Below are 72,089 nucleotides of genomic sequence, written 5' to 3'. Positions count from 1 at the left end.
GGCTGAAATTATGCACCTTGTATTTAACCCTCATCCGCATTAGATTTCATTACCCTAATCAGCACTAGGAGTGTCAATTCGACACTACAAGCTAAAATCGTCATAACTCTTTTTATATCTAACCGATTACAATGAAACTTATATCGCTAGAAACCTTGTAATGTCAGTAAAATATGTTTTGAACATTATATTAGCAAAAGCTTCTAGTTTTCTCGTTATTCAGCATGAAAGAAAAAAAACCCGAAAAAACATGCCTCAAGAAAACTGCTGTAGTTAATATATTATACGTCCAAACAAATATTTGCCTTATACATATGAAAGCTGAAGTTAATGTCTACATCATGGAACAAAGAAATATTTTTTTAATTTTTTTTAATGAAATGGTCACAAAAAGTCCAAAAAAGTGTTCTGAAATACCTACTTTTCATTCGATTGCTAGTAAATACTGTTTGAGCGATGGTAGAGTTTTAAAAAAAATATGACTACAAACTTTATTGAAATTCTAACATTTTGCTGTCTTTAGATTTTCGATGCAATAAAAATTGAATTTACTGGAATTATTCAAAGTTGACTACTTTGCGCGATTTTTTCACTAATTGAAATTTTATCTGTTTTTGTGGTCCACCGTCAGGTTGTACCCGGATTTTCAGTGCTTTCTCGCCGTTTGAAGCAATTAAAACTATATCCATTGAAAAGGGAATTTAATCTACATTCTAGTGAGGTGCAACAATTTAGGCTGTGAGATTTCACAAAAATATGAAAATAATAAACGTAAAATCATTCCTGATTTTCTAGAACCACAAGCAGCGCGTCCAGCAAAACGTGTTTGTTTGCTCTCCGAGTAGGTACGGTGGGTGGTGATTCGGGAAGAGAGTGAAGCCGACAGACGAAATAATGATGCGTGTCGTACGTTTCTTGGTTGGAAATTTTCTATTGATAGTAGTTCACATTTGCTTGTCACGACATGTATTCATATTTTTTTAAAAACTCTACCATCGCTCAAACAGTTTTTACTAGCAATCGAATGAAAAGTAGGTTTTTCAGACCACTTTTTTGAACTTTTTGTGACCATTTCATTAAAAACAATTTCAAAAAATACCTATTTCTTTGTTCCATGATGTAGACCAGGGATGAGCAACCCGCGGCCCGCGGGCCGCATGTGGCCCGCAAGACCCTTTTGTGCGGCCCGCGAAAGTTTTTTTCAAATTTTTATGCCTTAACTTTTTCTACAATGGATCGTTAGGAAAATGTATACGACTTGATCAAAAATGCACTTGTCTGCATTAACTCCACAATCATTCGGATTGTTAAGTTTTTTTTCTGGAATTTTAAGCACTTATTATGTTCTGTTCAAGGCATGCATGCAAAATTGTTTATAGGCATAACGAAATATTAGAGTTCGTTTGGACAGACCATTTCGCATGATGAAAAGAGACTTACCGTGTCGACGTTCAAAGAAGAAAGAGACATTTCATTTTATTCATGCTAAACATTACAGTTTTTGATGCCATGATTCTCCATATTGATTTACAAATTATGATAAAATGGTAACGCTATACAATCAAATTATAGTAAAATATCGAGAAGTTTTTAAGAACTTTCAAAGTTAGTTGAATTTAAGGTGACCAATATGTACGAGATTGGTCAGAGTTTTGTATTCAGGATTGATTTTTTCTTAGTTTTTTAACTCCTATCACTTTGGAAAGCAAAATATATTAAAAAGTGTCGAAAGAGCATCCAAAAACCATGATCAAAGGAATTTCAATGTTTGTTAGTGGAATCATTATTTTAGTTTCAAGCAAAACTAAATTTGTATGATAAAAAATATGCTCAACAGATTTTTTAAATTATTCCATCCAATTCGGCAAAAAGGCTTGTTCTGTTAGCATTCAAATACTGGCAAAAAAAAAATAAAATAAAACCATGTGAAAATTTGTTTATTTCTGAACAATCGAGAAAATTACGAAAGTTTGATAATATTAAAAGCATGAGTGAGCGATTTTAGACTTTTTATAAACATGAATCAGCTGGCATCAAAATAACCGACAAAAATTTGATTTTGATTAGTTTTTGATAGAAATAATAAATATCTGATATTCTGTGACTCGACCCAAGAGATTATCTGTGATGATTTTTTAAGAAATTTTACAGAACATTTATAACAAAAATCGGTTGATTGATTTATTTCACTAATCATTTGCATTTCATATTACCAAAGTCATAATATAGCTTTAGAAATCCTATCCTAATGATATATGAACAATATTAAAAATCATAAAAATCTGTATAAAAATTCTAGAATCAAGAATGTATTTTTGAAGATAATTGCCTAATCAACCTTGCTCAACATCTCAATGCAATGATCCAATACTGAACTTTAATTAAAAAATCGGGGTTTTAATCTAAGCTTTGAGGACAAATTGTAATTGTGGAAAAAAAAAATCAGAAAGTCAATTAGCTATTCAACGTCCAACGCTAAGAAGACGGTGATTTTCACACATTGTTTTTCACACTCTTTAAGTTATCACTATGGTAAGCTCCAGAAGATTTTTAAATAAAAGTGATGACGAATAGAACCTTCGGTTTTAACAAAAAGGTTGTTGTAATGTTTGCTAAGAAGTACTATTATTAAATTGAGAGAATTTAAACATGACAAATATAAAAAAAAAAAAAATAAAATAAACATGACAAAGATTTAGTGATGTACCTTGTCGATGTCGGGTATTTAAAAAGTTATAGTGAATTTCTGTTTTTAATCACGTAAATTCGTGTTATCTTTCCTTTTTCAAATTTGAAGTTATAAAAAAATGTTATTTCAAGTGCGGCCCGCCGATAAGATTTCAAATTTAAATTGGCCCGTTGGTTCAAAAGGTTGCTCACCCCTGATGTAGACATTAACTTCAGCTTTCATATGTATAAGGCAAATATTTTTTTGGACGTATAATATATGAACTACAGTAGTTTTCCTGAGGCATGTTTTTTCGGATTTTTTTTCTTTCATGCTGAATAACGAGAAAACTAGAAGCTTTAGCTATATATAATATTCTAAACATATTTTACTGACATTACAAGGTTTCAATTGGTATAAGTTTCATATGAAGTTCATAATAACTCAAACAACTTTAATGGAATTTACTTTTGGAGTGTCAAAATGACACTCTAAGTCGGAAAAGGGAGTTTTTTTGTCCAGGCTTCCAGGGTTCGTCCATAAATCAAGTAAAGATGCAAAATTAAAGAACTTTTGAATTCATTCAGGGTCCCCGAAGAAATTTTTGTTTTTTGAAGTTTCTGATAAAAGTTGCAAGCATTTAAACTTGAAATAGTGTCAAAATGACACTCTAATGCGGATTAGGGTTAAAAGAAAGGATGATAATTTCCTTTTCCTTTGAATTCATGAATTCGTTTTGGTGACTGTTGATTTGCATGATATTTTTGCTCAAACAGTGCATGAACTGAAAAACAAAAAAAAATATCTGTACAATTTTGATTATTAATTATAAAGTGTTTTTTTTCTATAAATGGTTTTAAAATAATAAATAGTAACCTACGAATAAACGTCCAAAAGTTTTTAAAGGAGCCAAGTTAAAACTTACCCTTGAGTTTTGAGCCTTCAGTAGCAAAATAGTGAACTTACTAGTTTAGAATCTTTGAATTTGCGGAAAAACCTGGCAGATTAAGGGCATTTGATTTGGGAGAAAAAAAAGTTATATTTAAAAGAGAGCCTTGAATTGCTGAAATAAAATAAGATAAACCTACCTAACTCTTCGACAAATTTAATGTTTTTTTCCATCGATGAAAATTGTAAATCAAATTTTCAAAAGCTAAAGTCATAAAATATATACGGTTCAAATTTGATTCCAGCTAACTCGAATAAAATTTAAGATTTAAGTTAAAAATTTGGCTCCTGACAAAATGGCAATATCAAAAAATTACCCAATCCACTCAGAAAAATAAGCATTAGGCAAATCATTTCCTGCATTTTCTGCAAGTTTTTTAACGTGAATTTTTATATTTCAACAGCGATTAATGTTCATTAAAAAGCGATTCCATAAATAAAAGGTTTCGGTTTGTTTAAAAAAAAATAACAATCAGTTTTTTCAATAAACAAAACTTGCAAATAAATTCAAATATATTTGTGATTTCCAGTTGAACTGTGTAAAAAAACTGAATGTTATTCAAAATTTTAAATTTTAAGTTTGATTTACCCGACAATCAATATAATAGGTACATGATTTCCTGCTGTTTGAATTCCCTAACGAAATATTCTTCTTGATATGTTTAAAACTAAACTCATTTTTGAGCTTTATCTGAGTGTGAATTTTGAATAATAATTCTGAATCTGAGTTTCTAAACTGAATTCTAAACTTGAATTCTACTCCTGTTTGCAAATAACAATACGATTTCTGAAAACTACAAATGAAAAATTTTAATGCAACTACAGGGTGACAAAAACGTCCAGTCACACAGGAAAACCTCAATATCTCAAAGAATAAGCAGAAAATCTTAATCTGGCTTTCATAGCTTGATTCAGTAACTCATAAAGATACTTCACAGACGATATTTCGGAATTACACCAGCTTTATCTGATCGAACCAGCTTCAGACGTCTTGGATAGTCGTCGCAAGCGGCGCGCACCTGCTCCATCGGCATCTCGTTCTAGATTATCGTGATAACTCGCTTGAATTGCTCCAAATTTGCTATTTTATAGTCGTTCAGCTTAGACATCATTTATCCCCACACGAAATAATCCATTGGATTCAGATCCGGAGACGACGGAGGCCATTCATTCTTCGAAATGAAATCGGTCAAGTTTTCCTCACACCAAGCCTGAACAACCTTTGCGGTGTGGGATGCTGCGCCATCTGTGAGTAAGCAAGACTGTCGTCTTATTTTGGAACCGGGAAACGTTCAGCTTGTCCGCAGGAGCTTGCTGGAGGCTCACACTCCAAACTCGATCATTTTGGCGATTGACTGTTTGCTCCAAACCGAACAGCTTCTCGTCCGAAAAAATAAGCTCGTCATCTGCGCGCCAAACCGAGCAGCGATAACAGCTGCCCTTAACTCTGCCATGGCTCACAACTCAATGTAAACAAACTGCACAAGAACGAAACTCTGCCACTTTGGGCAGCAGAGTTAGCCCTTTTATTTGACATATAGAAGGCACCAGAGAGATGCAACGTGTAGGCTACAGGTGTCCCCATAAAAGTGTGACCGGACTTTTTTGTCACCCTGTAAATTGCAGGAAAGAGTTATTATGAGTCAAGAAGTGAAATTTGTTTCAGGGCCCTCAATCATGAATCATTTATTTATAATCTTATGTTTTGGGTTAGAATCTGAATTCATTGTTTAAAGTTTTTATATTTTATCTAAATTGTAAATCCAAATAAAAAAAGATTAGTTCAAATAATCAATCTGACTCTGAGTTTTCAATATTGGATCACCAGTAAGGAGCTTTGATAAGTTGATATTTTTCATGAGAAGTGAATTTGAAAATGTCGGATCAGAATGGTGAATACAGAGTCAGGATGGTTTCTTATTATCTTTTTTTCAAGTTTGGAAAAATTATTGAAAATGCATTAGAGTGTGCATCAGTGCTAAAATGAATTCCATAGTGGTGGAATTATCGTCATAAAATTCTTTGCCGGATCGACACTAACAAGCTTTCTAATAACTGGCATGTGAAACATATCAAAACCAAATGAAACATATCCCATACCCTATCACAAGACAAAGCTAGATGAAAATAATCAGCCATCAAGAATATTGTCGAATGATGTACCGAGAGCTGTGTGTGTTTGTAAGCCTCCCTTCCTACCTACCTACCCACCTAAGGGTCCGGCGCCGATTGACCGACGCATAGGGCTGAGAAAAAAGATCTCCACTGCTGGCGATCCGGAGCCAGCGTCTTCACTTGCTGCCAGCCAAAGTTCTCGTCAACTGTACGGATTTTACCAGCTAGACTATGCCGCTAGACTACGCCGACTACGCGGTGGAGGACACTGGGCTGGCAACCCTAGGTGCCTCGCCTTTCAAAAGGCGCGGCTGCACCTTCACGGGTATAGAAGCGATCCAGCTCAACCTCAACCACTGCCACACCAGCTGTTGCGGCAGATGGCATTTGAGGAAAAGCTCTACGTGGCGTTAGTTTCAGACCCGTATCGCAGGACCACGGATGGCAGTAATTGGGTAACCGATAAAGCCAAACTGGCCAGTTACAGGAGGATATCCCATACAAGAGGTGGTGTCTGCTGGAGAAGAAGGCTTCCTGATAGCCATGGTCAACGGGATCTTCGTCTGTAGCTGCTACGCCCCCCCGAGGTGGTCTCTGGAGAGGTTCGGCGTCATGATGGACAAAATCGTCGAAGGTCTCACGGGTCGGAGCCCATTTGTCATAGGCGGGGACTTCATCGCGTGGGCCGTAGAATGGGGTAGCCGCCTTATAAACCCCACGGGCCAGATTCTACTGAAAGCCCTAGCAAGGCTGAACGTAGACCTGGGGAATGTAGGCGATACAAGGACCTACCACAGGAATGGGAGCGAGTCCATCATCGACGTCACTTTCAGCAGTCCAGGCTGGACGAGCGACTGGAGGGTAAACGACGTGTTCCCCGATAGCGATCACTTTGCGATTCGTTATCGTGTGGGCACAAGTACACGAGCAGTTAGAAGAGGTACGATAACAGGAGCACGTCTCTGGAAGAGAATACAATTCGACCGGAACTTCTTTTTCGAAGTGTTGAACTGGGAGCGTACCTTGGAAAACCTGTCCGCGGAAAACCTGGCGAGGGTACTCGCACGCGCATGCGACGCTGCGATGACAAGGAGGGCCAAGCGAAAGGACACTCGGCAACCCGGCGGAAATCGTGGACCTGCGTACTAGCTGCCTACGAGCTAGGCGACATATGCAGAGAGCGAGGTCCCCGTCAGCGAAGCCTACCCGACAAACAGTTCGGTTTTCGGAAAGGTCGCAGTACGGTGGCTGCCATTCGACAGGTTATCGAAAGGGCAGATGAAACCAGGTTGAAGAAACGGAGAGGAGACCGGTTTTCCGCAGTGGTCACTCTGGACGTAAAGAACGCTTTAAACAGCGTCAGTTGGGCAGTGACTGCGTCGTCGCTCATCAACATGATGATTCCGGCATTAATCTGTAAGATGGTGGAGTGTTACTTCCGTGACCGCCAACTACAGTATATGACCAGCGAGGGACTGGAAACAGTGAGAGTTCCACAAGGATCGATACTTGGCCCAGTATTGTGGAACATTGTCTACGACAAACTGCTGAGACTGCGTTTCCCCACGGGAGTGAGACTTGTTGGATTCGCCGATGACGTGGTTCTCCTGGCATCGGGCCCATCAACCGAAGAGGTTCAGCTACTCGCCACAGCAGCTATCGAGAAGGTGGAAAATTGGATGCGCTCCATAAGCTTACGTCTGGCTTACCACAAGACCGAGATGGTGCTGATCACCAACCTAATCTCCGATTGCAGTTGGACCGTGCGCAATCCAGTCCATGCGTGTGATTGAGCTTTACGGCCCACGTCGATTACGCCTGTAAAAGAGCGGCAATGGCGACAACAGCCCTCTCACGGGCCATGTCGAACAACTCGGCGATCCGCTGCAGCAGAAGGAAGGTCCTGGCGAGTGTGACCTCGTCCATTTTGCGGTACGGATTGGCATCCTGGAAGGCAGCCTTGAACAGGCAGTGTAACCTGCAAAAGCTCTGCAGTGTAAAGCGGCTGATGGACCTGCGAGTAATCAACGCATGCCAAACAGTGTCCTCGGTAGCTGCTGATGTTGTGGCGGGGGTCATGCCCATCTCGGTCCTGCTAGAGGAAGATACCTTCTGCTACGAGCACAGGCACATGCCCTACGTGCGGAAACATGCCAGAGAGGCCTCGCTGTACAACAGGCAGCACCAGTAGTGGGGTAGCTCGGAACGTGGCTGGACCCATCGCTTGATCCCTAACATGGGATCCTGGATTGACCGGAGACATGGAGAGGTGGATTACTGCAAGACACAGTTCTTGACTGATCAGTCGAACGCGCCCTCTGCGACGTAGGTTTTGGGGATAAGATTATACCATGAGCCTCTCGAGTCGGGTAGGATGACATCATCGTCGGGATTCATCTGAGTCGCAAGCGTTTAAGACCCGTACGTGTTTTGTAACAGGCGCGAATCTAGGATAAGCTGCTCTCGATTCGACACACGGCGGGCAAAAATCCTAGGGTTGCCAGCCAAAAAGGGAGGAGAAAGACCGGACCACGGTCGGAGTAGAATGCCCTTTCGGTGGGGGGCATTTGAGTAGTGTGCGTCCGATCCTAGCTAAGACTTTACCTTCTGCGTATGCCGAGCTGTTAGGTACGTCGCGAACGTTGTGTAGGATACCTCCACCGCCGCGGAGTATCTGAGTAAAACGCGCTCCCTACGAGGGAAGCTGCGGGAATAAGACTATACCTTCTTCGTAGCCGAACTCGTAGGGGAAAGAGTATTTTTGCCGCGAAATACTCTCGGGTAGGGTGACTTCAAGTAGTCGGCGGGTGAGTCACCTGAGTCGGTGTAGGATGAATTCTTCGCCAGGAATCATCCGAGTAGTCTTTCGTAAAGCCCCGGACTTGTATTGTGACAGGCGCGTGCCCAGGTTAAGCTGCTCTCGATCGGCAAACGGACGGGCAAAGAAGAGAGGGCCTCGAGCCAAGCCAAGCGGAGTCATGATCTCGAGTTGTTAGAGGAGAGGTTATTAGTCTCTTGCAGTGATCTTGAACAGAGGTGGAGCGCACGATAGTCGTGGGAACCAAGCTAGTCTCGAGTTGCGAGTATAGACCGGACCTCGAGTCGTTAGAGGAGAGGTCCTTAGTCTTGAAACGTAACAAGAGGCAGGGTATATAAGCAGGAGTTTGACTCGAACTTGAGTTGCCGATGAGCGCTTAAGCGCGGACTTGGTCTCCCATCTCGGGTATAGCTCATGTATCATGAATAATGTTCCGAAAATCAATCAAAATAAACACTCAGGATACGATTCTTATTTGAAACATTCTGACTGTGTAATAGGAAAGCGCCTGTCGCAACTGCTTCGCCCGACTGGTATGCAATCTCGATCAGCACTTCACTCAGCAATGCCAACCGAGTCGCATCTTTCAGAGTCATATGGTTTTGCAACTATCGCATATCGGAGATGAGTGAGATACAAACTGATCCATTCTGAATGTCACTCACTCAGTATCCACCTGGTTTCCTTGAAATTGAAAACACGGCGGAAGTGAACATCTTTCCCTCACAAACACAACTACAATTTGATTTTCTTCTTACTGGTGTAAAAAAACGCTGTAAAATCAAATAAATTTATTAATTGCCTAGGTTTAAAATCAAACAACATTTGCTAATGATCGGTTGCATGTATCACTCACTCACTGCCTGAACCATTCACTCCTGATCCTAAACCAACATGATTCGCCGTATGCATCGCTCATTGGTGAGACTTCAATTTGATGATGGTGCTGCACTGTTTTGACAGCAAGCATCGTTCGACGTGATCTGTATTTTAGCGATGAATATAACGAACTATGATCGGATAGGTCCAGTAGCAATCAATAACGAAACCCGATCGCTGTACGTTCAGTTGCGAAGTGCAATCAGGAACATTCACTGAAAATGAGTGATTTTCGGAACACTGAATTCATGAGTCGTCCAATTGCACCCATGGACTCAGAGTAGCATACTGGGGGGCTCGGTCGCTCGCCGTGCCTTGGAATGCAATCCGTAAAAAGGATTTACCACCTGGGTGATCAACTTATAAAAAAGAAACACTACGCCACCACGAGCTTCTGGGCCTGCCTCTTCTTCGATGCCCATCTGGATTCCAGTCAAGCACCTCTCTGCAAATCTCGTTTTCATCTCTTCGCAGCGTGTGCACAATTCATCTTCACTTACGTTCCAGAATCTCGATGTCCAGTGCCTTTTGATGACGCTGGCGATGAAGTTCCACGTTTGAGATCCAATTGCCAGGCCACCAAGCGCGGATGATGTTCCGCAGGCAGCGATTCACAAAAACTTGCAGTTTTCGCGTTGTCACCGCATATGAGCACCAAGTAACATATAACACTCGTACAGCAATACAGATTTGACGTTTGAATTGAAGATTCGGATCTTAGTTTGTAGAGAGGTTTGGCGTGAGCGCCAGATGTTTCTGAAACTCGCAAACGCAAATCAGGCTTTTCTGATCCGAGTTTCGATGTCCTTCTTGGTACCACCATCAGGCGTAATCTGGCTACCAAGATACTGGAAGCACTCTACTATCTCAACCTGTTGTCCAGCTACCACGAAATTGGAGCGATTTTCTGTGTTGATTTCCATCGACTTGGTCTTTCCGATATTGATTTTGAGACCTGCTGCCATGGAGCTTTCAGTGAGGTCATCGAGTTTGCTCTGCATGTTTTGTTGTGTTCGGGCAATAAAAACAATATCGTCTGCCAGGTCAAGGTCGTTCAGTTGCTCCATTGTTGAAGGATTCCACGGCAATCCTCGGTTTGGTCTACAGTTAATCGATCCAGTCAAGATCTCATCCATTACGATGAGAAAAATCAACGGTGACAAAATACATCCTCGTCTCACTCCAGCAGTTACCGAGATTAGTTCGGACAAGACACCGTCCTGCAAGACTTTGCGCGAAAATGCCTCGTTTTGTGCTTCGATGAGATGGACTAGTTTCTCTGGAACCCCTCGTCGTCTTAAAGCAGCCCAGATGTTTTCGTGGTTCAGTCGGCCAAATGCTTTTTCGAAATCAACGAGCACCAGCAGAAGAGAGTCCTGGAATTCGTGGATTTGTTCCAGTTTGATTCGTAGCGTTGTGATGTGATCCACACATGATCGTCCGGATCGGAATCCAGCTTGTTGCCGTCGGAGTTTAGCGTCAATTTTCTCCTGGATCCTGTTCAGGATCACTTTACAGAGTTCTTTGAGAGTTGTACAGATCAAAGTCATGCCACGCCAGTTACCGCACTCTGTCAGGTCTTCTTTCTTCGGGACCTTTGCAAGGATACTCTACATCCAGTCGGCCGGGAATGTTGCAGTATCCCAAATGTCAGCGAAAAGACGGTGCAACATTTGTGCTGACAAGGCAGAGTCGGCTTTGAGCATTTCAGCAGGAACGCAATCGATTCCAGGCGTATTTTTGGATTTAATGTCCTTGATTGCCGCTTCTATTTCATCCAGCGAGGGCACTTCCGAGTTAAATCCAGCATTAGAAAAAAAATCTTTGTTTCTAACCGACGGCCAAAAACCATCAGCCAAGATTAGCTGTGCGTGTGTATGTAGATCGGCTGGCAATAGAAAACAGTCTCTTGTTTCACTTTACCTCCCCATTCTCCTCCCATTCTCATTCTTTTTCCATCAAAGACTAAGGAGAATGGAACAAAAACCACCAGTCAAACGGCAAACGGCCAATGCATTGGCGGTGCCAGAAGGATTATGACTATAAATTCTCGTTTGCTAACCGACTAAAGGTAAACTGAGTGAAATAAGTTGCAGTGAGTTCGATTCTCACTAAGATTTTTTTTTTGGGGAATTTATTCAATTAGATGAAAATCCCATAAACATTTTTTCCTGATTCCCACTATGGTCATGCATAATTTTTCTTGGAAGTTCGAGTCTTCATGCCAGCAGCGCTTTTCTATTCATATCAAGTTTGGCACAGTACACTTTTTAGCGCATTTTTGGTACAAAGATTGGCTAAAAAGGCATTGGATTTTGGCAACCTCTTCTATCGGTATTGATACATCCACATGTTCCCATTTAGAAGTGATAATGTTTTGGTTATCAAAACATAATATATCTGTGCAATTATTGGCAAATCACGCCATCAAAACTGAAAGTATGAGATTGAGAAAACTCATTGACCAAAAGCATAACTTTAGGGGCGGAGTGTTAAATTTTGTTGTTGGCCTAGTTTCAAACGACAATTTAAAATTCCGCAAATATGCTAATGGGAAATTGCAGAACATATTGACCCATAACAGGGCCGCTGTCAAAAATGCAAAACATATTATTCCTACCTCATGCTTCTGAAGTAACCTTCAGCAATTTCCCAAGAACACGCCTGGAAGAAACCACTCACTCCGCATCTCCGGGTCCAGCATTCTGGTAGCAATTCCTCTGGTTAGCTCATCAACATCCGGCACAACCAGCAACAAGAGATGGCCCATCGTGGTTAAAAGAGATATTACCTCTCAGAGCAGTCAAGGAAAAAGCTTTTATTTTTTAGAGTATTTTCAGTAATTTCAGTCTAGAAGAGAAGCAAGCACGTTTCGTCTCTTTAAGGTCCCGCAGCAAGGTTGGATGCAGTTTCTCGAACCCAGGCTGGAGCCGGACTTCAGCATGGTTCGGTTCCGCTAGATGAGGTCAGAAGTCAACGTCTGAGCTTCCTAACCTCAACGATGAAGAGACTGCTGGCCACTCACTCTAGAGACTGTTCTGTTGGGTTTGGGTTGACCAGTGCAGTCAGTAGTGGTTTGGTTCCTTCCTGTTGCCCGGCACAAATAGACAAGGGAAAAGTCAGTGGCGTTTGACCACGAATTAAATTTTCCCCTGTTGTGGTTTTTCTTTCGGTCAGCAAGCAGCAAGAGCCAACAGCTTGGCATGGAGTCACATTAAAAGTCAAATGGTCTTCTGCTGTAACTTCACACAAAAGGAGAAAGATGTGGTGCATTTCTTCTGAATGACCAACAATCTCTGAGTATTGTGGCTAGTTTGTCCAGAAAAAGGATCACAATGATTTGAATTGATGGGACTTACGAAAGCGGGTAGTCGTCATGACTGCAAAAATATAATTAAAGAGTGATTATAATCGTTTTGAAAAATTCATACACGTTGTTCGGCATGTTCGGCTTTTCCATCATTTTTTTCAAAAAACTTAATTTTGAAATTTTAGCTTTTTGTGTTATTGACACCCTTTAAAAAAATTAATAGAGAAATGAGCACTGATGTTTTATTCACATTCTGTCCAATAATCAATATGTTGGTTTCTAAGTCCCTGATTTGAATTCCTGCATCTGGAGATCCAAATCTCAGCCAAGGGCACTACTGAGCTTCAAATTGGACAATGTCGAAAAAAATATTTTACTCGGTTGCAGTTCTGTGCAAAAATACCCAAAACAGGATCTCTTAAACCTCAGAACTCGGTAAAACTTACCAATTCGATAATTGACTGTTTCCTCAAAACGCCATGCTGCGTGCCATCTTTCTGGACAGCTAATATTCTCAGTTTAGCTGACCTCTTGCCAGTTTGGTTAACCTGAATGGTGCCAAACGCAACTGAACTGAACTTTTGCTTGCATTTGCTCCTTGGGCATTAGAATGACAGGTTCCAGAATCCAAAATCACAACTTCTTGAACTGCGCATTCAAAACCGAACGTCGTCGTTAGGCTGTCATCATCTTTGAATCCGGTTCCCGAGAATTTTGCGACGACAGTTGGTTGGGATGCTCATGATTATTCAAATTTGGAATGCATTCCGTTTGAAGGAGAAAATAACCCCAGGAAGTGGTCGCACGTACTCATTCGATAAATGGAAGAAACAACAGAGTCATTATCGGGGCATCCAGAGTGAGTAACTCGTTAGCATTGACCAAAGCTAAAACATGGTTGCATTTTTTTTTGTTTTAACCTTGCAATTTATCAAATTCTCGATGATGGAGCTAAAATTTGCGTGTTACCTTGGTAACAAATAATTTTCAATTTCTGTTTTTGCATCCTGCCGGAAATTTTCAATTATGTAATGAATCCATAGGGCAAAAAGTTGGAGAAATTTTCGATTTGTATAAGAGCAATGACATATAATTGCGTTGACCAAAGCAATTCTTAACTAAATTAACATATTTTCAACATATGCTCATCTTTTTATGCTTCGGAATTCACTTGGAATTGAGAAAAAGAAACCTGTACTCGCTTTTAGAGATGAGGGTTTGACCACGATTTTTTTTTATGATTTGGATAGGCTTTTGATCTTTCTCAAGTAACATATCGAGCAATGCATAGTTTTAGCAGTTTTAATTTAAACTTACTTATTTTTTAAATATTCCTTTTTGCTTTCCATTCAGTTTAAAAATATTTCTATTAGTTTAGGGAATAATGAAAAAAAAAATTAATAAATCATTTCTTATCAAATGAGTTTTTATTTCGATATCAAGTAGAGAAAGATTTCCAGATTGCCCGGTTTTATCAGGGTTTATTTCGGATATTTATTATAAAATTTGGGAAAAGTGCGGTCCGGTCAAGTTTCCCGGATTTCATTTGAAAAAGCCCGGATATTGTTCGGATTTATTCACTTAATTCGCCAAATCATACTAAATTTATAGATTATGCATTCCAAATTAAATTTTTTAAACGAGTTTCAAAAAATAATCATGAACCTATGGTTTTTTATGGGATTTTTAAAAAACGAATTGAAATTTTTTCCAGACTTGTGAGTAAAACATTTTGTAATGTTTTTTGCTTGATCTATGTTAAACTTTTCCTAATTTTGACCATATTTGACCGGATACTGCCCGGATTTGTGGTTGTCAATTTGGATACCATTGCCCGGATTTTGCCCGGAGTTTTAAATAAAATAGCCTGGATTTGTCCGGCTCGGATACGTGCTGTAAAAATTCTGGCAACCTTAAATTAGATCCTTTAATATCAACATTTCTGACAGCTTCAACTGCCACGTAATAAACTGACGCCCAATCCCGGAATTCCAGAGACATTCGAAAACCAGAAAATCGATACGCAACTTAACATAAAAATTCTAGCCATCTCCCCGATGTTATTTTAATAAGCTAACGAAATCGCCGGAAAAGTATCGTTTTTCCAAGAACTAAATTTTCCTCTCCAGTTCCTCCTACTTCTCTTTTTTCGAAGCAGCCCATTAAAACGAATGCAGAGGAAAAACTGGGACTCCGCTAAGTAATGGGGAAAACTGGGTGGAAAACTGCAGGGCTGTTAGAGCCATCATTTTCCTAATTTTACGGGTGACGATGGCAGGCGCCTGTTTCTCCCACTCCTTGGCTTCCACCCGGAGTTTCGAACCGAATCCTGCGAGCCCACCCCTTGGTCCGGAATCTTTTCCCTTTAGCTGGGAAGAAATTTTAAATTTTCACTCTCCATTCCGGACTTCCATAAGGGAAATGAGATTCGAGTGGATGGCCGCCCTTCTTTCCTCCCGGAGCACAAAGCACATGAAAAGCTGAGGAAGGAAGGGATGGAAGGGGCAGATGGACTTCAGCTTCCGGAGGGCTTCTTCCGGGATCTTGCTGTTGCTGCATGAAGAAATGTGTGTGTTTGCATGCAGTCTTTCGGGAAATTGGAGTTGGGTTTTAATAAAAACAGGCTAAATGGTGTCGTAAAGTTTATCAAAAATGTATATATCATTAGGTTTATTCCATTTAATATTTTTTGCTGAGCACTATGTGATTAACGAAGTAGATATTCAAGTTTCTATAGATAAAGAAAATTCTAAGGAAAAAACATTGAAATTGATTTCAACTCCTTCTTCACTTAAAAAATATCCTGATCAGGGAAGCAAATCGAGCAGATCTGATAATCATAACTGGTTTATCACTTGTGTTACGCTTAGCGATATTTAAACTTGAGAACGCGATGACTTTCGATCCCTTTCCAATGCCGATCAAGATAACTTGTCCGAAATTATTTTCTCTCGGTCAGTTGTAGTTCTGAGAATATTATCCGAGAAAACTGGAAGTGATCGAAAGAACAAACGTACAGAGATTTCTCTTCTAGCTATTCACGTTCATTCTGACTCTCCGCACGCTTAACTCCATGTAAAATAATGAGAAGTTTTCTCTCGTCCGGGAGCGAGAGCTTATAATTAACGTTACAAGAGACGATAAATTTGAATCGGAGTGCACAACTTATCGAGAGCAAAATTAAAATTGATAAGCGCTAGTATAGGGCACTTGCGGCTGAAAATCTTTCTCACGGGTGTTTTGATCAGTAAATTCTATCAGAGGATAACGATATTTGTATTCCCTGATCCTGATGATGATATTATCATCTATTTTTTTTATTATTATAGTTGGATTATTATCGGTTTATCAGTAAATTCGACAGTAAAAAAAGGAAAAGTTTTCACTTCCGATGTTTCGGTGATTTATTTGACTTTTATCAAGGTTTAAATTTGATTTTCTAGCAACCCACCACACAAATGAAGTTATTTGAGCCTCCTGGTAATAAACGCTACTGTTCTCAGCTCGACGATTCTATAAAGATTTTAAAGTTGTTTAAAGTGTGGTACAGCTGAAAAAAAAATTACAGCTGTCATTTTGGGTGTAAACATCGGCTTTTCGTTGTCAGAAGTCGGAACTACAGTTGCGTTCAAAAAAGAATAAAATCGCGCAGAACAGCCCAAAAACTTCCAACTTTGACAAAATGACATTTCTCTCATAGTTGAGAATTTTTTCATCAAACTTTCATACATGTTAGATGAACTTTTAAAATCTTCATTAAATTTATTTCGAACATTTTGCGAGCACAAGGGAAAGAAACTTAACTGTTATAGTTAAAGTAGAGAAAATTGAAATTTCCCCACAATATTAACTGTAATTTAGTCAAATTTTAAGTTACATTTTGGTATGTGGCCTAATATTTTTAAAATCAATCACCTCGATCATAGTTTAAGAGGGTTGAATATGAGGTTGGTTTTGGAGTAACAGGGAATTTCCTTTTTTTATGGTTGTATGTAAGGAATCAATGTTTCTGCGTTCATTTTTCGCAGTTTTAATTTTTACATTCTAAAAATGCTTTACATTTTTGCAAATTTCAATTTTACAATGACATAAGATTTAATTGATGGTATGCCTTGGGTAGTTTTCTCTAAAGATTGCATCTACGGATCTATGGAATCGTACATTCGTCTTTAGGAATGAAATCGTCTGTTACTTGGAAACCAATCGAATATTCAAACTGCTACAACTTTAGATCGCGTTTATCGATTTAAACACAACTAGAATTAATTTTGAACATAAGTTCACCAAATTTTGAGATGAAAACGTAATATTTCACAAAGTAACAGCTTATTTAGAGAAGCAGTTACAATTTTCTCTACCTTTAACTTTAACAAAAGGTTGCAAGTTTTTTTTTCAGCACGTATCTGGGCCGGACAAATCAGGGATATTTTATATTAAAACCTGGCAAAATCCAAGTATTTGATTTAAAAATTGTCCAGCCAATATCCGGGCAAATTTGGTCAAAACCTTGAAATTACTCATCAAAAATCAAAATATAAAATTTGAAAAAAAAATCATGAAAATTTATTAGAAAATAAATTTGCTCAGAAAATTAACTTAAGGAAAAATTCCGGGCTTTTCCAATGAAATCCAGACATCCGGGCCGTACGAGACTTTTCCCAAACTTTATATTGTTAATTATTCGGTCAAACCAGGATAAAACCGGGCAATCTGGTAACCTTAATTTTACTACTGAGTTGCTCTTCCAAGTGCGCGCAAAATGTTCAAAATTCATTGAATGAAGATTTTATAGGTTTATCCGGCATGTGTGAAAGTTTCATGGAAAAAATATAAACTGTGAGAGAAAAGGCATTCTGGCAAAATTGGAAGCTTGTGCGCTGCTTTGCGCAATTTTATTCTTTTTGAACGCAACTGTATATGGGATACATGTTATAAATTAATTTGTACTTATATAAATTGATAGATTGCTGTCAATAATGATTTTGCATAATAAGATTACTGCACAATTGGTTTTAGTTTTTTGTTATTGAATATTTCAACAGGCACTTCAAAACTTAAATGTACTGGATATTTTGAAAATGGTCGTGACTGTGTTATTGGCGTAGTTGTATTGTTTGTTGCGTTGCGTGGTGAGTTTTTCTGTTTTTGTCATTTTGGCAATTGGTTTTGGTAGTATTATTTTTTATAGTATGTAATATTTCTGAATATTTTTTGTACACGTATCTTCCTCCCTCACGGAGAAAAATGAAGTTAGTTTTTCAAATCATTTCAGCTATTTATATTAATCATTAAAGTGTTGTTCATTTTTCCACAATCCATAATAAATAATATCGATTTCACTAGAAACTGCTACAGTTGATTGACCTTATATAATCAACTATAATTTTTATTGGTTCAACTATATTGGTATGATCAATTCAACTATAAACATGATAAATCGAGCTGAGTTTTCGAAGAATTACACTATTTAAATTGGATAAATAGATCATATTCAGTAAGAAAAATTATTGCTCTACCTTGGTATATGGCCGGTTTTTTTTTAAATATTGTTTAAACATGGACATCAGCAAAACAAAATTGAGCTGAAAAAGGGTTTTTACGAGTAAAAAAAAAAGGAATATGTAAAACCCAACAATATCAATAAACAAAGACTACAAAGAATGATGAAAAACTCTATTAGCAACATTCATCATTTAGAACTGTCGTTTCGCACACTCTGAACAGTAAAAAAATTATTGGCAGAAAAATGACACTATTTAAAACATAAGTGCAGTGATGCAGTTATCTGAAAATTTACTATATTTAATGAACAACCTGAAGTCTAGCGAATCAACTTCTATCGATAGTAAAAAATCTTTTTCTATGTTATTCAATTTTTGCAGCAAAAAGATGTCAATTGTGTTGTTTAAAGTACAACAGAGCTTGTCAGATTTTGGCAATATTCGATTTTGACTACATCCGTTTAAACCTCTCTTAAGAGATTTTATAGTCTGAGGCAACTAAATAGGAGATCTAGTTTCTTTCAGAATTATAAGTCAGGAAGTGCACCCCAATTCCAAAAGAGGAAACGAACGACTGTAATTTCTAAGAACACAGAGTTGATGAGTAGCGCCAACCGAAGTTTTAGACAACTGTTCATGAGAAAGCTAATGCGAATCTGATTTAAACCATTCGTTTTAGGAAACATCCATATTCTAATAGTTTTTTTCCAATTGCTTTGTATTAATTATTTACTTTTAATTAATCAACATCAATGTAACACAAGATAAAGGCATAATTTTTTTCTAAAAGTTGGTTCAATTAAATAAGTTCAACGCAATTAAAAAATCTTTATCTTACTGCTTAAAACTTCCATAATTTTGTTTGGGCATATAGTCATTGTCACTGGCCCAACAATCTGGAGCAGTCGCTCCAAGAAAGAAAGAAGAAGAAGAGGAAAAGAATTTTGTCAAAAAAATATTTTATGCTTATATTATGATGAATGTTGTTTTTTCGAATGAAGTGATTTACTTTAGATCATTATTGTTTTGACTGTCTGCTGCATCAATTATGACAGAAGTAAAACAATTTTTTCGTTGATGGAAATAATTTTGGTCACCTCTTACTAAGAAATTAATGCAAATGAAGACAAAATTCTTTAAATAGTTTTATTTGATTAAAAAAGTTTTAAGCTTAAAACATTATAAAAATTTTGTGAATATATTTTTTAAATAAATGCTTATTGCATTTTCGAGACATTTAAAAAGTTATAAAGGTTTAACAATAAAGAATAAGGCTAAAAAATAATTACAGAATATCATATATCTATGACTTTGTACATATGTAGTAGAAAAGGGTAATAATCTCTTGTTCAATTCTTCCTGGAATCCCAGGAATTCCAGCGAATAGGATGATCAGATTTCTCGAATCCCGGGAACGTGAAAAATGGCCGAAAAATGGACACTCAAATTGAATTCAGGCATTCAACTATCAATGTAATAGATTCAACAACAAACTGTTGATTGACCTTCTGAAATAAATCATAAATACAATAGATTCAACTATAATGATATGACTAATTCAACTATAAATGTGATAGATTCAACAACAATCTGCTGATTGACCTCCTGCAATCAGCTATAAATATAATAGATTCAACTTTAATTGTATAATTGACTAAGCTGTAAATATGATGGATTGAACATCAATTGTATGATTGATTCTACGCATTCAACTATCAATATAAAAGATTCAACTACAAACTGCTGATTGACCTTTAGCAACCAATAATAAACATAAAAGATTCAACTATAATGGATTAATTGATTCAATTATATATGTGTAAGATTCAACTACAATTGTATGATTGATTCTACGCATTCAACCATAAATATGATATATTTAACCAGTGGTAGATGTTTTTATCTGCGGAAGCAGAATCGAAAAAATAATTTGTTGAGAAAGGCCAGCAGTATCAGACAAATCACGGTAAGCAGAAGTGTCGATAGCACCAGGGTTATTATTAATTGTGATTTCCGAATGTCAGGATCATGGCAGTGACAAAAATCACTCAAGCAGAACTGAAACGATAGCCATCTTCAAGCTACTGACATGATCATATTCCTATTGCTTGAAGGAAGCGGCTAACAAAATAACTAAAAATGTGAGAATGTGAAAATGTGATTTAATAAGTTTATAAATTGAATTTGCAGAATATATAGTTGGCCTCATGAAGTCAATCATAGAAATCAGATTGAAGATATCATATTTATGGTCAAATCAAATTATAATCTTCCAATTGAATCTACTTTATCTGTAGTTGACCTCATGAAATCAATCATTAACATAAAATTGATAATATCATATCTTTAGTTAAATCAAAAACACCCTTATAGTTGAATGTACTATACTTTATGTTGAATGCATAAGACCAATCATCCGATTATAGTTGAATCCATTTTATTTATTGTTGAATGCATAAAATCAATCAAACATATATAGTTGAATGTAGTGTATGTTATTAAATGCACTAAAAAACCATATTATCAATCATGTATATTGTTTAAAGCTTAATATTTATAGTTAGTCGAGAATCAATCAGAAATATGATTTAATATAAGTGGATTAATGTTGGAAATACTATACTTTTTTTCACTGCTATGTTCCAGTTGTCTCTGCGTTCAATACTGCACAGTGAGCTCGGCCGAATTAAGACGAGTAGTAAATGTTCTTTTACTACCCAACAGGATGCTGACAAGATTAGGCTGTGTGTGTGTTATAAGCATAAGCATGTGTGGAATGATGCACTTAAATTAGCTTTTACTGTTTTTTTTTATTTACTGTTTTGTTTTGCTGGATAGTGTGGAACATTTCGACGAACTTCAAAGAAGATTCTCTATTGCTTTGGTTTATGCCTTGGCTTAATGAAGCTCCCTAACAACGGCGCGTTGCGACGCAGGCTTTGTTTATATTTATTTCTCTTTTTTCTCACGGACTTGCAATAGTGTTCGTTCTCGTGCATCCTCAGAGTTAAAGTGTACCACATGTCATTTTAAGTACTTATCATCATGGGTTTGTGGTATAGCTCAGTTGACAAGTCAGTTGCCTAATGAGCCGATATCCGCGAGTTCGAGCCCAACAGTAAACATTGAATACAGTTGTACCGGAAAAGTTTTCAATAACTGATCGCCAACTGCAACGTTGATATAAAGTCGCAAATGCCATAAAGATGAAAAAACGACTATAATCGAAACAAAAAAAAAGCCCTTATCATCTGCTTATTTGTTTTAGTCTTTTTTGAAAAAGACCATTTTTTTCCGGATGACTTTAATGAACCAAACTTAACTGTTCTTTTTTGTTAAATGAAAAGAAACTTAGTCCATGTGTAAATGTCAGAATTCCTTACAAAATGGAAAACTATTAGAGGTTTTAAATACTCCAGTTTATTCGGGTTTAAAGAGAAATGCCTTTTTTTTTCAAAATAGAATGCATCTATATGGTCGCACCTTCCGGCGACTGGGCGTTCAAAACAAAAACAACAACAAAAGAAAAACATCTCACACGACGGGCCCAGCTTACGCAGTAATTTGGTGAAAAAGACTTTTCCTACCACACCCACGTTCAATTTTCACCACAACTCGATGATTGCGGGGTATGAAAATTGGGGGACGGCTGCCTCGGCTGGATAAAGTAATTTTCTATTCCGTTATGCTCCGTCTGAACCGGGAAAGTCTTTTGTTGCCGCTTCGAGGTAAGAGATTTCAAAACGCGACGGGATCTTCGCCATCGCCCGTCGTCGTCATCGTCATCTTATGGCGTACAACAGGAAATTGGAAGTCGTGTATTTGTTTGCCGGCTGGCACACGCTCCCTAATTTGTAAACTGGTTGTTTGAATGCTTATTGAATTATTTTTTTCATGAGCCAAAATTTTCCACGGGAAAATTTGAATCGGATCCGACAAATGTTTGCTTGAATTGTTTCGGTTCCACTGATTCTGGCCTGAATGTTGAACTTTGTAATATGTTTTACATTCATTGATACAGATGTTAGTCATTGAATAGAAAAATGGAATAGGGGAATGTAAACTTCATTAAAATTGAGTTATTAAATCACATTCTTGGAGTATTCGTAAATCAAGTTTTAATAAAGTTAGAGCAATTTGAAAGCACTTGCTTTCAAAATTTTCAAATCACTGAATCTTTTAACGCATAAGAAGTATCCATTCAAAATACTCTGATGAATGAAAGTACTTTTAATACACTTATGATGAAATAAAAATTGTCATAAAATTCAAAACGTTCTTCACACTTAAGTGCATTTGTAGTCAAAGTCCGTTTTTGCATGGACAAAATAAAGTAAGCCTTTCAAATAACCTTAACAGATCACAATTTCTGTGACAAGAAATTTGTTCTGTCTTCTTATAAATCAAATCTAATTCGTTGCAAACTCCATCGGAACTCAAAGTTATTATATTTGTTTATTAATTTTAAGACACGATCAAATCCAATAGGTTGGTGAAAAAGCAATTTTCCGTGAATATTCGTTACTTTCAAGCTGAAAATTCATCAGGAAGGTTTTTCAAAGAAAAATTGCTTGAGAATACGCTCAAAGTGAGCCAGGAGCAGCAAGACAGAGAAACTAAGTGAAAGTTTACAACCAGCAATAACTGCCAAGTTTCTGGAGCAGTGGATAAAAATTTATGTTTTTTTCCATCCGGATGATTCTTGAAAATACTGAATATATTGTTTTCGAGCATTTTATGAGCAAAATGTAATGAAATTGAAGTAATAGAATGGATTCGGCCAACGAAGACCATTGCATTGGTTTGGATTGTCAAAGATTTGACTACTTGGCATGCAGTGTACAATTTCGGTTGGTGATTGTTTCAGTCGCCCTGAACACCGCAAATCCAGTCAAAATTCATTGTATGCTAGGGCGATGAGAAATATTAACGCTTGTTTGCATGTTAATGAATATAGAGCCGAATGAACCAAACATTAAATTGATGCGGACACTAGCTCCCAAATTTGCGGGTAAATTTCCGGATTCACTTTATTAGATTTTGTAGTCCAATGATGACGCAACTTGCTTCACAATTTAACCAGTTCTTTTGCACAAATACTACACACTTCATTTTAAGCTTAAAACAACTTTTAATAATTAAATACACTCAATATATATTTAACTATGAACAATTATTGTGGAACACTTTTCGGCTTTGCCGTCTAGCCGTTGCGCTGCACAGTGGTCCAATTCCCAAAAATCCTGGCAAAAAGAATGTTTTCAAACTTTCTGGCTCTGAAACTTACTAATATTGTTCGATAATCATTAATTCTCTTAAAATTACTTATGATTTCAACTTTTTTTTTTGTATCTACTCAGAACATTTTTTTTAATTTTATCTAAAGAATTTGAAAAGTTCAGTAACAGGTTCCCAGTTTTAAAACTTTCAAACAGCTTTCTGCAAAATGTCTCATATCCTAGAATTGTTCATTGAAGCTAAAATCAACTCAACCGTTACAAAAATTTAATTAAATTAAATTCAATTACACCAACTAAAGATCTGATGCTGAACACTTTTTCAATTTTTCATCAACTGTAGTATTTATTACTAGCTGATCCCGAACGAAATTCGATTCGCTCACAACAGTTAAAATGTGATCAGATTAGATGTTTTTGTTTTCAACTTCATAAACGACATAACAGTTTCTTTTAGAATCCCGTTATTCAATAAGCACGTTGACCCGGTAAAGTTTCACGACAACTTCACAAAAACGGCAGAGGGTTCAAAAGAGCTATTCCTTTTCGTTGTTCAATAATCCTAAATTCAACACATAAAATCATATAGATTTTATCATTACATCACTGTGCACGGGCTTGTGATATAGCTCATTTGGCAAGTCTGTTGTCTCTTGAGCCGATGTCCGCGAGTTAAAGCCCAAGATTAAACATCGAACGCAGTTGTACCAGATGAGTTTTTCATTAACGATCCGCCAACTGCAACGTTGATAAAGTTGCGAATGCCATAAATATGGTAAAACGACTTTAATCGAAACAAAAAAAAAATCACTGTGCATAAATTTTAAAACTGATTCTATGCCGACTTTTTATACAAAATTTGATAACTTAAAAACGATTGCTCTTGATATCTTTTTAAGTTGATATTTTTCGGTGATTGTCGAATCAAATAATAACAATTCTTTTACGTTTCGGCCTACTGGATGATTTCAGCCATCTTCAGAAAAACTGTATTTCGATAAAAAATATAAAAACTTTAAATTAACACACTTTATGACTTGCAATGATTTCACTTTTTCGCACTTACAAATTGTGTCGCCGCGTGCTTCCGTTACGGCTGTCTTACTTAATTTGAATCCAAACTCTTAACTGCTTCTAACAGCTGGTGTCCAGCATTCTCGGCGTCGGTGTCGGCGTCGTCGTGATGTCGGCTGGAGTCCTCGTGTTTGAGGTCGTCGTGTTTGAATTAGTTTGGATTTTGAATTGAGGCGTCTCTCTTAGTTTTTTTATTATTGAACTATATATTTTAGAGATTTCAATGGAATCTTGTTTGATATTTACTGCATTTCCTTTCTTAAGTTTAATGTGTAATGTTTCAGCTGTTTTCCTTTTTCCTTCTTGATTTACTCTCTCTAAAATATAAGCTTTTTCGAAATTAAACTTGTGATTTTGTTCTAGGGCATGTTGTGTTAGTCCTGTGGCTCTGGCACTTTGTTTGAGGCTTGTTTTGTGGTTTTTAATCCGTTTTTCCAAAGTTTGTGATGTTTGGCCACAGTATTCTTTCCCGCATTCACATGGAATCGAGTAAACCACAAGTCGACGTAGTTGTTGATCATCGTCGCGATGCAGGATCTGATGTCGTCTGCGTCGGGCTTTTGCTTTATTACCTACGTCGACTTCCAAAACCAACCGCGCGCCAAAAACAACGATTGGATCCATAAAGACGTCGTCCGAAGCCGAAAATTTCTCCGAGAACACAACGAACTGATCATCACAAAGGCCGACAAGGGAAATAAAACCGTCGTGATGCTAGCTACTGAGTACACAGAAAAAATGACAGCAATGGTAAGTGACACAACAACGTACACTCCCCTGTCCACAGATCCAACAGAAAAGATACTTAAACGTATTAACACTATGTTGGATTCGTGGCACGAGAATAAGTACATTACCACTTACACCAAAAACAAATTAAAATTGTTCAACTGCCCTCCCCCGAGAATTTACGGTCTTCCTAAAATTCATAAAGAAGATCGTCCACTCAGACCAGTAGTGTCAACAGTAGGGTCAGCTACATACCGAATGGCTCAATTTCTAGCCAACGTGCTACAAAACGTCGTTGGCAAAAACGAACGTCATGTACGCAGTAGCTTCGACTTTTCGTCGGAAATCACGAATGTTCAGGTACCCGAAGGTTGCATTATCTATTCACTGGACGTCGTGTCGCTTTACACGAACGTTCCAGTACAAAATGTATTCGAAATAATAGAAGAAAAGTGGCGGGAAATCAGCGCATACACGCCGATCAGCCTTGCCAGATCTACGGATTTCTCCGTAGTTCTACGGATTTTGACCATTTCTACGGAGCTACGGATCGATGCTCCAAATCTACGGATTTTCAGCATTTCCTACGGATTTTCTACGGATTATCGAATAAATTCAAGGGATTCTGCGGATAAATGAAAATTCTACCTGACGACCAAAAAAAAAAAAAAAAGGTCATCAAGTTTTCTTTAGCCGAAAACAGTACATTTTTCGATTTTCGTGAATTCTACGGACTTGAGCGGTTTTCAATCTGGCAACGCTGACGCCGATACCTTGGACTGAATTCAAACGTGCCCTAACCACAATCCTCGGGGCGTCGTTTTTTCAGTACAGCGGTAGAATCTTCGAGCAGACGTTTGGCACACCGATGGGCTCCCCTTTATCTCCTGTAATAGCGTCTCTCTTAATGGAACAACTCGAAGAAAAAGCTATCCAAAACCTACGGGATAAAGGCATCACCCTCGTGATGTACAAACTGTTGATGACTGTTTGATGACTGTTTGATTATAGGCAAGGAAAGTGATATAGATTGCGTACTGACCGAATTCAACAGCCAATGCGCTAGCATAAAATTCACTTTAGAAAAAGAAACTGAAAGCTCATTACGTTTCTTAGATCTCAAACTTTCCAGGTATCAGGGAAAAGTTGAGAAAACCTGGTACACAAAACAGGAAAATGGGAGATATTTGGACTATTTTTCAGAAAGTCCATATGTTCATAAAAAGAACACAGCTATTGCGCTGATTGATCGAGCATTAAAACTCAGCGACGTGGAAAAACGTGAAATGAGTATCAGAAAAGTGAAAACAATACTACACCAAAATAACTACCCGGATGAATTCATCAATAATGTTTTAAAAAACAGGGTAAATGCCATTTATAACTCACTGAGTATCCAAACCGTGGAAAATGAAGGAAAGTACGTCTCACTCACATACATTCCAGGTTTGAGTGAAAAAGTCAGCAGACTTCTTAGAAAACACGACCTTATTGTGTCTTCGAGACCAATTAACAAAATCAAAACTTGCCTATTTACCAAAACCAAAGACCAAATACCAAAATTCAAACAGACAAATGTGGTTTACTCGATTCCATGTGAATGCGGGAAAGAATACTGTGGCCAAACATCACAAACTTTGGAAAAACGGATTAAAAACCACAAAACAAGCCTCAAACAAAGTGCCAGAGCCACAGGACTAACACAACATGCCCTAGAACAAAATCACAAGTTTAATTTCGAAAAAGCTTATATTTTAGAGAGAGTAAATCAAGAAGGAAAAAGGAAAACAGCTGAAACATTACACATTAAACTTAAGAAAGGAAATGCAGTAAATATCAAACAAGATTCCATTGAAATCTCTAAAATATATAGTTCAATAATAAAAAAACTAAGAGAGACGCCTCAATTCAAAATCCAAACTAATTCAAACACGACGACCTCAAACACGAGGACTCCAGCCGACATCACGACGACGCCGACACCGACGCCGAGAATGCTGGACACCAGCTGTTAGAAGCAGTTAAGAGTTTGGATTCAAATTAAGTAAGACAGCCGTAACGGAAGCACGCGGCGACACAATTTGTAAGTGCGAAAAAGTGAAATCATTGCAAGTCATAAAGTGTGTTAATTTAAAGTTTTTATATTTTTTATCGAAATACAGTTTTTCTGAAGATGGCTGAAATCATCCAGTAGGCCGAAACGTAAAAGAATTGTTATTATTTGATTCGACAATCACCGAAAAATATCAACTTAAAAAGATAACAACAACTGGCGGTGATCAAAACCCGTAAACACAAAACGATTGCTCGTCTCTTTAATTCCTTGCGGGTAAATTTTCATATCATTTGGATGCATAACATCGTAAATATTAAAAAAAAAAAAAGTAAAAAGTCAATATGGACTAACCCTTTCGCTGACCTGTGACTCTAAATTTCATATCCGAAATAAATTGCTCTTCTCTCAAAACCCTTATGTGCATAGTTTCATCTCAATCCGATGCATAATGACAATATCGCAAAAATAATGAACCATCAATATGGACGACCCTTTTCCAATCCCGATCTAAAATTTAATGTTTGAAATCAATTGCCAATAATGATGTCAATATAACTAAAACAGTATTTAATAAGTATGGACGACCCCTTTTGCCGGCCCCTTACATAATATTTAATACATGAAATCTATTCCCGACTTTCAAAACGCCCGCCTACTTATTCTCAACTCAATTCTATGCATAATGACGCTTATATGGCATAAACAGCATTTGTGTTGTATGGACGACCCCTTTGGCCGACCTTTGACCCTAAAATTGATACCTGGAATCGGATACTCGTCCCTCCAAACACTCATGTGCTAGTTTTCATCACAATCCGATGAAAAATAACGTCAATTTTGCGAAAACATTATTTGTCTTGTATGGACGACCCCTTCAGAAGGGGTCATCCGAAAATCTGAAAACATTTTTCAACCTTCCTGGTCCTTATGAGCATCCATGCCAAATTTCAGCTCTCTAGCTTGTAAGACGGCTGATTCTATAGAGGACAAACAAACAAACAAACAAACCCACAGAAATTGGCTTTACATATATATACTAGCTGATCCCATACGAACTCTGTTTCGTTTTCAACTTAGAATATGTTATGAACAGTTTGAATGAATGCCATTTGCTAAGCATTTTCCAGCAATCAGGATCAATTGACCGTGAGAAAAACCCCCATATATGAATTTTGTCTCGATGCGATACAGACTCTAGCAACAACTGTAAATAAAAATTTAACAGTAAAATTGGAAGCCCCCTTTTTTTCGTTTGATACAAATATTGATAACAGAAATCAATTGACCGTCCCAACCCCCGTGTATGAATTTTGACTCGATCGTTGCAAAAAACAGAATTATTGCCAAAAAAAATTAACCTCATTCAGTGGCCTCTTTTATAAACTTTGATATCTGAAATCGATTTCCCTTCCCTCAGAACTCCCCTGCGCAAATTTTCAAACCAATCCATTGTATAGTAACGTCAAAATTGCAAAAAAGGGAATAGTCAATATGGACGATCCTCTTGGACGACCCCTGACCCAAAATTGGATAATTGGAATCAATTGGTCGTCCTCAATAATTCCTATGTGCAAATTTTCATCTCATTCCGATGTTTACTAACGTTAATATCACGAAAATATCGAAAAGTAAATAAGAACGACCCCTTTTGCCGGCCCCTTAAACTGAATTTGATACCTAAAATCGATTGCACGTCATTCTAAATTCTCGTGTACCAATTTTCATCTGAATCCGATGTATAGTAACGTCAATATCGTAAAAAAGAGAACAGTTAATATGGACGACCCTTTTGGATGGCCCGTTATACTATATTTTATATCGACAATCGATTGCCCGTCCCTAAAAATATCCGACCCCAAATTTTCATCTCAATTCGATGCATAATAACGTTAATATCACAAAAATATTAAGAAGTTAATATGGACGACCCCTTTTGCCGACTCCTTACCCTAAATTCAATACCTGAAATCAATTGTCCATCTCTCAAAACCCTCAGGTGCAAATTTTCATAGCAATCCGATAAAAATTGACGTCAATATCGCGAAAACAATATTTGTCTTGTATTGAAGACCCCATTGAATGACCCCTTACAAAAAAAATTTATACCTGAAATCGATTGCTTCTGAAAACATTTTTCAACCTTCCTGGTCCTAATGAGCATCCATGCCAAATTTCAGCTCTCTTGCTTGTAAGACGGCTGAGTCTATAGAGGACAAACAAACAAACAAACAGACATACAGAAATTGTTTTTTATATCTTCTAAATATATATTGAAGACCGAAAAATAGCCAAAAATTCAAGAATAAACATAAAAACCCGATTTAATACACTTAACAGTGGATTGGAGCCTTTCTAACAGAGTTTAAATTATATTTGGAAATATATAAAATAATATAGAATATACATGATAGATTCCTTCCCTCTGAATCATATAAGTATGATTTCAGATATTCAAACACGAAAAATTCCAATCTCAATATAAAAAAATGATGCCTGATACGTTTTTTTGGGGAAAAGCGAACTGGTATGTAAGGAGCTCATTTTATGTATGGAAAGAATGGTATTTAAACAGTAGAATTTCCAAGATTTATAACACGCTGAAATGGTGCCGTGGTAGCAACCAGAACTTTCACGTTGCTGGTCACGGTTCGAATCTTACTGTTTTTTTATGCTTTTTTTTTACTGAATAAGTAAAACCAACTACAATATTGATGGATAGCCGTGACGCGTGCCCTAGCATGATACCTTTTTTAGAGCTCAACCATGCATAGAGGAAAAATTCCCACAAAAGGAGGGGAAAGTAATATGACTATTAAATGATTAATCTCATTCTGTAAACTAAATCTGAAATCTTATTCTGATTCTAAAGTTTGAATTTTGAGTTACAACACTTAGTCTAATATTTGAATATAAGTTCCAATTTCAAATTCCAGGTTGATCTTTAATCCAAATTCTTAATCAGAATTCTAAATCTGAATTCTCAATCTGAATTCTGAATCTGAACTCTGAATTTGAATTCTAAATCTGTATTCTGAATCTGAATTCTGAATCTGAATTCTGAATCTGAATTCTGAATCTGAATTCTGAATCTGAGTTCTGAATCTGAATTCTGAATCTGAATTCTGAATCTGAATTCTGAATTCTGAATCTGAATTCTGAATCTTAATTCTGAATCTGAATTCTGAATCTGAATTCTGAATCTGAATTCTGAATCTGAATTCTGAATCTGAATTCTGAATCTGAATTCTGAATCTGAATTCTGAATCTGAATTCTGAATCTAAATTCTGAATCTGAATTCTGAATCTGAATTCTGAATCTGAATTCTGAATCTGAATTCTGAATCTGAATTCTGAATCTGAATTCTGAATCTGAATTCTGAATCTGAATTCTGAATCTGAATTCTGAATCTGAATTCTGAATCTGAATTCTGAATCGGAATTCTGAATCTGAATTCTGAATCTGAATTCTGAATATGAATTCTGAATCTGAATTCTGGATCTGAATTCTGAATCTGAATTCTGAATCTGAATTCTGAATCTGAATTCTGAATCTGAATTCTGAATCTGAATTCTGAATCTGAATTCTGAATCTGAATTCTGAATCTGAATTCTGAATCTGAATTCTGAATCTGAATTCTGAATCTGAATTCTGAATCTGAATTCTGAATCTGAATTCTGAATCTGAATTCTGAATCTGAATTCTGAATCTGAATTCTGAATCTGAATTCTTAATCTTGTAAATCTCATTTTGATTGTTTTGCATCACACGGTTTTCAACATTGAAATTTCTTTCATCCAAATTTTTTTTATGATTTCGGATTTTACAACTTTTAATAGTATGGTTTTACCCCTAAAAGTATGCAGCAAACTTAATTTCAGAAAAATTGTGAAAAAAAGTTTTCACAAAACAAAATCGTGTTTTCATGCGTAATGATCTTTAAGTCATCGCAAATTTATCAAAAACTGTGCAAATTGGTATTCTTGGAGAAACAATTCCAGAATTGAAAATTGATAAAGTGAGGAGAAATTTTACGGATGATGAAAAGAGCGAAAGAACATTTTTGCAAGGAAAATTTATTAACGTACACCATACTTTACCTCGCAACATCCAGCTTCATCAATTTTTAATTCTGATATTCTTTCTCCATGAATCTAAATTTTTCACCGATATGCCGAAAATAAATTTACAAAAATTCTGAATCTGAATTCTGAATCTGAATTCTGATTCTGAATTCTGAATCTGAATTCTGAATCTGAATTCTGAATCTGAATTCTGATTCTGAATTCTGAATCTGAATTCTGAATCTGAATTCTGAATCTGAATTCTGAATCTGAATTCTGAATCTGAATTCTGAATCTGAATTCTGAATCTGAATCTGAATTCTGAATCTGAATTCTGAATCTGAATTCTGAATCTGAATTCTGAATCTGAATTCTGAATCTGAATTCTGAATCTGAATTCTGAATCTGAATTCTGAATCTGAATTCTGAATCTGAATTCTGAATCTGAATTCTGAATCTGAATTCTGAATCTGAATTCTGAATCTGAATTCTGAATCTGAATTCTGAATCTGAATTCTGAATCTGAATTCTGAATCTGAATTCTGAATCTGAATTCTGAATCTGAATTCTGAATCTGAATTCTGAATCTGAATTCTGAATCTGAATTCTGAATCTGAATTCTGAATCTGAATTCTGAATCTGAATTCTGAATCTGAATTCTGAATCTGAATTCTGAATCTGAATTCTGAATCTGAATTCTGAATCTGAATTCTGAATCTGAATTCTGAATCTGAATTCTGAATCTGAATTCTGAATCTGAATTCTGAATCTGAATTCTTAATCTGAATTCTGAATCTGAATTCTGAATCTAAATTCTGAATCTGAATATGAGTTCTGAATCTGAATTTTGAATTCTGAATTTTGAATCCTGAATTCTGATTCCTAAACCTGTATCCTGAATTTGAAAACTGAATCTGAATTCTGCATCTGAAATTGAATCTAAATTATGTATGAGTATGTAGAAATGAAAAAAAAAACATAAATTCATTCTTCAACACGAGTAAAAAAAACGAGGGTCATAAGATCTTCATATAAATTCCCCCCCAACGCAGTTTCCTGTACGGCTCTGCATTTTGTTGACACCCGGCATGGCTTTAGACACTATAATTTCATAAATGAAATTATAATGTCTATAGGCATGGCGGACTCTGAAGGAAACGCCCATCCGCCATTTGCTGCATTGAAAAGCAAGAAGTGTAAGATATAAACACTGTTGCCGTATTTGCCCCAGCAGACTGAGAAACTGCCCAGACCACGGTGCGTCTTAGTAATGCCTTTTACCTATTTGAGTTTGAGCCGCTTTCAATCAAGCGTGCCGATGGTTTATTGGATAGCGCTTGCAACTTGGGATCTGAAGGGTTTTGGTTCAATTCTCGAGTTAATAAAAATATTATTTTTTTATTTTGATTATCTTCAATTTATAAATGATTGCTGGTGCTGCTGCTTCGAGGCGCCACTAGCAACTTTTTTTTATGCCATAATAAGTATGATATGTATTTGGTAAAGAAAACGGTTTCAACTATTTTGTTTTTTTCCCGTTTTTGAAAGGGTTGTGTAGAAAAAAAAATGCATTCTTTTGAGACTAAAATCATTTTAATTGTGCAGCCCAGTTTCGCAAAAACGTTCTAGACATTTTTAAAATGGCACATACAAATCCACGGACATCAACAGAACTCGTCGAGCTGAGTCGATAGGTACCTATAAAGGTATGTCTAAGACCCATAATTAATGATCTCTCAAATCGACCGATAACCAAACCTTTCTGTTAGAAAGGCAAAAATGATGCCTGATACGTTTTTTTGGGGAAAAGCGAACTGGTATGTAAGGAGCTCATTTTATGTATGGAAAGAATGGTATTTAAACAGTAGAATTTCCAAGATTTATAACACGCTGAAATGGTGCCGTGGTAGCAACCAGAACTTTCACGTTGCTGGTCACGGTTCGAATCTTACTGTTTTTTTATGCTTTTTTTTTACTGAATAAGTAAAACCAACTACAATATTGATGGATAGCCGTGACGCGTGCCCTAGCATGATACCTTTTTTAGAGCTCAACCATGCATAGAGGAAAAATTCCCACAAAAGGAGGGGAAAGTAATATGACTATTAAATGATTAATCTCATTCTGTAAACTAAATCTGAAATCTTATTCTGATTCTAAAGTTTGAATTTTGAGTTACAACACTTAGTCTAATATTTGAATATAAGTTCCAATTTCAAATTCCAGGTTGATCTTTAATCCAAATTCTTAATCAGAATTCTAAATCTGAATTCTCAATCTGAATTCTGAATCTGAACTCTGAATTTGAATTCTAAATCTGTATTCTGAATCTGAATTCTGAATCTGAATTCTGAATCTGAATTCTGAATCTGAATTCTGAATCTGAATTCTGAATCTGAGTTCTGAATCTGAATTCTGAATCTGAATTCTGAATCTGAATTCTGAATTCTGAATCTGAATTCTGAATCTTAATTCTGAATCTGAATTCTGAATCTGAATTCTGAATCTGAATTCTGAATCTGAATTCTGAATCTGAATTCTGAATCTGAATTCTGAATCTAAATTCTGAATCTGAATTCTGAATCTGAATTCTGAATCTGAATTCTGAATCTGAATTCTGAATCTGAATTCTGAATCTGAATTCTGAATCTGAATTCTGAATCTGAATTCTGAATCTGAATTCTGAATCTGAATTCTGAATCGGAATTCTGAATCTGAATTCTGAATCTGAATTCTGAATATGAATTCTGAATCTGAATTCTGGATCTGAATTCTGAATCTGAATTCTGAATCTGAATTCTGAATCTGAATTCTGAATCTGAATTCTGAATCTGAATTCTGAATCTGAATTCTGAATCTGAATTCTGAATCTGAATTCTGAATCTGAATTCTGAATCTGAATTCTGAATCTGAATTCTGAATCTGAATTCTGAATCTGAATTCTGAATCTGAATTCTGAATCTGAATTCTGAATCTGAATTCTGAATCTGAATTCTTAATCTTGTAAATCTCATTTTGATTGTTTTGCATCACACGGTTTTCAACATTGAAATTTCTTTCATCCAAATTTTTTTTTATGATTTCGGATTTTACAACTTTTAATAGTATGGTTTTACCCCTAAAAGTATGCAGCAAACTTAATTTCAGAAAAATTGTGAAAAAAAGTTTTCACAAAACAAAATCGTGTTTTCATGCGTAATGATCTTTAAGTCATCGCAAATTTATCAAAAACTGTGCAAATTGGTATTCTTGGAGAAACAATTCCAGAATTGAAAATTGATAAAGTGAGGAGAAATTTTACGGATGATGAAAAGAGCGAAAGAACATTTTTGCAAGGAAAATTTATTAACGTACACCATACTTTACCTCGCAACATCCAGCTTCATCAATTTTTAATTCTGATATTCTTTCTCCATGAATCTAAATTTTTCACCGATATGCCGAAAATAAATTTACAAAAATTCTGAATCTGAATTCTGAATCTGAATTCTGAATCTGAATTCTGATTCTGAATTCTGAATCTGAATTCTGAATCTGAATTCTGAATCTGAATTCTGATTCTGAATTCTGAATCTGAATTCTGAATCTGAATTCTGAATCTGAATTCTGAATCTGAATTCTGAATCTGAATTCTGAATCTGAATTCTGAATCTGAATTCTGAATCTGAATTCTGAATCTGAATTCTGAATCTGAATTCTGAATCTGAATCTGAATTCTGAATCTGAATTCTGAATCTGAATTCTGAATCTGAATTCTGAATCTGAATTCTGAATCTGAATTCTGAATCTGAATTCTGAATCTGAATTCTGAATCTGAATTCTGAATCTGAATTCTGAATCTGAATTCTGAATCTGAATTCTGAATCTGAATTCTGAATCTGAATTCTGAATCTGAATTCTGAATCTGAATTCTGAATCTGAATTCTGAATCTGAATTCTGAATCTGAATTCTGAATCTGAATTCTGAATCTGAATTCTGAATCTGAATTCTGAATCTGAATTCTGAATCTGAATTCTGAATCTGAATTCTGAATCTGAATTCTGAATCTGAATTCTGAATCTGAATTCTGAATCTGAATTCTGAATCTGAATTCTGAATCTGAATTCTGAATCTGAATTCTGAATCTGAATTCTTAATCTGAATTCTGAATCTGAATTCTGAATCTAAATTCTGAATCTGAATATGAGTTCTGAATCTGAATTTTGAATTCTGAATTTTGAATCCTGAATTCTGATTCCTAAACCTGTATCCTGAATTTGAAAACTGAATCTGAATTCTGCATCTGAAATTGAATCTAAATTATGTATGAGTATGTAGAAATGAAAAAAAAAACATAAATTCATTCTTCAACACGAGTAAAAAAAACGAGGGTCATAAGATCTTCATATAAATTCCCCCCCAACGCAGTTTCCTGTACGGCTCTGCATTTTGTTGACACCCGGCATGGCTTTAGACACTATAATTTCATAAATGAAATTATAATGTCTATAGGCATGGCGGACTCTGAAGGAAACGCCCATCCGCCATTTGCTGCATTGAAAAGCAAGAAGTGTAAGATATAAACACTGTTGCCGTATTTGCCCCAGCAGACTGAGAAACTGCCCAGACCACGGTGCGTCTTAGTAATGCCTTTTACCTATTTGAGTTTGAGCCGCTTTCAATCAAGCGTGCCGATGGTTTATTGGATAGCGCTTGCAACTTGGGATCTGAAGGGTTTTGGTTCAATTCTCGAGTTAATAAAAATATTATTTTTTTATTTTGATTATCTTCAATTTATAAATGATTGCTGGTGCTGCTGCTTCGAGGCGCCACTAGCAACTTTTTTTTATGCCATAATAAGTATGATATGTATTTGGTAAAGAAAACGGTTTCAACTATTTTGTTTTTTTCCCGTTTTTGAAAGGGTTGTGTAGAAAAAAAAATGCATTCTTTTGAGACTAAAATCATTTTAATTGTGCAGCCCAGTTTCGCAAAAACGTTCTAGACATTTTTAAAATGGCACATACAAATCCACGGACATCAACAGAACTCGTCGAGCTGAGTCGATAGGTACCTATAAAGGTATGTCTAAGACCCATAATTAATGATCTCTCAAATCGACCGATAACCAAACCTTTCTGTTAGAAAGGCAAAAATGATGCCTGATACGTTTTTTTGGGGAAAAGCGAACTGGTATGTAAGGAGCTCATTTTATGTATGGAAAGAATGGTATTTAAACAGTAGAATTTCCAAGATTTATAACACGCTGAAATGGTGCCGTGGTAGCAACCAGAACTTTCACGTTGCTGGTCACGGTTCGAATCTTACTGTTTTTTTATGCTTTTTTTTTACTGAATAAGTAAAACCAACTACAATATTGATGGATAGCCGTGACGCGTGCCCTAGCATGATACCTTTTTTAGAGCTCAACCATGCATAGAGGAAAAATTCCCACAAAAGGAGGGGAAAGTAATATGACTATTAAATGATTAATCTCATTCTGTAAACTAAATCTGAAATCTTATTCTGATTCTAAAGTTTGAATTTTGAGTTACAACACTTAGTCTAATATTTGAATATAAGTTCCAATTTCAAATTCCAGGTTGATCTTTAATCCAAATTCTTAATCAGAATTCTAAATCTGAATTCTCAATCTGAATTCTGAATCTGAACTCTGAATTTGAATTCTAAATCTGTATTCTGAATCTGAATTCTGAATCTGAATTCTGAATCTGAATTCTGAATCTGAATTCTGAATCTGAATTCTGAATCTGAATTCTGAATCTGAGTTCTGAATCTGAATTCTGAATCTGAATTCTGAATCTGAATTCTGAATTCTGAATCTGAATTCTGAATCTTAATTCTGAATCTGAATTCTGAATCTGAATTCTGAATCTGAATTCTGAATCTGAATTCTGAATCTGAATTCTGAATCTGAATTCTGAATCTGAATTCTGAATCTGAATTCTGAATCTAAATTCTGAATCTGAATTCTGAATCTGAATTCTGAATCTGAATTCTGAATCTGAATTCTGAATCTGAATTCTGAATCTGAATTCTGAATCTGAATTTTGAATCTGAATTCTGAATCTGAATTCTGAATCTGAATTCTGAATCTGAATTCTGAATCGGAATTCTGAATCTGAATTCTGAATCTGAATTCTGAATATGAATTCTGAATCTGAATTCTGGATCTGAATTCTGAATCTGAATTCTGAATCTGAATTCTGAATCTGAATTCTGAATCTGAATTCTGAATCTGAATTCTGAATCTGAATTCTGAATCTGAATTCTGAATCTGAATTCTGAATCTGAATTCTGAATCTGAATTCTGAATCTGAATTCTGAATCTGAATTCTGAATCTGAATTCTGAATCTGAATTCTGAATCTGAATTCTGAATCTGAATTCTGAATCTGAATTCTGAATCTGAATTCTTAATCTTGTAAATCTCATTTTGATTGTTTTGCATCACACGGTTTTCAACATTGAAATTTCTTTCATCCAAATTTTTTTTTATGATTTCGGATTTTACAACTTTTAATAGTATGGTTTTACCCCTAAAAGTATGCAGCAAACTTAATTTCAGAAAAATTGTGAAAAAAAGTTTTCACAAAACAAAATCGTGTTTTCATGCGTAATGATCTTTAAGTCATCGCAAATTTATCAAAAACTGTGCAAATTGGTATTCTTGGAGAAACAATTCCAGAATTGAAAATTGATAAAGTGAGGAGAAATTTTACGGATGATGAAAAGAGCGAAAGAACATTTTTGCAAGGAAAATTTATTAACGTACACCATACTTTACCTCGCAACATCCAGCTTCATCAATTTTTAATTCTGATATTCTTTCTCCATGAATCTAAATTTTTCACCGATATGCCGAAAATAAATTTACAAAAATTCTGAATCTGAATTCTGAATCTGAATTCTGATTCTGAATTCTGAATCTGAATTCTGAATCTGAATTCTGATTCTGAATTCTGAATCTGAATTCTGAATCTGAATTCTGAATCTGAATTCTGAATCTGAATTCTGAATCTGAATTCTGAATCTGAATTCTGAATCTGAATTCTGAATCTGAATCTGAATTCTGAATCTGAATTCTGAATCTGAATTCTGAATCTGAATTCTGAATCTGAATTCTGAATCTGAATTCTGAATCTGAATTCTGAATCTGAATTCTGAATCTGAATTCTGAATCTGAATTCTGAATCTGAATTCTGAATCTGAATTCTGAATCTGAATTCTGAATCTGAATTCTGAATCTGAATTCTGAATCTGAATTCTGAATCTGAATTCTGAATCTGAATTCTGAATCTGAATTCTGAATCTGAATTCTGAATCTGAATTCTGAATCTGAATTCTGAATCTGAATTCTGAATCTGAATTCTGAATCTGAATTCTGAATCTGAATTCTGAATCTGAATTCTGAATCTGAATTCTGAATCTGAATTCTGAATCTGAATTCTGAATCTGAATTCTGAATCTGAATTCTGAATCTGAATTCTGAATCTGAATTCTGAATCTGAATTCTGAATCTGAATTCTGAATCTGAATTCTGAATCTGAATTCTTAATCTGAATTCTGAATCTGAATTCTGAATCTAAATTCTGAATCTGAATATGAGTTCTGAATCTGAATTTTGAATTCTGAATTTTGAATCCTGAATTCTGATTCCTAAACCTGTATCCTGAATTTGAAAACTGAATCTGAATTCTGCATCTGAAATTGAATCTAAATTATGTATGAGTATGTAGAAATGAAAAAAAAAACATAAATTCATTCTTCAACACGAGTAAAAAAAACGAGGGTCATAAGATCTTCATATAAATTCCCCCCCAACGCAGTTTCCTGTACGGCTCTGCATTTTGTTGACACCCGGCATGGCTTTAGACACTATAATTTCATAAATGAAATTATAATGTCTATAGGCATGGCGGACTCTGAAGGAAACGCCCATCCGCCATTTGCTGCATTGAAAAGCAAGAAGTGTAAGATATAAACACTGTTGCCGTATTTGCCCCAGCAGACTGAGAAACTGCCCAGACCACGGTGCGTCTTAGTAATGCCTTTTACCTATTTGAGTTTGAGCCGCTTTCAATCAAGCGTGCCGATGGTTTATTGGATAGCGCTTGCAACTTGGGATCTGAAGGGTTTTGGTTCAATTCTCGAGTTAATAAAAATATTATTTTTTTATTTTGATTATCTTCAATTTATAAATGATTGCTGGTGCTGCTGCTTCGAGGCGCCACTAGCAACTTTTTTTTATGCCATAATAAGTATGATATGTATTTGGTAAAGAAAACGGTTTCAACTATTTTGTTTTTTTCCCGTTTTTGAAAGGGTTGTGTAGAAAAAAAAATGCATTCTTTTGAGACTAAAATCATTTTAATTGTGCAGCCCAGTTTCGCAAAAACGTTCTAGACATTTTTAAAATGGCACATACAAATCCACGGACATCAACAGAACTCGTCGAGCTGAGTCGATAGGTACCTATAAAGGTATGTCTAAGACCCATAATTAATGATCTCTCAAATCGACCGATAACCAAACCTTTCTGTTAGAAAGGCAAAAACGGTTGATAACATAAACCTAACTGAAACTTATATCAACATTCTTTTAAAATATAATAGGGATTTTTATTTTATTGAATTTAAAAGAGAACTGCATTTTAAGATCCAATTAGAAATCAATCTAGCTCGTAATCCAAAGGATTTTTTGCTCAAAAGTTAAATGCCCAAATCTGTTCTCCAAAACGGAAAAAAATGGTAGTCCAATTTGCAATATATTGTTGTCCAAACATGTGGCAATCTTTTCAACATAAAATAAGAATGAAGTTGTTGAGTTTTTTTAAATCACTAGTTGATTAGTAATCGTTTCTATGAATAAATTAAAAATAAAAATTTCAATCCCACCTGAAAAAATATTTTTATTCAATTAGGTGTAAAGTACACCTATCAAAAATATAAAATAATTGGTCAACAAAAAAGATTCATGATTTTGTTATTTGTTCGTCATTCAATGTTAGCAAATTTTTGAGAAATTCTTAAGCAATATTCAAACTTTTCCTACTATTTTTTTGAGAGCTCCTAAACGAGTAATCTCATGACTATCATCTTCATGATTTCGTGCAGCCAGAAAGTGCCTAAAAATACCCGGTGAAATATATGGGTAGATTATCTTGATCGCTTCAAAAATAGACTTTACGCCAGTTTTTCTGGGTTTTTGACCACTGTGCGCTGGAACAATTTGAAGTGAAGGAATCGCTGGAATGGCGCTTTGGAAAATCTAAGCCGAACTTCTTTTCTGCTGTTGAATAGAACGCCCTTTCCATCCGCTTAAACAATTCGCGGCTTTCATTACGAGAAATATTTCACGCGCCATGTTGGCTACCTTGCTTCTCGATTAGCAAGCCTGAACACTTCTGAAATACCTTTCATGATTACTTTTATAAAACTTGCTCAAAAAACGTTTTGGACGCATAAATAAAAAATTTAATATCCCATTTTTTTTTTTTGATTTGGCAAATAAAGTTTTATTCACTTTCGGGAAAAATTCGGGATGTTTTTCTAAAAACCGGGACCGGACCGGACTTTTAGAATTTTTTGTATTGAAACCGGGAAATCTGGCAAGCCTATGCATGTTCCTAAAAAACAGCGTGTTATCTTATTTGGATCCGGCATAGTTAATTTTTTATTTCTCAAAAAAATTTTAGTGCTAAAAAAATAAATCGGAAATCTTGGCCTATTAAGATAACTTTTTCTATATCTTTCCTGTTAATCATTAAAAATAACGGACTTGTGATATAGCTCAGTTGGCAAGTCTGTTGTCTTCTGAGCAGATGTCCGCGAGTTCGAGCCCAAGAGTAAACATCGAACACAGTTTTACCGGATAAGTTTTTTCAATAACGATCCGCCAATTGCAACGTTGATAAAGTCGCGAATGCCATAATGATGGTAAAACGACTATAATCGAATCAAAAAAAAATTAAAAAAAACCTTTTATTAGATAAGGAATCAGAAACAACTATTTATACACTGGTAAATGTTTTTAATAATTCTCATAAAAATTATGAATCCCTAAGATTTTTCATGACTATTTCAACAACATGGGTATGTAATATATTTCGGTTGGCAAGACAATTGCCACCTAAGTCAACGTTCGCGATTTCGAGCCCAAGAACACATCGAACACAGTTGTACCGGATAAGTTTGCAATAAAATGTAATTTAGATTTCCCAAACTTTTTTTTTACTAAATTTACATAGTTTCTTTGAAATGATATACAAATTTTTCGTTTATTAAAAGCAAACATTACCACATTAAGTGATTTTTCATGTCGTTTGAAGTCATTTAATGGATCCACTACAGAGTTTTCACAGCAGATCATTAGCAAACCGTTTAAAAACAGACATCCTTCCAAGGTTATCCACTTAAGTAGCTCATGTGCAAAGACGAAGTAAGGTAAAAAAAGTGTGACCTGCTCCAGGAGACTGCCATTTGGCACCACCTTGTCTGTTTTAAATTGAAGTCCCTTTTCTCTCTCATGACCAGATCATTGCCAGCATCCCAACCTTCATTAAGGTTCCTCCAGCTCTAGGAGTCCCCAATGGACGTTTTCGCTTTAGTTTAGGGCTAGCTAGGACATTTGGGATTGGTCCCCTGGTGAATTATGGGCTGCTTTCGCTTTCCATTTCCTTCTCACATTTCGGCTGAGGGACACTTCATAACGGGGCAGCACTCCTACTCCGGATGTCCTTCTGTGTATTTGTCCTTTTTGCTGCCAACACCCGGCAGATCATCACTTCAGACGCTGCTGGCTGGGTCCCCAATTTGGCTATCCGCCGGTGGTTGGGGGTTAATATGCAAGGCTCTGCTTTTTTCCTCGTTCTTGGTCGGCCTGAGTTTGTCAGAGTCAGATCTGAAGAAGGGCCTCAGAATAAGGGGAAGGGGAAGATAAACGATGCCTTTTTGCCTAACGCACGACCAACGATTAGTGGGATAAAAAGGTAACCATGGAGATTCCATCCGGTCCAGGAAGTGGACAACGAGAGCCGTGGAAAAAAGAACCGGCAACTGTAACGACGACGATAAGAAATTAAACTGCCTGCTCTGGACGATGTCGGTGGCTGGAAAGTCGAAGTCAAGGCAACTTCCGCTGGAAACTCCCTCTACAGCGAAAAGAAAGAACAGGGGAAAAATATACGTCTAGAAAAACAAGCAAAACCATCCTTGATAATTAATGTAATTTTATTTTCACTTTTTATTTCTACATTTCGGTTTCGGTTCGCTTTCTTTTCCAGTGAGGCGTGGATTTTATTTATTTCCGGAATTGTTCCTTACAGGATTGGACAGCAGCATCGCAACGGAAATGCTAGAAGGATGTTCGAGGTTCTTTATCAGCGAAAGAAAATATCTTCTCACGTCCGATGGGCAAAAACGGAACGTGATCTGGTGGTTGATTCTCGGATGTGATTAAATTGGCTTCGCTACCCACTAATGAATGGGACCATGCCGGAATGAACAGTTTCACAATAAGAAAAAGGAGCGGTTATGTAGTTGTTGGGTGGGTTTTATTTATTCTTGGGAGTAGCATATTATAGTTTGATCACAGATTGATTTGATATTAAAGGTTTCAAATCTTTTTGAAAGTTTTTTAAATCACGGATTTAAATTTCTTTCAAGTATAAATATTTTCATATCGATGCAACTAAACGAACACGAGCTAAAAAAAGAAAACCTTCATTCATTAATTTCATGAAAAATGTTATCGTTTGATAATTTTCATGTTTATGCTGTAGATTCTTTATAGCAACTTGTTTTCTAAGAAACCTCAAAATTTCATATACATTTTATAAAATAAACCAAAATTCAATTTGAAGTAAAAGATTTTAAGTTTTACGTTAACTATATCTGTTGTTTAAAATAATATGCGTTTTCTGGCCTTTCGAAGCCGTTTTTCGGGATTCTGAGCTTAATTTGGGATCACAACTTTAAAATGCGTTTTCTGGCCTTTAGAAGCCGTTTTTCGGGATTCTGAGCTTAATTTGGGATCACAACTTTAAAATGCGTTTTCTGGCCTTTAGAAGCCGTTTTTCGGGATTCTGAGCTTAATTTGGGATCACAACTTTAAAATGCGTTTTCTGGCCTTTCGAAGCCGTTTTTCGGGATTCTGAGCTTAATTTGGGATCACAACTTTAAAATGCGTTTTCTGGCCTTTAGAAGCCGTTTTTCGGGATTCTGAGCTTAATTTGGGATCACAACTTTAAAATGCGTTTTCTGGCCTTTAGAAGCCGTTTTTCGGGATTCTGAGCTTAATTTGGGATCACAACTTTAAAATGCGTTTTCTGGCCTTTAGAAGCCGTTTTTCGGGATTCTGAGCTTAATTTGGGATCACAACTTTAAAATGCGTTTTCTGGCTTATAGAAGCCGTTTTTCGGGATTCTGAGCTTAATTTGGGATCACAACTTTAAAATGCGTTTTCTGGCCTTTAGAAGCCGTTTTTCGGGATTCTGAGCTTAATTTGGGATCACAACTTTAAAATGCGTTTTCTGGCCTTTAGAAGCCGTTTTTCGGGATTCTGAGCTTAATTTGGGATCACAACTTTAAAATGCGTTTTCTGGCCTTTCGAAGCCGTTTTTCGGGATTCTGAGGTTAATTTGGGATCACAACTTTAAAATGCGTTTTCTGGCCTTTCGAAGCCGTTTTTCGGGATTCTGAGCTTAATTTGGGATCACAACTTTAAAATGCGTTTTCTGGCCTTTAGAAGCCGTTTTTCGGGATTCTGAGCTTAATTTGGGATCACAACTTTAAAATGCGTTTTCTGGCTTATAGAAGCCGTTTTTCGGGATTCTGAGCTTAATTTGGGATCACAACTTTAAAATGCGTTTTCTGGCTTATAGAAGCCGTTTTTCGGGATTCTGAGCTTAATTTGGGATCACAACTTTAAAATGCGTTTTCTGGCCTTTAGAAGCCGTTTTTCGGGATTCTGAGCTTAATTTGGGATCACAACTTTAAAATGCGTTTTCTGGCTTATATAAGCCGTTTTTCGGGATTCTGAGCTTAATTTGGGATCACAACTTTAAAATGCGTTTTCTGGCTTATATAAGCCGTTTTTCGGGATTCTGAGCTTAATTTGGGATCACAACTTTAAAATGCGTTTTCTGGCTTATAGAAGCCGTTTTTCGGGATTCTGAGCTTAATTTGGGATCACAACTTTAAAATGCGTTTTCTGGCTTATAGAAGCCGTTTTTCGGGATTCTGAGCTTAATTTGGGATCACAACTTTAAAATGCGTTTTCTGGCCTTTAGAAGCCGTTTTTCGGGATTCTGAGCTTAATTTGGGATCACAACTTTAAAATGCGTTTTCTGGCCTTTAGAAGCCGTTTTTCGGGATTCTGAGCTTAATTTGGGATCACAACTTTAAAATGCGTTTTCTGGCCTTTAGAAGCCGTTTTTCGGGATTCTGAGCTTAATTTGGGATCACAACTTTAAAATGCGTTTTCTGGCCTTTAGAAGCCGTTTTTCGGGATTCTGAGCTTAATTTGGGATCACAACTTTAAACTGCGTTTTCTGGCCTTTAGAAGCCGTTTTTCGAGATTCTGAGCTTAATTTGGGATCACAACTTTAAAATGCGTTTTCTGGCTTATAGAAGCCGTTTTTCGGGATTCTGAGCTTAATTTGGGATCACAACTTTAAAATGCGTTTTCTGGCCTTTAGAAGCCGTTTTTCGGGATTCTGAGCTTAATTTGGGATCACAACTTTAAAATGCGTTTTCTGGCCTTTAGAAGCCGTTTTTCGGGATTCTGAGCTTAATTTGGGATCACAACTTTAAAATGCGTTTTCTGGCTTATAGAAGCCGTTTTTCGGGATTCTGAGCTTAATTTGGGATCACAACTTTAAAATGCGTTTTCTGGCCTTTAGAAGCCGTTTTTCGGGATTCTGAGCTTAATTTGAGATCACAACTTTAAAATGCGTTTTCTGGCCTTTAGAAGCCGTTTTTCGGGATTCTGAGCTTAATTTGGGATCACAACTTTAAAATGCGTTTTCTGGCTTATAGAAGCCGTTTTTCGGGATTCTGAGCTTAATTTGGGATCACAACTTTAAAATGCGTTTTCTGGCCTTTAGAAGCCGTTTTTCGGGATTCTGAGCTTAATTTGGGATCACAACTTTAAAATGCGTTTTCTGGCCTTTAGAAGCCGTTTTTCGGGATTCTGAGCTTAATTTGGGATCACAACTTTAAAATGCGTTTTCTGGCTTATAGAAGCCGTTTTTCGGGATTCTGAGCTTAATTTGGGATCACAACTTTAAAATGCGTTTTCTGGCCTTTAGAAGCCGTTTTTCGGGATTCTGAGCTTAATTTGAGATCACAACTTTAAAATGCGTTTTCTGGCCTTTAGAAGCCGTTTTTCGGGATTCTGAGCTTAATTTGGGATCACAACTTTAAAATGCGTTTTCTGGCCTTTAGAAGCCGTTTTTCGGGATTCTGAGTTTAATTTGGGATCACAAGAACTCTTTAACCCTCACCGATAAGGGGAAGCGAGTAGGCCTTGGTCGAGTGCGGTCGCGTTTATTTTCTCTGTGTTCAATTTTTTCGTTTTTCTGTCCTTTTCGAGGAGAAGTTTTGATTTTACTAACAAATCATCAGTGTACAAATGTTTCAAAGGATACAACAAAGAAATCATTGCTGATAACAGAAAAAATCAAGTGCTAAATAAGAAATCCCTTTTTTCACTTGTTATCGTTGCTCAGTGCGGTTCCTCCGGGAAGTTTTTTGCACGGGCTGAATGACGAAGAAAGTTTAATTTTTATGGTGCAGAATTGTTGAAAATGGAGAAAGTAGTTGGGTGGGATAGCGAACGGGACAGTTTTGTTTCCTTTTTTTCGATACGTGAGAGAGTGGTCTTTTAAGTGCTACATCGGGAATGATAAAAATATGTTCAGGTCTCTTATGAATGTGAAGTGAGAATATAAGTTGAAACGAACAGGAAAAAGGTGCTCCTGTTTGTCGGGAGCTGAACAAAATCTCTTCCACATAATATGCTCAAGCAGGATAGTGAAATCATGTTTAGTTAATAAAGTTATTGAGAAATGAGCTCATAAAAAGTGACAAAATTTTTGAAACCGAATGAAGTCAGCAGCAAGTGCGGAAACTAGCAGAAATTGGTGAGGACGTTCTTATTATTTTTCTCTTTCGTTCCAATTATTCATTGTTGAATTTCTAAATGGGCGGGCATGTGTAAAGTTGAGAATAAAAACGTGAAGAAATATTGACTTTTGCTTCGAATGAAAAATTTCATTTACATATATGCTCAATTACAATTACCAACAGTCGTTTGCGTTTAATCGCAGCACTCACTGACTTTTTAAAATTCGCCTACGGCTGGCGTAATATTGCACTTAGACCAAGCCCACCGGGCGTTTCTATTTCGGTCGGTATTTTAGATGGTTTGATTGGTTGCGTTTTTAACTATTTACTGATTTTCGCACCCATTGCTGCCATCCAGGTTGGTATTTGTGTTTGTTTATTTTCTCATAGCGACGACCGGCTGCGTTTCTACCAGGTTGCTACATAAACGCATCCTGTAATAACCTACTGCTCGAATGCTATTTCTCGAATCAAGTTAGCGACTGTTGGTGCGATGATGGGTTGATAGATATGCTGCTTAATGTACTCGATTCGAGGTTTAGCAACCATTTGTGGGCTTGGTCTTAGTTCGGGGGTGGATTCAATTGCTAGGGGTAGGTAGGTGGTTTCTTAATTCTATCACTTGTGAATCTATTGTACAAATTAAATTGTTTTTACTTTGGATAACATAAAAGAATACATGAATTTTTCTAATACTTGGGTAATTTTGTGTTAATGTTTCGAAAAAGTATTTTAAAAATTTTTACATAACATTTTTATTAAATCAATGTGTAGGAATAGCATAATAGATCTAAAAGCATATTTATAATGAAACTTTTACATGAAATAAAATGAATTTCAAGTTGCATTTACCGGAGCTAAACTTTAATCAAACATTTTTAATTCTTTGGAACATTATTTGAATTTAAACTTTTACAATTTATGTTGACAGTAAAAAAAAACACTTTGAAATCGATCCAATGATATGAATCGTATAACATCGCATATTTTTAAATGTCCAATTTTGTATGAATACATTATTAGTGTTACCTTTGATAAATAGATTCGCATTTAAATGTTTTTGATCCACTAATAAGGTTAATTTTTATTTGATGAGAACTTTCAAAGGTAATTTTTGGAAAAACTTTCCGAGCTCTAAACAGACCTCGGAGGGTTTTATGTACTACTAATGTTTTCCGTTTCTCTTTTTTATTTTCAAGAGCGAGTAAAGGCGCTTTAACCTTGGTCGGTGACCTGAAATGATTGTACACTGAAATCCAGAGAGATTTTGGGATTTCCGTGTACAAAATAAATCATTTCCAACCCTTTCAAATGGCCCTAGCGATTGGTGAAGTTCCTTTACCTGACGCATGGTTTCTTCATCACGGAGCATTTTTCTTAGCATGCTTCCAACGATACTGCCCTATTGAAACGTATGGTACTGGTGGTCCACGTTTCTTCCTGTTCCTGTGTTCCAGATGTCTCTGCGTTCTCTGCTCCATGGTAGGCCCAACCAATTCATGTTTTTGATCATTTTAATGTTTTTATGTTAAAATTATTAAAAATATGGACAAAGACAAGAAGAATGATAAGACACTTTTATTATTCTTTGGGACTCAGACATAAGTTCTGGCTGTGGAAGTACGATTAGTGATTAGTGATTAGTGAACTATATCTGTTGTTTAAAATAACAATTAGTTTGTCTCTATTGATGTTAAATACTTATTATACACGAAGTACGTAGGGGAGAATAAGAATACTTGATCCCTGGGGACTCGTGATTCCTCAACTATACCTCGAAGCTCATGCCTCGAAGCCAATATGACAAATACAACCAAACAACAAACCTGTTAACTCAAAAATTTATAAAATATTTATTTCTTGAGAAATTGCACTTTGTTTGAAAAATCTAACAAAATGTTATTTGAAGATCCTTCTTATCTTTTTAAAATGTATCCCAAACGAAAAGTTTATAATAAAAATATTTTTTTAATTCCTGTTTTATTCCAATCGTAAAAGTTTAAAATGAATATCTTAAACTATATTTTTAAAGCAATTGTAGACTCTCAATTTTTTTTAAGAAAAAAGTTTTCAAAAATGGATGTCATGGGTTCGCTTGATCCTGATAAGTTTTTATCCAATTATCTACTAATATCTATCCAAAAATTTCCTGATAAAAAGGACTCTAAAGTGCATTTATCTAAAAATTAGCAAATTGCGCTTTTAAGTATGCAATGAAAATAGATCAGTAGAAAAGCTTTCAGAATCCTTTTTGTATGGCACTCATAAACTGTGAAATAAAAATCTATGAGCAAAAATAAATTGAATATTTATCTTTAGATTTTGCATGATTTTTGCCATAGATGATCAAATGTTCAAGTATCCTTTAATACAGGATCAAGTGTCCTTTAACTTTCAAAATATCACAATTGTTAAGTTCCACAAAAACGCTTCTGGTTCATCTACGGATTCATGTATTGATCTAACTATTGCAAGGTATAAACTTGATTCTACACGCTGCACACAGGAGTATTTCACCCATAAACCTGGCCAAAACTCAAAATTTAAATTTCATTGGTTACTTTTATGTCAATGTTTATTTGATTCTTGAATAAATTTAGCACCATGTACCGGTCAGTTTTTTGACATCCGATTTGTTTATAAGCTGTTGCAGCTGTCGAAACTTTATTATTTTTATGAGATAGAATTTTTCTACAAATCGTTGAATCAGCGCGACTACGTCATATCATTGAATAAAACTTTCTTTAGTGACTAAAAATGAAAATTTAAAATGGAAGTACTAAAGACCAAATTCGATGACTATAATAGAAACAGTACGCAGTGCTTTAAAAATTCTTCTTTTTATTTTTTGTTTTAAACGATGATTTTTTTACAAATTATTGTTTTTGTTTATGTTCCCAGCAAGTCCGGGTAAAATGTTTGATATCATTAGAAAATTGATAACTTCAATAATTAGGTGCAAAAGAAATAACTCGCGCAAACTCGCGCATTTTTGATATTTTTAAGTTTGTATTGATGTATTGATAGATTATTTCCACAAAAAAGTCACCTAGGGCTTCGTTTATTTTAAATTAAAGCTCAGTAAAATTAATGATCTTTTCCGAATATTTTAAAATGTTACTTAACTTTCAAAAACAAATAAAAAATCTAGATTTTTTTGAATTTTAAATTTTTTCTAACCTGGATTATTTATCATGTCATATAATAGTTAGAAAATTTCTAATAGAAAATTATGAAAAATTACGAAAACGATAAAAAAATATTCTAAATAATCTTAAAAACGTTTGATAAGTCAAAATAAACTATTTTATTAATTTCAAAATAAAAAAATACTTTTGGCCAACTTTTTCTTCTACGTACTCCTGTGTGCGCTGGCAGAAAATGCAAAAGACGGCGATCTGCATTTTTTTCCAAAAATGTTTTGATAAAAATAAGAAAAAGGGAACATGTTTCAAAAACACTAAAAAAAAATTCGTTTTTTTCGTTGTACATCATATGTGCAATAACACTACGATTTTCAAACTTCAGCACTTTTTCACACAATACTCCTTTTGATGAATTTTGAGGGTTGGGCCAATCTACAAAATGTATAAAGTCGATTTTCAAAATTCGACATGACCCATTTCACTACCTCCCTTATACCTATTTATACGCTTCTGAAGACTTTGATGAGACAAAATAAAGCATTACACCAAAAAAGCTATCTTGCAAGAAAAAACTATGGTTTATTTGTAGTATAGGTTAACCCCTTAAAAAAGCTTTTTTCAGTACTTCACAGGTACACAAAACAGAACTTTTTCTTAGTGCCAAGAAGTTGAAATGGATTCAGACGCTTTTAAAGGAAGTTTCTTAACAAATTCTTCATGCATAGTGTTGTTTTAAAATAACACTTGCACACATTTCTGAAACTGAAACACGTTTATATTTTTTCGTTATACATTACCAACAAAAACTTGAGAAATTAAAAACAAAACCACCCATGTCAGTTTGGGAAATTTGGTGAGCAATAACTTTCCCATGACTTAACAAAACAACAATCTGTTCTGTAACGTTCTTTGATTTCAAACTGTGTTATTTTACAGCACCAGAAATTGCATATACCTTTCTAAAAAACTATAATCTTAATTACCATACTTCACCTACTTAACCTACATTCAACAAAGTTAGTATGACACAACTAACACAAACACGACTTGTAGTAAATAGATACAGCTTTCTTGATAATTGTTGCTTCAACGTATATCAAGATATGTTTTTAAATGATTTACAAATATTTTCCTATTTCTGAAAAGAATGAAAACTAGGATTAGTGAAATGTTCAACATTATACTCTCTTGCCTCAACTACCAACCAAAGAACTGCTTTTTTCAGTGACACCACAATACCATAAGATCTACGAAATTAAGACAAGCATCCAAAGGTTAAAGCAAAAATTAAGATAAACATTTTACCCAAAGACCGCTTCTCGATTAGAGTTAAAGTGAATTATAGATTATCCAAAATTTTGAAGGGTCAAATAAGAAAAAAAAAGGAAATTTTATTAATTTCAATTTTGAGCAAAGCTGTGAGGACTTTCGTTACCAAATATTTGAGACTAGGAAACAATTGAACTTTCTAGTTACATTTAAGCCCAAATTAATCCACTTGGAAATCTAAATGTTTGATTGCATAAGTAAGCGTTTTTGGAGTCATTCGTGTATGTTAAAATGTAGAGTTCACACACATTTTTTGGACAAAAATTTAAGATTGGTCATTTTTGTCAAAAGTAAGCAAATAGAACCTAATGTTTGCTATAAATTCTTTTCATCAAAAAGAATGAGAAGATTACAAAATCTTAAAATCCACTTTGTTTTCATCAATTTTTCAGTGGTTGATTTGATTAAATACTATTTTCTGAAAATATTTTCTCAATTTACTTTTTGTTTGTTAACTGGACGATTTTTCTAATTCGATCTCTATAAGTTTTGTATTTGTTCAAATCAACTAATCTTTTCACAAATTTACTAAAAAAATTAAAATATGGGGTTTTTATCTGGTAGTATTCTATATGGAACACGGCAAACATTTTTTCTGTGGATTTTTGCATTTTTATCAAATTATCTTCGGAATATCTTTTTCTTTTTTCTTCATTCAAGCAAAAATTACACCGTTTCACTTACGGAATTAATTGCAGTAACTTGAAAGGTTTGAAGTTATTTGTTCACATTCATTTAAAGAAATTTAGCACATACTCAAAGGTTAGCTCTGAGCATGAAATGAGTAACCAAATTTTCACGTTAAGGAGGAGCCATATTTTTTCATAATAAAACTTTATGATTGCTCTTTTCTTCAGAGGTCACTGATTAAATTTATGTAAAAGATTAACTTTTTTGTAAATCAACCCTCCTGAACATTTGAACTACTATTTCTGGTTTCGGTAATATCAGTGATGAGAAGTTCAATTAGATTTTTTAAGTAAAATAATAATCACGCTGATTGCGACTTAAAAACTCTTTTGTTTTATTTTGTATCACTTTGATGTATATGACAAAGTTGTATCCAGGAAAGTTTTCTTTTAGCTCAAGTCATTAACATATGGAATAAGAACAACGCTAAAACGATGCTTAGCGCTGCTTATTTTCGATCAAAAATAAAATTGTTCTATTAGAGAAACAATGCACAACTATAATGTAAAATTTCAGTTGATATTGCAATTTTTTTTTCATGAAAAAACCTGATTTTAATTGCAAAAAATATCATGAACAGAATTTTAATTTTTTTAATAATTTTTTTTTCCTGATATAGAAATATCTACACCAAAAAAAGAAATTTGCAGCGAGTTCGTTATTTTCTCGAAGTAATGTTTAATATCATAAGTATTGCAGTTTTATAATAAATTCAATCATAATTTTGAACTACGATCGAATATGCAAGAATCTTAAACTACAATATTCTGAAAGCATATTTTTAGTTTTGAAAATTTGTTTTTTTATCGATGCACTCAGGAGAATTAAAAAAAAAATAAATTCATAATTTCTTCGATTTTTTCTCTGTATATACCTTTTTATATCGCCGGGGGTCAAATGACCCCTAACACTTTTTCCACTAAAACTCTCTTGTTTCTCAACTGATTTTTTCAAAGTTTAATGTTTTGGAAAGCTTGTAACGTGACTCAAATAGAATTTTCAGACAATATTCAGCTACAATCATTGTGTACGGAAGCAGGATTCCGTTGATAGTGTCCCACGAAATTGGGTCCCAAACGGCGTCGAAGGATTCAAAACAGCAGAAACAACTTTGGTCATCAATCGACCAGCGATGGCGGAGCAGAACAAAACCGAGAACGAACGAACTTTCGGGTGGTAAAAAACACGTCCGTTGCGCGCGAATAGGTTTGAAAAGTGATTTTTTTGTTGCAAATAAATATTTGACATGTCACTTAAATTATAGCGTTTCACTTCACGTATCACTTTTTCGTCAAGGGTTTCTCACTACTTATTCTATATTGTGAGTGTGCAGTGTAGGTAATTCATTTTCGTTTTATAATGGGTGTTGTGTGAAGTAGTGTAATGTGGAATTTATGTTTGTGTATGATAATTACATCGTATTTCTTCTCTTACAGACTATTTCACTTAGCATTCGTAATTAGTAAATTTCATTTCTTCGTCAAATTTTATGTATTTCATTTTGTGTCGATGCCGAATCGCTGCGATGTGACTGCGTCGGAACACATTGATTTCAAAGTTATTCGAAGTTATAAGAAAAAAAAATCCCAAAAAATGCTTCGGGAAAAGGGTGTAAGCTCGAAAAAAAATTCACTTAGTGCCTGAAAAACCTGAAGTTAGAAGCTATATGTTGCACATATGGAAATATCTTTTTAAAAATTTTTAAAATCATGACCATAAAAATTGTAAAAAAAGTGGTGTAAAATCGTACTTTTTAATGAATCAATCGAAAAAGCGGGACTTTTATGAAATATTTAAAAACCTGATTTCAATGACCATTGCTATACACATGTATATGTTACTTCAGCTTAAATAGTTCCTAAAAATGAATAGAATATGAATAAATATATTATAAATAATATTAAAAAAACATGTTGAATTTTTTGAACCAATTCTCTTACAATGTTTCAATCAAATTTTAGAAACGGGAATTTATCCTGATTGCCTGAAAACGGCAAAAGTATTACCTATTTTTTTAAATCTGGTGATCCCACAAATGTCAATAATTATCGCCTCGTTTCAACTTTGAGTGTTTATAGTAAAGTGTTTGAAAAACTTTTAATCCAAAGAATCAACTCTTTTTTGAGTGCCAATAATGTTCTCTACAATCATCAGTATGGGTTCAAATCGGGTTCAAGTACTCTTACGGCTATTTGTGAACTTTTAGATTCAATAATTGATAACATTGACAAGAAAAATATAGTTGGTGGCCTTTTTTTAGATCTTAAAAAAGCTTTTGATACTTTAGACCATGAAATACTTCTAATAAAACTCGAATGTTATGGCCTCAGAGGTATCACAAACAACTTGATTCGCAGTTATCTATCAGAAAAAAAACAATTTGTCCGTATTGATGAAGTATCAAGTTCCTTAGGGAGTATTGAAGTCGGCGTTCCGCAAGGTAGCAACATTGTACCAATCCTATTTCTTTTGTACATCAATGATATCAGTAACCTGCCATTGCATGGAGTACCAACACTTTTTGCGGACGACACGGCACTTTTTTACCCAGGAAAATGTTCTAATGTAATTATTAAAAACATGGAAGATGCTCTCAACATTCTGCATAAATATTTTAACTCCAATCTTCTCACTTTGAAATTTGCAACTTTGCAAAAACATGCAAATACATGTTATTCCGGTCATCTAGAAAAGCAATCCAACCACACAACAGTCCAAAAATAGTTAATAATGTTTTGGAAAAAGTATATAATTTCAAGTATTTGGGAATAACACTAGTTGACACTCTGTCGTGGAAATCGCACATTAACAACTTACACAAAAAGATATCGTCGTTTAGTGGCGTCTTATGGAGAGTGAAACATTTTGTACCACGCCATGTAATGTGTGGTAGAGCTTCCTTATCTCTCCTATCTCGTCTACAAACTTTACAAAATCGTTGTCTGAAAACTATATTTAACCTTCCTTTTCGTCATCCATCCAATCTGTTGTACTCTAACCGCTCTCACAATATTTTACCGTTGGCTGAACTTTGTAATTTCCAAACTTGCACTTATGTATTTGTTAATTAGCATTCCTCTCATATATCTCCAAATCTCAGGTTTACTTCAGGAATTCGTATTTATAACACAAGGCAGTCTCATCACCTTCTGAGAAGTAATTCGTCAACAAGCCTAGGCCAACATAGGATTTCTTCTGTCGGACCTACGAAGTACAATAATCTACTCGAAGAGTTAAAGATAATTAATAACAGGAATATTTTCAAGACCAAACTGATGCATCACTTTAAGAACTTAGCAAACCAATAAACAACGAATCACCAAACTAGCTTTTTTTAATTTGTATAGAATGATTGATTTTAACTTGTTTGTCTGTAATTTAGTTTAATTTCACCTAATTTTAACTTTTAGTTTAATTTATTTTAATTTTTTTTAACTTGTTAATACTCTTCAATTTCTTCCATCGAGAAGTGGATCTCTTAAAAGGAAAACTTTTTTTCCACTGAAATTCACTGTATTTGCTTACTTTTTATTCCATTCTTCCGCGCCTTAAAGTTAGAATATATTGTGTTCTCAGCATGCGTAAATTTTGTATTTTTGCTTGCGATTTTTAAATTTAACCTTTTTGCTGCCAGACATGCTGAGAACTGAAGTGTCCATTACCAGGGGGCTCTTTCGAGCTTTTTGGTGTGGGGGATTGTGACGGGCCAAAAAAAAAATGAATTTTGTTCAAAAAATTTGATTCTCAAGAAAAATTTCTTCTTAACATACTGCGAAATCTTAAGTCAAAATGTTGTAGTCCAAAGCAAGGCTGCCAAAATCACAGAAAAATCTATAATTTCACAGAAAAGTGAGTTCATTTCTATATCACAGAATATGTCTCATAGAAAACAGCATTTTGGAAATATTAACAGATTTCAAAGATTTTTTTTAAATTTTATACGAATTTTTATTTTCGATGTCAATATTCAGATTCAGATTTTTAAGTATAGATTGTAACAGTTTGATAAGAAAGGTTATTTGGTTTTGCATGAGTTAAATGTAAAAAAGACCCAATTTTTCAACAATTTTTAATCAAACTGAATTAAATTGCGACACAAAAAATCATGGCAGAAATTTAGGGTAAATAAAAAGAAATATAATTTCTTTTTTCGTAGAAACGTAGTTTTTTTTGGAAACCTTGGTGCAGACTTATTTAAATCCAAATTTTGAAGAAAGTTTTTATATTGCTAAGCAGCCGTTTTTAATCTTCTAACAAGTTCATTTAATCAGATTCGTCCATTCATTCTTCGTTCAATTGAATAAAACATTTTCGCCCGGTAGTCCTGTTCTATTTTATCTGGAATTAGAGTTTTTTCTTAAGTTTAACATTCAAAGGCTTCTACTAGGAATTGGGAGAAACATCCGGAGCCACCATCATTTGGAAGCAACTTAAAGAATATTTTCTTCAATCGAAAATTTTGACATCGCTAGAACGTGCTCAAAAAACGCTTAACTGAACCAGATAGTTATGGTGATGCTAAGATAAGCTGGCGAGATTGCCCGGTTTTACCCGAACATGTCCGGACATCTGACACAAAATTAAGAAAAAGTTCGTTCCGGCCTGGTTCTTTTTTTTTCCAAAATTGTCAAAAAACTTAAATAGAGTTATCATAAACCGGTTATTTTTTGAGCAAGTTTAATCTAAATAATCATGAACAGTTTTACGGAAACCTAACATACGATTTGAAATCTGATGGATAATCTGATCTGTTGATCTGTTTCAAATAAAAAAGTATTTTTTTGATTTTAATCTAACAATCCGTAGTTTAGACCAATTTTGTCCAGATATTGCCCGAATTTTTGGTTGAAAATTTTGAAATCAGATGCCCGTATTTTGCAAGGTTTGTAGATATCATAGACCGGGTTATGTCTGGATATGTCCGGAAAATATTCTGGCAACCTGAAATGCTAAGAACTAAACGAGTTATTCAATGTTGTCTTATATAAGCTTTGAAAAAATGGTGCTTATTTTGAGAAAAAATACACAAAAAAAACATTAAATTTGATTTGCATGACTTTTTTTTGGGTTGAACCAATAAATTTAAATTGAGGATATATTTTCGGTTTTCCAGTGTAAGTCAGTGAGACTTCATAAAAGTGTAACTTATTTAATTTCTACAGCCTTTTCGGTGAATGCCATGTTTTTTAAGTCAGGACATTTCTAGTTTTGAAAACCATAGATGATTAAAAGAAGATTGGAAAATAGACAAGAGTTAAAAATGTTCGAAGAGAGATTTTAAAAGAGGTGTTTTCATCAAGCACGTACAAACTATTTTAAAGAGGTAGAATAGGAATAGGAGAGCAAACTGAGTCGATTTGAGGTCATTTTTGAATTTCTCAAACCCTGGGGTCTAAAAAGCTCTGTTTTGGTCCAAAACTCATCCATGATATTTTTGCAGAATTTTCAAGTAACGTTTACATGAGTAAATTTGAACTTTTAGGTTTGTATGGGAAAATTGAATATTTTGTACTGAAAAACCAACATCATTTTTGTTTCTTCTGTGGAACCGAGCCAGCTGATGTTTTTTGGACCAATTTATAAATTCTTGAAAGGAAATTTTCCGCTGAACAACTTTGTCGAAGACCGTAACTTCGTATCTTAGTAAACAAAAAAGTTATTAGCTATTTTACAAGGCTATGTCTTTTCGCATTGATAAACAGTAAATTCAATTGAAATCACTGATGGAGCCTCGCAAAGTATTGCATGAAAAGTAGTCATGCAAAACCTAGCGAGCCTCCAGCAGTGATGTCAATTGAATTTAGTGTTTATCAATGCGAAAAGACATACCCCTGTTAAACAGCTAATAACTTTTGTACGGACGTAGGATTCCGTTGATAGTGTCCCACGAATTGGGTCCCAAACGGCTATCGAATTTCGGGTGAGCAGCAAACAATTTCGGTCATCAATCGACCAGCGATGGCGGAGCAGAACAAAGACCGAGAACTGATGAACTTTCGGGATGCAGAAAACACGTCCGTTGCGCGCGATTAGGTTTGAAAAGTGATCTTTATTGAAGCATAAATACATACATGTCACTTACGAGCTATTGTTTGAATTCACGATTCACTTTTTCGTCAAGATTTTTCTCACTCTTAGAACTATATGGTGTGAGTGTGCAGTGTTGTCAATTCAATGTTTTGTGTTGTGTGTTGTGTGAAATTGTGTTCGGTGAAATTCATGTTTTATGTGTACTATTTACAAGATATTTCTTCCCTTATAACTATTTCACTTAACATTCGTATTTTATAGCATTTTTTCTTATTTTGTTTGTAATTCATTGATGTCTTCGTATTTTATCGTTATTAATTCTTCTGGACCGCTGTTCGTTGTGACTGCGCCGGAACAACTTTTTTGCCTAATAAAATACGAAGTTACGGTCTTGGACAAAGTTGTTCAGTGGAAAATTTCCTTTCAATAATTTATAAATTGGCACAAAAAACATCAGCTGGCTCGGTTCCACAGAAGAAACAAAAATGATGTTGATTTTTCAGTACAAAATATTCAATTTTCCCATACAAACCTAAAAGTTCAAATTTACTCATGTAAATGTTACTTAAAAATTCTGCAAAAAATCATGGATGAGTTTTGGACCAAAACAGAGCTTTGTAGACCCCAGGGTTTGAAAAATTCAAAAATGACCCCAAATCGACTCAGTCTAATAGGAGAGTGTTGAGTCTACCACAAAAATTATGTCAGAAAAAGTGGGACATTTTGAGAAAAAAGCGTAACGGCGCACAGTAGCTCAAAATTTAAATAAAGTTGGAAAAAATTATTAAAAACTTTTTTGTTTAAGATTATAAGCGGAAAGTTGAAAAAAAAATTGAATTGAATTTTTTTTTTCAAAGTTTGTTATTTTTTCTATAATTGCCAAAACGAGGTTTGAGCATGTAAATTGAATATTTTTAAATTATTTTTTTAATATTTTGTTAAAATTAAGTGTTGGCTCCAAAGTTTCTCTTTTTTAGATTATCAACACTAAAACTGATGTTTTATGGTGAAGTTGTATATATATCTAAACAAGCAATGCTTGGTTTACTCTGTTTAAATACTTTTTTTTATTTGAGTAACAATAAAAAATCCTATTTTTTATTCTTGTGTTTCAGTTGTCGTTCTTGTTCGTTTCATGTAAGGTGTATAAAAAGATTTATAAAATATCTTATTACTTCATAACGTTCCTTTAATATTGCAGATTTGATTTCAACATAAAAAATTTGGTTGTCGCTGACTTGAAAAATGAACTTTTTTCCAGCTTTTTGACGATTTGAACCACTGTGCGGCGGAACATTTTCAAAAAAAGCGGGACTTGTCCCGCTTTTTTGGCAAATGTCCCGCCGTCCCGCTTTTTACTCAAAATGTCAAGCTTTTTTTCAACAAAGCTTTCAATTAAAAATCAAATTTTCCAACGTTTGGTTTATTTTGCTTTATCAAAACTGCACAACACACACTCTGCTCCACTGCTTGCTTTTTCTTTGAACCCTTATTTCTTGGGAATTATGTTTTAAATTTTTTCTATGCAATGCCTATTATTGTCAGATTCTAATCAATCAAACATGACATTGCATTTCAAGTTGTAAGCAAAACTGGTTTTTAATTGAATGAATGTCATTTGTTATGCATTTTTCCGTTGTCAAGCTCCACTTACGTGACGTGACAGTACGTGACAGTGTCACGTTGTGACACGCCAGGTTACTCATACTATTTTTCTATTTTTGAAACTGGTGGAAATCAGATGCAAATCAATGTTAAAAAGCATTTTCTTTTTTCAAAATAGCGTTAATGTAATTCAGTATTGAAAAACAAACATTTGTACATTTAAAACAGTATCGAAAAGTGCTACATTTCAGCACTGAATTCAGTGTCGAAAGGAACATTACACGACCTACTTGATCATAAATTTCAAGTTGTTGGCAATGCCAACTTGGCATCGTCCACATGTTGTTATTTTTTGGATTTTCAAAGGAATTTTTCGAATTTGCATAAAATTGTGTATACAACTCGTTTCAAAACTCGGTTTTTTTAGCACTCGCCGTAATTAGCCGACTCGACAACTCTCGTTGGATAAATTTACGACTAGCGCTGAAAAAATTTTTAATCTACTTTTTGCAACTTGTCGCGTAAATAACTATTTGCTGCATGGCGAAACTTATAGTTTTTCAGTATTAAGATAAATAATACCATAAAGATCTCATATTGGGTAATGCTAGTGGTAGATTGCTAAATAATGATGATTCTAGAGAATGTTTCATTTGATTTTTATAATTTTGAAATCTTCCCCATCTTGAAACGAAGTTTATGTGACTTTTACAGTGATTAAAAAATTATGCTAATAAATATAATGAAACTCTTTTCACAATCCAGAAATTTCAAGCTAAAGAACATTCCATAAAAAATCAGTGAATGTAGGCAGTACATATGAATTAAATTTGTACAAAAACACATTTATTCGTTTAAAATGTAAGCTGAAGTGTCTGATGAAAGCCGTATCCAAGCATTAGTTTTGTTATGACATTCAATCGCAAGTATGGTAAGAATCAAGAAAATATCTTAAAAATTTTTAAAACAAAAAAAACCGCTTGTTATACTAATATTTTTTTCATTATTGATTTAGTTTTTATTTCCATCAACGTTGTTTTAACGTCTTTGTGTCATTCGCACTTTTTTTACAAACGGAAGAGCACTGAAAAGCTTCAACTTTGTTCAATGTTTACGCCTGGATTTGAAAGCATATAGACGTTGACTCGGAAAGCAGATGTTATATCAACTGAACCATGCCTCAATTATCGATTTATAGAACTTTATAGTCAGATTAAAAAAATCACCGTACTTTTAGAGAAGAAAAAAAAAACGATTTACATATGTATACATAGATTTCATGTCTTTTAAAACAAATTTTTAAAATGTCCCGCTTTTTTCGGCTGTGTTCCGCTTTTTTTCTCAAAATGTCCCGCATTTTTTGAAAACTATCTGGCAAGCCTACATTAGACCCCCGGTGGTATTAATAGGTAAACCTCATACGTATTTCGAAATGTACAAACTTTAAAAAAAAAATCATGAAAAAATACGTGCATTTTGAAAATAAAAATAGTCATGAAGAAAAATTGCGAAAAAAACAATGACAATAAAAGTTATAGTCATTTGAAGATAAAAAAATTCATTTGACCCCCGCCGGTACAAATAGCGTTTAACAGCCTAAATTTCCATATTTAACAATTTACGAATAATAATTAAACAAGTTTTCTTTAAAGTTTTTCTTTATTTCAGGTTTTTCATTAAAAAAAACAAGTAAAATATCATGAATGAAAACAAGTCAGCAGTAAAATAGGCCGAATGATCGGATTGGTCCCATCCCCGGTTTATCAATTTTCTAACCTCAGTCACTTGCGAATAGAATAAAAAACCAAGGCAAAAAAAAAAATCAACCGGCAAAGGGGATTTTCGGTTTTGGCTGGAGATCGTTAGTTTGGCAGCATCACACGCTGTTCTATGCTGGCTTTGCGAGGGTGGGTTTCGGAGGGGGTGAGTTTTGACATGAAAGGAAATTTTCCCCGGGCATCTCCAGTGCCGGAGCTTTGTTTTGTTAATTAGTTTAATCTCTTTCTCTTTAGTTGGATCCCGTTAGAGTCATGCTAGCCTTGCCTAGTCAGTCAGTCGGTCTCAGTCTGCAGCTGAATTTGTCCTCTCTGATCTCTGACTGGGTAGGCAGGCACTTGCAACACCCCCGCACTCCACTCGATATTTGCCGATTCGGTGACGAATCCGGAGTTTTTAGGAGGGTTCCCGGACAGAAATCCCCTCTCGAATCCATTCGGAACCGATTCCCCGGAACAACGATGTGTCTGTTTGAACTTTTCAATTAGCTGCCTTGTTATGGGTATTTGGGGTGAACGTTTTGCAATAAACTTTTTCGTCGTTCACGTCCGGACTTGGGGAACTTACTCACTGGCTTGCTCGCTCGCTCGGGATTAGATGCTGGTCAATTACTGCCAGCTTTTGCGACTTGAAACAGGCAATTATACCCGCTCTAAACAAGGAAATAAGTATATTTGTTAAAGGAAATGAAAGGAAGGGAAGAGTGATGTGGGTACAGTGGACATCTAGTGTTGGACACTAGAGTAAAATGCAGTTAAGTGTAAAAAATTCACTTAAACCTTTTTAGAGGTACATCTTTTTCATTTGCTTTCGAATAGAACAGTTTTTGATAAACGATTTTTATTAACAAAACGAAAAAAATTTTCCTTTGTATCTTTATCGCAGACGTAGAGTATTTAAAAAAATGCTCTTAAAATCTGAAGAAAATTCATCACATAAAGCTTAAAATATTAAGAATTGTTTATTATTAACTGAAAATTGATCCTTTATGCACTTGTACACATTTGGTTTTGAGGGTTTTATTTGTAAAATTGTAAGAAAATTTTACCGACAGTATCCTGAATATCGGATTTGCAAAAACAAAGAAAACAAAGATTATAAAATTTTCCTATTATCATTAGAACGCTTTATGAAGTAATGGTCTTTAGTAAATCAACTACAAGTCGAATTGAGACACTGGCGAAACTTGATCGGGAAACGAAAAAAATTCCAAACTATCGAAAACAAATACGATTAATTAGACAACATTAGTGTCAAAAGCTATTTCTTGTGTGGGCGCGCGCGTATCGCATGAGACACTCGAGAGCCAAGCGAGTTGCTCATAAAAAAAATCCAAACCTCGTCTTTGTCAATGTCGACGAAATGGATACTTCATCGCTGCTCCAAAGATCGATTTCAATTTCTCAATCCCGTTTCGTTGGAGGCTGACTAAGGGGAGGAAAGCAAGAAATAACTCCTCCAAAACCTCTAAAGAGTGGGAATCTATTTCAACAAAACGCGATATCCCAAATAGAGAAAACAATTCCGAAGTGGGGAAACAACGCGTGTGCGCACGGGATTTGAAATAGAGTCATTCGATTTGCGTGCGCGCTTCGAGGGCCACTCAGCAGCAAAGTGCGCGGGGGATCTGCGTTGATTGATTTATTGGTGGTCGGCAGGAAAGAACCATTCTCACCAAACTGGAGCCAAGCCCGGCGTGGTCGGGATATTATTTTCAATGACGTTTCCTAGAATGCTAGGTTCATTGGAGTGAGTTTATATTTTAAATATTAAAAAAAAACGTTTAGAACTTTTTTAGCATCGCCATGTTAAGAACTCTATTATACACCACATAAAAACTTGGAAAAAGACTTTTTGAGCTTGAGCTTGAGCTTGCTATCAACTACGGTCCACCTGCGGCCCCTCCTGGCCAATGGCATAATGGTTGCACTCCGTGATTGGCCCGAGATAATCAATATTGCACAATGAACCAAATGAAAGATTACTGGGAACAAGCAATACAATCTCACTGTACAGTTTTGAGGATCTCATACTTTCAAATGAACCAATAACGACGCCGGCCAAGTCCGTGTAGTCGATAGAGGAAAGGATGTGCAGCACCTGTGATGATTTGTTTTGCGGAGACCGGCTGTACGCCATCCCTCCACAAATCTCACGCTGATTGTTTTGGGGTCAGGGTCAGGCTTCCGAAAAGTACTGCATTGCGATGACAGCTTTTTCTTCGCCGATCAAACTGTCTCGGTTTTCCTTGCCACTCGGTTCGCTGCTGTACCGTCGGTGACGAATCAAAACGCTTCGGCTACGTCGCACACGTTCGGGAACGAAGACTGTATCTGAACAATCGGCTCAAAGCTTGCGCTGCCGAAAATGTTGTGCTTTAAGCTGTAGCGAACCGAACCGACAGTTCGATTTTCATTCTTTCATGCCTCCTGTTTCGCAAATAATTTCATCCTAACTGTCGGCTGTAGGGCGTGACAGTTTTGCGCTGGACTGTCACGGGCGACTGTCATGCCCATACCGTATCCATGCCCAGTCGTATGCTGCTGATGCTGCTGCTCGGTTCGAATAGATCGAACGAGCAATCTATTCCAACCGAGCAGCAGCATACGACCGAGGCGTAACGCGATGTGTGGTGTCGGTGGAGGTTGTGCGAAAATTGTTATAATAATTACCTTCGATAAAAAAAACCTTAAAAAGACATGACTTCAATCGAACAATTTAATACTTTTTTATTATTTTATTATTATTTTTTATTTAGAATCATAGCCTTAGAAATTATTCACTCATGGGAGAAGTAGGTTGGGATGGAACACATTTTTTGTGTCGATTCGAAGGGAAACTTGGCCGTTATAATTTTTCTCTAGAATTTGTTTGAGTATTGGAAAAAATGAAAAAAATTGAGAAAACGAATTGAAAAAAACTAATATAAAAGGCAAGTGATGGGAACCATGAAACATAAAATAAATACTCGTAGAAATAATCATTTTGGGGTGAAATTCTCGAAGTGAGATCTTGTATTGAATCTCAATCTGGAATTTGAACCTGAAACATAAATCTAAGCCTGATATCTTCAACTAGAAATCTGAATGTAGAATTTTAATCTGAATCTGAATATAAAACCCTTCTCTGAAATCTGAATCTGAAACCTGATCTCAAAATTTGAACCTGGAATCTCAATATGTATTAAATTTGAATAAGAACCTGAAATCTCAATCTTAAATAGGAATCTGAAATATGAATCTCAAATTTTAAACTGAAATCTGAATCTGAAATCAGAATTTGAAATTCGAATCAGAATCGTAAATTCGAATCTGAAATTGGAACATGAAATCTGAATCTGAAATTCGAATCTTACATCTAGTACGAAATCTGAATCTGAATCTGAAATCTGATTCTGAAATCTGATTCTAAAATCTGAATCTGAATCTGAAATGTGAATCTGCATGAAATCCGATTCTGAAACCTTAATCTGAAATCTGAATCTGAAATCTGAATCTGAAATCTGAATCTGAAATCTGAATCTGAAATCTGAATCTGAAATCTGAATCTGAAATCTGAATCTGAAATCTGAATCTGAAATCTGAATCTGAAATCTGAATCTGAAATCTGAATCTGAAATCTGAATCTGAAATCTGAATCTGAAATCTGAATCTGAAATCTGAATCTGAAATCTGAATCTGAAATCTGAATCTGAAATCTGAATCTGAAATCTGAATCTGAAATCTGAATCTGAAATCTGAATCTGAAATCTGAATCTGAAATCTGAATCTGAAATCTGAATCTGAAATCTGAATCTGAAATCTGAATCTGAAATCTGAATCTGAAATCTGAATCTGAAATCTGAATCTGAAATTTGAATCTGAAATTTGAATCTGAAATCTGAATCTGAAATCCGAATCTGAAATCTGAATCTGAAATCTGAATCTGAAATCTGAATCTAAAGTCTGAATCTGAAATCTGAATCTGAAATCTGAATCTGAAATCAGAATCTGGAATCTTAATCTGGAATCTGAATCGGAAATCTGAATCTGAAATCTGAATCTAAAATTTGAATCTGAAATCTGAATCTAAAATTTCAATCTAAAATCTAAATTTGAAATCTGAATTTGTATCTGATTCTGAAATCTGAATCTGAAATCTGAGTCTTAAATCTGAATCTGAAATTTGAATCTCATATTTGATCCCTAAATTTGAATCTGAAATCTGAGTCTGAAATCTGATTCTCAAATCTAAATATGAAATCTGAATCTGGAATCTGATTCTAAACCTGATTCTGAATCGGAAATCTTGTTCTGAAATCTGAACCTGAAATCTGATTCTGAAATCTGAATCTGAAATCTGAATCTGAAATCTGAATCTGAATCTGAATCCGAAATCTGAATCTGAAATCTGAATCTGAAATCTGAATCTGAAATCTGAATCTGAAATCTGAATCTGAAATCTGAATCTGAAATCTGAATCTGAAATCTGAATCTGAAATCTGAATCTGAAATCTGAATCTGAAATCTGAATCTGAAATCTGAATCTGAAATCTAAATCTGAAATCTAAATCTGAAATCAGAATCTGAAATCTGAATCTGGAATCTGAATCTGAAATCTGAATCGGAAATCTGAATCTGAAATCTGAATCTAAAATTTGAATCTGAAATCTGAATCTAAAATTTCAATCTAAAATCTAAATTTGAAATCTGAATTTGTATCTGATTCTGGAATCTGAAATCTGAGTCTTAAATCTTAATCTGAAATCTGAATCTCATATTTGATCCCTAAATTTAAATCTGAAATCTGAGTCTGCAATCTGAATTTGAAAGTTGAATCCGAAATTTAACTCCTAAACCTGAATCTGAAATCCGAATTGGAATCTAAAACCTCGATCTGAAGTATGAATCTGAAATCCGAATTTGTATCTGAAATCTAAAATCTCATATTGCAATTTGAAATCTGAAATCTTGAACTTTATTATTCGTAAACGACATCCAATTTCAGGCTGGAAAACAACACGCATCATTGCGTTTCGACCAACTAATAACGTAAGGATAGCCAGCCGCAGTAGCTAGCTTGAGCTTCAAGCAGAAGTTCGTTAATTCTAAATTAAATCGACCCGAGCGTGAGCCGATGATGATCCAATGCGAATCTCGGCTACAGTCGGACGTAATTAGCAGTACTGTCATGCGAAGTTTAACGCATTGAAAACTGTCACGAAGATTTTCCCAAAACTGTCACGGAGCTTTAAAGGCTATCATATCCACGAGCAAACTTTCGCATGAGGTAAACCAATGCGTCGTTGTACATCACACGACCGCGCCTTTAAAAACTGTCGGGAAAGAAATATTCGGAAAGCTTTCACCGAGGTGGATGTGCGACGTTCGCAAGAATACTGTCGTTCGGCAGTACTTTTCGGAAGCCTGGTCAGGGTGATGTGACATGGAAATCATTTTGGTAAATGATGTGGCCACTTGAAACCTATTCTCCTACACTCCTGAAATGCTTAAGTTTCCTATTGAAACTATTGATTAATCCTAGAGGCCTGATAAGGTTAAAAGGTATCCAATTTTAAAATAAGTTGCATGGTTCAACAAAATTTTTTGTATCGAATTCATTTGTTATATTAAATGTTCTTTGAAAGATCTTTTCTAAGGTTCCAACACTGTATCTTTACCGTTTCTAATTTCCTGAAATTCCTGTTTTCTTCCTATTTATACTACATTTTACCATATGATCCAATAAATACTGACAAAAAAAATAAAAGAGCAAGTGATTTTCATATCCGTTAACTCAAATCCCTATTCTCACTGAAGGCCTCGTAAGGATTTTTCATCAAATTTATCAAATAAATTTGATTTTGAATGATTTTTAAAGGGAAGTTTCTGGTTTTTTAATAGCTGATCGAAACGTTAAAATACAATTCTAATACTGCATTTCACAAATATGATAAATCACGATAAAATTAAGTGTTTTAATGGTACAAACGCCATTCATTATACACAACCTTGAGTCCCTTAACTCAGTACAAACACACTTCAAGAAAATACGAACTTAACTTTCAATCACCTTTGTAAGCAGTTTTTACAATTTTAATATGTCGATTTTCGTCAAAACATCCTTTCTAGCGCTTCCTTTCAAGATGTTTAATATAATTGATTATTTCAAACCTTCGTCGATGATTATTTAGAAATTGAACAAGAAATAATAAATTTCTAATAATGTTCAATTTTTGGAAAACTTTAAATGATTCAACGGGATGAATAAATTAAATTTCATTCAAAAAACTACGTGGCAACTAATTCTTAGTTAAAAAGGAACTCTTTACTTTATCGAACACTTTTGGATAAAATGGGTGATTGATAAAAATAAAAGCTGATATATTCTGCTATTTGTCGCGCAATAACTAATTCATATAACCTCTGAATCAAACTAGATTGTTGTCGTACAAAAGAAGACTTATCAAAATCGGTGACAAACTAAAAAAAAATATCACGTTTCACTGTAATTAACGTTTTTCGAAAAACAAATTATATCAATAGCATTGATACTTCAAAATCTTAATACTAAAATACTTAGCTTTCATGTTGATGTTGAAAAGGTGATGGATCTGGTTCGTCAGATTAGCACAATTTAAATTTTGCCCTCGAGCAATGTATAGTATAGATGACACTGACTGAAAGTAAGGCATGAACCGACTGTTTTTATAATGCAAATGCAAAGTTTCAACTGATCCTGCAAATGATGTTTCGTGTCTTAAAAAAAATCACTGATTACACTTAATTTTCATTTGGAAATTTACAATATTTAACAAATGTGCCCAATTAATTATCCACCATATCAAAGCGAGCCACTCTATTCAAACGGAAACAAACCACAAAAAAACACATCAAAGCAATCAGATATTTATCCCCGATTTCGGCGAGTTTGACATGCCCTTTAAATTCCACACATTCGATAGAATCAGCACTTAATTTCGTCTTATTTACTTCATTAACTCTTTAAACACTTAAACCTTCCTTATAGCACTAATAAACACTCTTTTCTGCCCAGCAAAACAAGCAAATTAAACACGATTATTGCGTTTTTCGCACTGCGTGATAGCTAAAAAATGCCAAGCATCATAATTTTCATTCATGCTTTTCTTTCAAGCGCCACCAATTTTTTATAAAACTTTGGCTCATTTCGCGTTACATAACATCAACTTGGTACAACACTACATTTACACAAAGAACCGAAAAAAATACTTATTTTGGAAAATAAACACTGGAAAAGCGACGAGTCAAGAACGTGAGAGAAAATCGACCGCACCCGACCGCAGCTTACTGCGAACTCTAAAAACTTGGAAAAAGACTTTTTAGAGAATAAGTTCTTGGCTATTAGTAACTTGTTCAAGCTCAAGAGAAAATATCGTAAACAGTTTTACCGGGCGAATTTTTTTAGTGCAAGTCAACTGCATTGCTCTTAAAACGTCTTGAATGACAAAAAATGTTAGAACGACTTTTATCGAAACAAAAACTTCAAAGGTTTTTTTTTTGTTTTCAATTTTTCAATTTTCCTCCGACATTTCACCAAGCCAAAGTAATAAAACCCACGTTCGATTTTGGCAACCAGCTCAAACATTTTGTACTTTCAAAATCGAATGTTGCTAAAATAAAACGGTTTTTTTCTCAGTTTTTTTCACTTGATAATACCATGAACTATTTTTATTATCATTACAATATTTTTGGTCAATTTTTGACCATTTTCAGATATTTTTTATTTTTTTCTCATCATGTTTTTGATGCACTTAGCACATTAAATGTTTTGTTTACAATGTAATTTTTTTTATCATATTCGTTATTTTTTATTCTTCGTAATTTTTTAGTTATTTTTATTATTTCCTTCGTATTTATTGTTTTTTTTCCAATTTTATGAAGCTTTCATCATTTTAAATATTTTTGAGTACATACTTAAAAGTTTTTTTAAAATAATTTATCTATTCTCTCAACATTTTTTTTTTCTATCAACATTAAAGAACGTGAAAATGTATAAATGGTGTTTGACTAAATTATATTGCTCCTGTTTTGGCAAAAAACTAACAGATAATTTCGTTTCAAAAAACCGTTCAATTTTGGCGAATTTTTCAGAATAGGATGTTGCCCAAATCGAATGTTATCAAAATCGAATATTTCCAAAAACGAACGGTGTCTGTATGTAACGGATTGATTCGTTGAATCAGCATGCCAAATTTTATTAATTCCGCGAAAAATAACATTGAACTGATGAATTAAAATTGTTTATATTAAATAAAGATACTCTGCTATTTAACCCTTAAATTTCCAGTGTTACTTACTAGAAAAACCCGATTTAATACACTTAACAGTGGATTGGAGCCTTTCTAACAGAGTGTAAGTTATATTTGGAAATATATAAAATAATATAGAATACACATGATAGATTCCTTCCCTCTGCATCATATAAGTATGATTTCAGATATTCAAACAAGAAAAAATCCTATCTCAATATAAAAAAATGATGCATAGTACGTTTTTTGGGGAAAAGCGAACTGGTATGTAAGGAGTTCATTTTATGTATGGAAAGAATGGTATTTAAACAGTTGAATTTCCAAGTCTTATAACACGCTGAAATGGTGCCGTGGTAACAACCAGAACTTTCACGATGCTGGTCACGGTTCGAATCTTGCTGTTTTTTTATGCTTTTTTTTACTGAATAAGTAAAACCAACTACAATATTGATGGATAGCCGTGACACGTGGCCTAGCATGATACCTTTTTTAGAGCTCAACCATGCATAAAAGAAAAAATTCTCACAAAAGCAGGGGAAAGTAATATGACTATTAAATGATTAATCTCATTCTGAAAACTAAATCTGAAATCTTATTCTGATTCTCAAGTTTGAATTTTGAGTTACAGCACTTAGTCTAATATTTGAATATAATTTCCAATTTCAAATTCCAGGTTGATCTTTAATCCGAATTCTTAATCAGAATTCTAAATCTGAATTCTCAATCAGAATTCTGAATCTGAACTCAGAATTTGAATTATGAATCTGAATTCTGAATTCAAATTCAGAATTAAGATTTTAGAATTAAGAATTTAGAATTCAGAATTCAGAATTCAGAATTCAGAATTCTGGATTCTGAATTCTCAATTCAAAATTTTGAATTTTGAATTCTTAATTTTAATTCTGAATCTAAATTCTGAATCTGTATTCTGTATCTGAATTCTGTATCTGAATCTGGAATCTGGATTCTAAATCTGAATCTGAATTCTAATTCTGGATTCTGAATCTGAATTCTGAATCTGATAAAGATGGATAGAAAAATGAAGAGAAAAGAGCAAAAGAACATTTTTGCAAGGAAAACTTATAAACGCACACCATACTTTACCCCGCAACATCAATCATTATAAATTTTCATTTCCGATATTCTTTCTCCAAGAATCTAAATTTTCACCGATATGTTGAAAATAAATTCACAAAAATATGAGTTCTGAATCTGAATTCTAAATCTTAATTCTGATTGTGAATTCTGAATTTGAATTCTGAATCTGAATTCTGAATCTGAATCTGAATTCTGAATCTGAATTCAGAATCTGAATTCTGAATCTGAATTCTGAATCTGAATTCTGAATCTGAATTCTGAATCTGAATTCTGAATCTGAATTCTGAATCTGAATTCTGAATCTGAATTCTGAATCTGAATTCTGAATCTGAATTCTGAATCTGAATTCTGAATCTGAATTCTGAATCTGAATTCTGAATCTGAATTCTGAATCTGAATTCTGAATCTGAATTCTGAATCTGAATTCTGAATCTGAATTCTGAATCTGAATTCTGAATCTGAATTCTGAATCTGAATTCTGAATCTGAATTCTGAATCTGAATTCTGAATCTGAATTCTGAATCTGAATTCTGAATCTGAATTCTGAATCTGAATTCTGAATCTGAATTCTGAATCTGAATTCTGAATCTGAATTCTGAATCTGAATTCTGAATCTGAATTCTGAATCTGAATTCTGAATCTGAATTCTGAATCTGAATTCTGAATCTGAATTCTGAATCTGAATTCTGAATCTGAATTCTGAATCTGAATTCTGAATCTGAATTCTGAATCTGAATTCTGAATCTGAATTCAGAATCTGAATTCTGAATCTGAATTCTGAATCTGAATTCTGAATCTGAATTCTGAATCTGAATTCTGAATCTGAATTCTGAATCTGAATTCTGAATCTGAATTCTGAATCTGAATTCTGAATCTGAATTCTGAATCTGAATTCTGAATCTGAATTCTGAATCTGAATTCTGAATCTGAATTCTGAATCTGAATTCTGAATCTGAATTCTGAATCTGAATTCTGAATCTGAATTCTGAATCTGAATTCTGAATCTGAATTCTGAATCTGAATTCTGAATCTGAATTCTGAATCTGAATTCTGAATCTGAATTCTGAATCTGAATTCTGAATCTGAATTCTGAATCTGAATTCTGAATCTGAATTCTGAATCTGAATTCTGAATCTGAATTCTGAATCTGAATTCTGAATCTGAATTCTGAATCTGAATTCTGAATCTGAATTCTGAATCTGAATTCTGAATCTGATAAAGATGGATAGAAAAATGAAGAGAAAAGAGCAAAAGAACATTTTTGCAAGGAAAACTTATAAACGCACACCATACTTTACCCCGCAACATCAATCATTATAAATTTTCATTTCCGATATTCTTTCTCCAAGAATCTAAATTTTCACCGATATGTTGAAAATAAATTCACAAAAATATGAGTTCTGAATCTGAATTCTAAATCTTAATTCTGATTGTGAATTCTGAATTTGAATTCTGAATCTGAATTCTGAATCTGAATCTGAATTCTGAATCTGAATTCAGAATCTGAATTCTGAATCTGAATTCTGAATCTGAATTCTGAATCTGAATTCTGAATCTGAATTCTGAATCTGAATTCTGAATCTGAATTCTGAATCTGAATTCTGAATCTGAATTCTGAATC

The sequence above is a fragment of the Uranotaenia lowii genome, chromosome 2, assembly GCF_029784155.1.
Source record: "Uranotaenia lowii strain MFRU-FL chromosome 2, ASM2978415v1, whole genome shotgun sequence".
NCBI classification, from domain to species: domain Eukaryota; kingdom Metazoa; phylum Arthropoda; class Insecta; order Diptera; family Culicidae; genus Uranotaenia; species Uranotaenia lowii.
The sequence above is the reverse complement of the archived record's forward strand: the minus strand, read 5'-3'. Positions refer to the sequence as shown.